The 72089-nt window shown below is 35.9% G+C and overlaps 2 protein-coding genes across 2 annotated transcripts; one reads left to right on the top strand and one right to left on the bottom strand.

Annotated features, from left to right (window-relative positions):
- Positions 1-21566: 21566 nt before the first annotated feature.
- Positions 21567-24003, bottom strand: LOC114394763 (proteasome subunit beta type-1). Its single transcript, XM_028356434.1, has 7 exons — positions 23794-24003; positions 23585-23692; positions 23313-23394; positions 22350-22479; positions 22132-22274; positions 21955-22041; positions 21567-21879 (listed from the first exon to the last, which is right to left on the bottom strand). Exons 1-7 carry the CDS (start codon positions 23838-23840, stop codon positions 21805-21807), a joined length of 672 nt encoding a protein of 223 aa, XP_028212235.1. The 5' UTR covers positions 23841-24003; the 3' UTR covers positions 21567-21804.
- A 15255-nt stretch (positions 24004-39258) lies between these two features.
- LOC114397079 lies at positions 39259-40806 on the top strand. The gene is made up of 3 exons (XM_028359203.1): positions 39259-40090; positions 40175-40257; positions 40495-40806. The coding sequence occupies exons 1-3, from the start codon at positions 39259-39261 to the stop codon at positions 40804-40806; spliced, it is 1227 nt and encodes a 408-aa protein (XP_028215004.1).
- Positions 40807-72089: the final 31283 nt, after the last annotated feature.

The raw sequence follows: 72089 nt of genomic DNA, 5'->3' as shown, positions 1-72089 counted from the left end.
TTCGACCAATCGTTTATGTCGTAAACTCTTTTCATCAATGTAAAATAAGTTTTAACCGGTCATTAACACTGCTAGTTATCTTTAAAAAAGGATTGAAGATTAATGAGCCAAAAACCAAATAAAACCAACTCATAAACTTCTTCATTTCATAAAAAAAAATCAAGAGATCGTTCAAAGGTCCAACGCCATAACGATTCTCGCCTTTCAAACTTGAGAATATCGTTTCAAGGTCTAACGCCTAAATGAATCTTTCTCCTCTTTTCAAAAATCAAGAGATCGTTCAAAGGTCCAACGCCTTAATGATTCTCTCTCTTCAAAAATCAAAAGATCGTTTCGAGGTCTAACACCTTAAATGACTTTTGCTCGGTCAAAATCAATCTTTCAAAAAAGATAAAAATAACTTAACCAACGTTCAGTTCTCAAAGAACTACGTAGGTCTGATTTCCTCATCGCAATTGAGGAATATGTAGGAGCGAGGGAAACACCCTTGTCGACCACAAAAAAGTAAAAAACATACAAGGGAAAATACATAATTTTGAAGTCATGATTTGCACACTCGATTAGAGGTTGTCGTCCCTTGCGTCGGATGCGCGGGGTGCTAATACCTTTCCCGTGCATAAACAACTCCTGAACCCTCATTTTCAAAATACACACACCATCATCTTTTGGTTTTTTCTAACGTTTTCCTCAAATAAACGTTGGTGATGATTCCACGCATTTTCCTTCGATGGAAGATGCACCCTTGGTCCATACGAGAGACCTTTTCGCGCCCTCCGTCGGAGGGAAGGTTGCGACAATTGGTGACTCTACTGGGGATTGTTAGAGAGTTAGGCCATTCAGTCAGTGTGCAATGCTTCTATCATGAATTCTTCTTTATTTGTGTTCCCTTTTCTCTTTTATCTTTTATGTTGTCCATATTTGTACATAACATTTGCTATGTTGTTGTGTTTGGTGTATGTTTATCTATCGATTACATTCATAGTTAGAAATACTTTTTCTACACATACATGACACCTACACCTCGCACACACATTGAGATGTTAGGCCCTATTCTCGAGTCTATGTGAGCCATGAGGAGTGGAGGTCGATATGTGGTCATGCTGAGTCTCCGACTCGCTTGATGACAGTGAAGCCTCATCTAGAGTTTTCTTCTTTTAGTGATGCATTGTAACTGATAGTCCCTACTGCCACAATGTATTATCTAAGAGGATGATATCTCTAGAAGCCGGTACAATGCATTAACTAAGAGGATGATATCTCTAGAAGTCGGCAAGGTTACTTGAAACCACCCCTTGGAGTTGTCACTAGAAAGGGACTTTTGGATCTTTTCCATTAGATTCCCGAATTATGGGGCATATAGCAAACTTACTCTGGCATATTCCTTGATTGCATCATGCATCTCTTCATGGCATCGCAATGGACATATCATTCCCGCATTTTTCGTTTATCATATTCTTGCATTGCATTTGCATAAATCACTGCATTACCATACTTCTGCATTTAGCATGCTCTTTTGTTCTGGCAACTGCATACATTATATTTTCATCGTTTGCATGTCATGTTCACTCATGCATGACCCTTGCATCTTCCTCTACAAAAAAATAAGAAGGGGGAAAACAAAACAAAAAAATAATAAAAGCAAAAAAAAGGTGAACATAAAAGGTCACACCACATTCTTAGTTACATGTGTTGGGTACCATGATAATGGCTATAAACCAACCATGTTGGGATTATACACCCATTTCTCTAAAAAAATAATTGAAAATCATGTGAATGTGGTACCTAATGCATGGTTAACTAGGAAAATGATGTTTCTTTGGGCATCTCAATCTCATAATTACATTTGCCATGCATATCATGAGCATACCCGAGTCATTCATCTCTATGATAGGTTGCTGAAGTATTGCCAATCAAAATTTCTTTTCCTCGGATTATGGGGTTGAACCAAGCACATGCTTTTAAGGAAAGGTCCATCAAGTCAAGGTCTAGTATGGAAGTAACCAACTTACAAAATTGGGGCAAAAAATGGATCGAGTTACATTGTTTCTTTGTCTACTGCCAACACATAAATTGTGCCATTTTATAAAAAATTGAGGACTGTTGATGTCCATGTGTTACTTCCAGTTTCACTTTGACTCTGACAAGATGTAATAAACAATGTTGTCTGAATTGATTCAACCCCATATCCTGTGTAAATTTTGCAATACTTCAGCAACGCATTATTCGCATGCCTCCATGCTTTTCATTGGTTGCATTGCTCATTGCATTATTTCCTTGAAATCAGAACTGTAATCATTGTTATCAAAAGGAAAGAACACACTTTATAGCGCCCTTACCGAACGCATGCTAGAGCTAGAGTAATGAGTGAAGAAGGTGAGTTGCAAGAGCAGATAAAGGCCGACATAAAGGCCCTGAAAGAGAAAATGGCCACAATGATGGAGGCCATGATGAGCATGAAAAAGTTAATGGAAGTCAATGCGGCTGCAGTTGCTGCTACCAGCGCTATTGCTGAGGTGAACCCGACTCCCTCATCTGACCTTAACCAAATAAATCGTCCAATCTCGGATATGGTAGGGCAGGGAGGCAAAGAATTGGGAAGTACAAGCGGCCCTCATTTTGTGCAAGTTCAAAACAAGCATGTCTTCCCGCCATATGGCTTGCCTCCCAATTATACACCACCCAATGTGGCGCACACTCCTAATGAGAATGACACTAACTCCACTCCCATACTCATTGAGATCCAACAACCTCAATCTGATCATGCACCTATCCCTCAACCCATGGGGGAACATAAGAAATACCCCACCATAATCTAGCAAACTTCGAGCTTTTCCTTGAATATGCCACTGAAGGGAAAGCAGTTGGTGGTGTACCCCTGCCAAACACTTTGGATGGCCCTCAGTTTCGCCCACAACCACAACCCTTGCATTTTGCGGTAGGGAGAGTACCACCTGCTATGGCAAAAAAGGGAAAGTTGGATCAGATAGAGCAAAGGCTAAGGGCCATTGAAGGAGGCAGAGATTATGCCTTTGCTAACATGGAGGATTTGTGCCTAGTACTCTATGTGGTCGTTCCTCCAAAGTTCAAGGTACCAAACTTCGATAAATACAAGGGGACAACTTGCCCCAAGAATCACCTAAAGGTGTACTGCAGGAAAATGGGAGCATATGCGAAAGATGAAAAATTATTGATGCATTTCTTCCAAGAAAGTCTTACTGGGGCAGCCGTCACCTGGTACACTAATCTGGAACCTTCCTGAGTCCATTCTTGGAAGGACCTAATGGTTGTCTTTGTTATGCAGTATTAGTACAATTCTGATATGGCTCCGGATAGGATGCAACTATAGAACATGTGCAAAAAGGAGCACGAATCCTTCAAGGAATACGCCCAAAGGTGGAGGGATCTGGCAGCTCAAGTAACGCCCCCAAAGATAGAGAAAGAGATGATCACAATGATAATAGACACGTTACCAGTGTTCTACTATGAGAAAATGGTGGGTTACACACCTTCAAGCTTTGCCGATTTGGTTTTCGCTGGCAAAAGGATCAAAGTGGGTCTGAAAAGAGGAAAATTTGATCATCCTGCCTTGATGAATGAGAAAATTGGGGCAAATGGAGAGGATGAGAAGGAGGAAGGAACCTATGTTGTGACTGTCATTCCTACATGGCCAAATTTCCCACCAGCTCCACAATATCAATACTCAACCAATATCAGCCCTTCTCATTACCCACCATCCAATCAACTACAAAGGCCACCCCTAAATCAGCAACAAGGCTCGCCTACCGCACATCCAATACCAAACACCACCCTTAACACAAACCAAGACACCAACCAGGGAGGAGGTTTTCCAGTGAAAAAGCCCGTAGAATTCACCCCAATTCTAGTGTCCTATGCTAACTTGCTCCCATATCTACTCGATAATTCAATGGTAGCCATAACCCCAGCCAAGGTTCTTCAACCTCCATTTTCCAATGATATGACTCTAACACAACATGTGCTTACCACGGAGGAGTTACGGGGCATTCCATTGAGCATTGTAAGACCCTGAAGCATAAGGTGCAAGGTCTAATTGATGTGGGCTGGTTGAAATTTGAGGAGAATCACTTGTGAATTCTGACATTGACAAGCGACACCATATATGGGGCAATTTGAAGGTTGTTGTTAGATGTCTCTAAGGACTCATTAGGATTTTCAAGTTTATGCCATTATTGTAAACCACAGTTACAATGCTAATAATATGGATAAATTTGGCATCCTTGTCTCTCATCCTCTCATAATCTTTGCTTATTTGACTTCCACTAGAATGTGAATGTAAGTTGTTGGCTTGTTTGCTCAAGTGACCTGCGCTCCTGAGTTTTGACTTCCAAGTCTGTTCAATCAGAAGTCACTCGTTCTGCACATTTGGTGATGGTGCTGTAAAATGACGAGTAAAGTTCAAAACAATATGTTAAAAAAAAAGAAACAAAAAAAATATATTTGATTGACTGTGTTTCAAATAAAAAGTACATACATTCATGCAACCTCAATTTATCATTCTTAAAAGTTGTCTTTTTGAGAGAAAAGTGAGTTATTAAGTATAGGAGTCATTTGACTTAATCTATCAATTGAAAAATCCTACGAATGTTTCTTGTCCTTGAAAAAATCATTTTGGAGAATCTGCATAGTTTCTTGCTTTGTTCCTCACTATAAGGTCATGACAAAGGCAACAATAGAAACCTCAGAGTCCTACACTGGGGCAATGAGAGGCACTGTGCATGAGCCTCAAGCAAACCTAGGGGCAGATCAAAATTTCTTACCTGATAGGTTGAAAACCCAAAAGGGTGGCCTAAGCAATAATTAGGGTTCACAAAAAATAAAAATAAAGAGAATAATAAAAAGAAACAAAAAAAATCACGGGCGTGTTGTTAAGGTTTTGTCCCAAAATCCAAACTATAAAAGGATCTATGTCAAGATTTGAAATGACACATGGCCATGTTTTGACATCCCAAACACTAATCCCTTGCTACCCCCTTCGAGCCAAAGCATATTTGTTTTCTAAAAACAAACAAAAAAACAGCAAAAGCGAAATAGAAACCCCAAGTAAAAACCACCGCTAAACCAGCGAGAAGAGCAATGCAAACTACACATGCATGAAGTTGGGCAACAACGAAAAAAGAAAATAAATCCGCCAAAGGCGAGTGATACCAAAAAAAAAGAAGACAAAAAAGAGAGACAAAAGATCTCCAAATTGTACAAGACAGACATAAAAGTGCAATGAAAGATTAATGTACAAGACAAAAGGAGTAGAGCCCAACTCAAAAGTTGAAATGAACAAAAGGTGCAAACAAGACACTCTTAAGGTTCTTACTTAATATAACCCCAAAACACTCTTTGAGCCTGTCTAATCCTTTCTTTCATAACCCTCTTACCCCAGACCAAGTTACAAGCCCAATAAAGCCCATGTAGATCAAAGAATGACTAATTTGCTTTTAAGTTAGGATTCTAGAATGAAACCCGCACACGCTTGTGATTGTTAAAAAATATATATATAAGAACCCCCCCCCCCCTCTTTGAGGTTTGCACTTGCATATTTGAGAAGAAATCTCATTCAACTAGGAGCTTATAGAAAATGCCCGAAGCCAATAGTGATAGTAGGTTACATCTGATGTTAGTCGCTCATGTCAACTCCTTAGGATTCCTTTCGAATCCAAGGGCATCCTTCACTGTATAAATTCTTTCAAGATTAGCCCATGCCATCAAGTTTCAGTGGGATCAATAGACCCTTGGCATCACTCTATGGCCTTGAATCAAGAAAGTTTCACTTGGTCATATACCAAAGTGTAAGAACCCATTGCCATCCTTCAATGGTGCATGCGATTGGTCCCAAGGCCTTATATTTCTCTTGCTATGTAGAATAAATGTCAAATGGCTCCATTGCCGTCACTTCAAAATTGTCAAGTGACTAAATCAAATAGAACATACACTCTGCGGGAGTCCACGAAGAGATTTGCAAAAAATAGGATGAGGTTGCATGAGTTATCACATCTTTAAAAAAAACAGGAACAATCAATCTATGTTTTCCACAAGAAGAAAAGATAATTAAATCAAAATCAAAATCACAAAAATAGGAAAAAATATCAAGAACATTGTACAATTTTCCATTACATTGCATTGTTGCATATGAAGCCTGCATTTACTACATTTCGAGACAAAGTTTGCATGCATCTACATCCCCAAAAATCATGTTTATATTAAGTGCATAGGTTTCCTAAATATAATGTTCAAACTTTTGAGTTTGGGATAAGAGGCCCTCTCAAAGAGTCAATCTCTTGCTTTTCATAAGATTGAGCCCTTTGGTACTAGTACCTTTTGGCTCACCTTTAGAGGACTCAAAGTCCTCGCCTTTAGAGGGATCAAAGTCCTCGCCTTTAGAGGACTCAAAGTCCTCGCCTCGCCTTTAGAGGGCTCAAAGTCCTCACCTTCATAGGACTCAAAGTCCTCGCCTTAGAGAACTCAAAGTCCTCACCTTCAGAGGACTCAAAGTCCTCGCCTCGCCTTCAAAGGGCTCAAAGTCCTCTCCTTTAGAGGGCTCAAAGTCATCGCCTTCAGAGGGCTCAAAGTCCTCGCCTTAGAGGACTCAAAGTCCTCGCCTTTAGGGGGCTCAAAGTCCTCGCCTTCAAAGAACTCAAAGTCCTCGCCTTCATAGGACTCAAAGTCCTTACCTTGAGAGGACTCAAATTCCTCGCCTTCAGAGGACTCAAATTCCTCGCTTTCATAGGACTCAAAGTCCTCTGTCATTTATGCTTAATCGAGACTATTAAAGTCTCATTTGCCTTCCAAAGACAATCAAGTCTGATGGCATGCGGAGACCATCATGGTCATCTGCTTTCATTGTTTTTGAGACTATTACAGTCTCCTTTGCCATCCAGAGAAAATCAAGTCTGATGGCATGCAGAGACCATTATGGTCATCCGCACCCTTTGCTATCCAGAGACAAGCGATTCTGATAGCACGTGGAGAAAAATTATGGTCATCTGCCACCCTTGCCAACCAGAGACAATCGAGTCCATTGGCATGCAAAGACAAATTATGGTCATCTGCTTCTTTTCAAAGAGCTCAGTATCCTTCGATCAAGACCATTGAAGTCTCCCATGTCAACCAGAGACAAGCGAGCCTGTTGGCATACGAAGACCATCATGGTCATTTGCTTTTATTGTTTTCAAGACTATTGTAGTCTCCCTTTATCATCCAAAGACAATCGAGTTTGATGGCATGAGAAGATCATCATGGTCATCCATTTTCATTGCTTTCAAGACTATTGTAGTCTCTGTCGCTATCTAGAGACAATCAAGTATGATAGCATACGGAGACCACAATGTCCTCATCTGCATTTCAAAGATGACAATGTCTTCAGTCATTGCATGCCTTCAAAAGGTGACAATGTCCTCATCTGCATTTCAAAGATGACAATGTCTTCAGTCATTGCATGCCTTCAAAAGGCAACAATGTCCTCATCTACATTTTGAAGACGACAATGTCTTCAGTCATTGCATGCCTTCAAAAAGTGACAATGTCTTCACTCATTGCATGCCTTCAGAAGGCGACAATGTCCTCATCAACATTTTGAAGATGACAATGTCTTCAGTCATTGCATGCCTTCAAAAGGTGAAAATGACCTTCATTTACATTTCGAAGACGACAATGTCTTTAGTCATTGCATGCCTTCAAAAGGCGATAATGTCCTCATCTGCATTTCGAAGATGACAATGTCTTTAGTCATTATATGCCTTGAAAAGGCGACAATGTCTTCATCTATATTTCAAAGACGACAATGTCTTCAGTCATTGCATGTCTTCAAAAGGCGACAATGTCCTCATCTACATTTCAAAGACGACAATGTCTTTACCTCAAAAACTTCAATATCTTTTCTCCCTGTGCTTCATAGGACTCGACGTCCTCTGTTTCTATGCTTTTAAAAAAAAGAAGAAAATAAAAAATATATATATAGAAAATAGAAATGAAAAAAATAATAACAAAAATAATAAAACGAGAAAAAGGAGGAACTTGAATGTCTTCATGCTTTCGTGGATTTTACTGCTTGGACTTCCGCTAGTGGTCGGTCGGGTGGAAAGTTAGCTTGAATGAAATTAGTATCTTATCTTTTCTTCTTTTTTTTCTCCAATAAAAGATAAGTAAAGAAGAGAAATTGTCATACCCTAATTTCGTTCGGGGACAATTGTTTGTCGACATACGGATTTTTGTCGGTCACGTTGAGCTGCTTAAAACCAATTGTTGCACGATCTGTAAGATTTCACAACATTTCGGAAGGAAATGAGCAAAAAACTCAAAATGGGGTGAAAAGATCAATTTAGGGGGTGTTCTTTAGCTCTAGGCCCATCAGGTTACTTCTGGAGTAAGTCACCAGCTCGCCTAGGCGAGCTGGGCGGCAACCTCCTCCCCTATTTTGGCTATAAAAGGGCATGGGAGGCTGAAAGGAAGGGTTCAGCACCCTTGTCAAGCATATTTCGCTTAAAATTAGTGAAAAGAAGGAGAAAGAAGAAGAAAATCAAGGTCGAGGTGCTTCCGTAACATTTCTGTGACCAATTCCGTGAACGTTCTTCGCCGTTCTTTGTCCATTCTTCGTCGTTCGTCAATCTTCAATTGGTTAGTTTTTTGATTTCGAAGATTGGAATTCATTTTATGGACCCTTAGGGGTCCATTCTTGCTTTGCATGTTTTCATCTTCATCTCATCTACTTTCGGTATTCTTTTTCTTCGTTTTAAGTGACTTTTGACTGATCGTTCATACCGTAATCTCGCTTAATCACCATTTAAATAAAATTTAACCGATCGTTTATGTTGTAATCTCACTTAATCACCATTTAAATGAATTTCAATCGATCGTTTGTGTTGTAATCTCACTTAATCATCGTTTAAATAAGTTTTGACTCATCGTGTATGTCGTAAACTCTTTTCATCAATGTAAAATAAGTTTTAACCGGTCATTAACACTGCAAGTTATCTTTAAAAGAGGATTGAAGATTAATGAGCCAAAAACCAAATAAAACCAACTCATAAACTTCTTCATTTCATAAAAAAAATCAAGAGATCGTTCAAAGGTCCAACACCTTAACGATTCTCGCCTTTCAAACTTGAGAAGATAGTTTCAAGGTCCAACGCCTAAACGACTCTTTCTCCTCTTTTCAAAAATCAAGAGATCGTTCAAAGGTCCAACGCCTTAATGATTCTCTCTTCAAAAATCAAAAGATCATTTCAAGGTCCAACGCCTTAAACGACTTTTGCTCGATCAAAATCAATCTTTCAAAAAAGATAAAAACAACTTAACCAATGTTCAGTTTTCAAAGAACTACGTAGGTTTGATTTTTTCATCGCAAGGAGTGAGGGAAACACCCTTGTCGACGACAAAAAAGTAAAAACATAAAAAAACATAAAAGGGAAAATACATAATTTTGAAGTCATGATTTGCACACTCGATTAGATGCTGTCGTCCCTTGTGACGGACGCGTAGGGTGCTAATAACTTCCCCGTGCGTAAACAACTCCCGAATCCTCATTTTCAAAATACGCAGACCATCATCTTTTGTTTTTTTTCTAACATTTTCCTCAAATAAACGTTGGTGGCAACTCCACGCGTTTTCATTCGATGGAAGACGCACCCTTGGCCCATACGAGAGGCCTTTTCATGCCACCCGTCGAAGGGCAGGTTGCGACAAGTATATACCAGACATAGAAGATTTTTGAAACATTTTCACTCGTATCGGCGATTGAAAAAAGCTTTTAATGGAAGTCAGGAGAATGAAAGTCTGCCGCAACCATTAGCTGCAAATGAAGTGTATGATTGGGTAAAGGACATCACAATTATATTGGGGAAGACCCAAAAGAAGACATCATCTCCAACAAACATGTGGAAAAAAAAAGGTCAATATTCTTTGATCTTCTGTACTGGTCTGATCTACATGTGCATCACTGTTTAGACGTTATGCATGTGGAGAAAAATGTCTGTGATAGGTCAATTGGTACCCTTCTTAACATTAAAGGCAAGACAAAGGATGGTTTGAAATGTCGTCAAGACTTGGTTGACATGGGAATATGACAGCAGTTGCATCTGATATCACAAGGTCGGCGAAAATATCTGTGCCCCCAACATGCCACACAATGTCAACAGTAGAGAAGAGAAGTTTTTGTAAATGTCTACGAAATGTAAAAGTTCCACAAGGATACTCTTCAAATATCAAGAGCCTTATAGCCCTCAATGATCTGAAGTTGGTTGGCTTGAAGTCTCATGATTGTCATGTCTTAATGCAACAACTATTGCCTGTTGCGATTCGCGGGATCTTGCCTGATAAAGTTAGGGTTGCCATAACCCATTTGTGCTTTTTTTCAATGCCATCTATAGCAAAGTCATTGACCCTCAACAATAGGATGATTTGGAGAATGAGGCTGCCATTGTCCTTTGTCAATTGGAGATGTATTTTCCTCCATCGTTTTTTGACATCATGATTCACCTAATTGTTCATCTTGTGAGGGAAATTTGGTTGTGTGGTCTGGTTTTTTGTGGCGGATGTATCCAGTTTAGCGGTACATGAAGGTGTTGAAGGGTTATACCAAAAATCAATACCGACTAGAAGCTTCCATTGTTGAAAGGTATGTTGTTGAAGAAGCTATTGAGTTTTGTTCGTAGTACATAGAAACAGTTCAAGCTTTCGGGGTACTCGAAACTCGTCATGACTGGACACGAGGAGGTAAAGGGACACGAGGATACAATGTTGTAACCATGACTCAACAAGATGTCTCACAAGCGCATTTGTATATCTTGAATAACACACAGGAAGTCATTCCCTACATATGAACTCACAAAGAATTTCTGACATCTATTCACCCAAAAATGAACATGATGAAATTGTTGTAAGAGCATAATAGAACTTTCATAAACTGGTTTAAAGAAACAATCATCAGTGATGACAATTCTTCCAAAACATTAAGATTGTTGGCTATTGGTCCAAATCTAAATGTCCCCACTTGGAAGGGGTATGATATAAACAATTATTCTTTCTACATAAAGTCACAAGATGATAAAAGTAGTGTGCAGAATAGTGGGGTCATTGTTGAGGCTGATTCTGAACACTTTTCTAGTGCATCAAATAACAACCCAATTCAAGCCTCAATGCCTTACTTTGGAGTCATTGAAGAAATCTGGGAGCTTGATTATAATCAATTTAGAGTGCCAGTATTTAAATTTCAATGGGTTAATGGAAATACTAGTGTTCATAGAGATCAAATGGGATTTACTTTAGTAGACCTTAATAAGGTTTACTACAAAGAGGAACCTTTCATTATGGCAGAACAAGCTAGGCAGGTGTTTTACATCCAAGATCTGTGTGATTCTAGATTATTAGTGGTCCTACAAGGAAGACCAATTGGTATTACGGAAGAAAATGATCATGCAACACTTGACATTTGTGAGACTCCTCCTTTTTCCACAAAAATGCCTTCCATATGTGAACAACCCAAGGTGGATGACGTATATGCGATTCGTAATGATCATGATGAAGGTTTATGGGAGAACATTCATGCTTAGTTGCTTTGTATCAATGCAATGTTTACAATATTATGTTATTTGTTCTTAATTTAAATGTAACATGCATATTTAATTTTTGTTACATAGATGATATTCTTATATCCCATAACATTAATCAATTTTTTTCATTTGCACAGGGTCATGGGAACACCGCCAAGGTTCCCTCCGCAACGGAGGCTACACCTAAGAAGACAAGATAATCCACACGTCTTAGAAGGTTGACTTTGAGAATGTTAGATCAGCCTAGACCAACGGTTACTGTCGATCCTGCAATTGGAAAAGGATTCGGTCTAGAAAAACAAAAGTTCCACCGCTATTTATGCGTCATAGCTCGAGAAAAGCTCTCGATTGTACATAGCAATTGGAAAGATGTGTCGAAAAATCTTAAGAACCTAGTATGGGATGACATTTTGGTAAGTCAAGTTAACAGTTCCATGTATTTTTTTTTTAATTGAAGCTATTTTAAAATGTTTACATCCACTAAATTTGACATGATGAATATTTTATGTAGTCTAAATTTGATATGCCAAAAGCCTCAAAGGCCAAGAAGAAGGTGATGTCCACGGTGGCCACTAGATGGAGGCAATTTTAGTCTTCACAAACCACTAAATTTGTCTATGCTGACACTGAAGGTTGATAGAAACAAGATCCTTCTGTAAAATATGGTATGGATCAAGAAACTTGGGATGCATTTGCTGCAAGTCGCAAGACCTCTACATGGGAGGTTAGATGTTTCTTATGTTTAATTTAAATTAGCTATAGAAATATAGCATTTTGTTTCAAATAATTACATGGAAATACTATATGGCGTATCACAGGAAATCAGAAAAAAGGCACAGCAAATTCAAAAATACAATGACTGCCCCCACGTACTGTCCATGGGGGTCATGTTTTGCTTGAGAAAAAAGTAATAGAGGAGAAAAGAAAGAAAAGACAAGAGGAAGCAATGTTCACTAAGAATACACCATTTCTTGAGGACCCTCCATCTCCCATTGAAAGACATGTGAAGTGGAAAATGGCTTGGACAAAACGATATGGGCAGTAATGCAATCCTTCCTAGGAAGGGACCAGTTACCAAAGCCATGAGCAAGAGGCTCCAAGAGGATTGGGCTAGAGCTGTTGAAGAAGGCTCAAGGGTTCTCATGAACCTCAGGGTAGATTTTTGAGCCCATAGGCCAAGGTTGGGTCCACTTATCTTTGTACATATTAGATTAGGATTTCATTACTTTTTTGTCTTTGTATTTAGGGCTCCATAATGTAGGTAGGGTACCCTAGAAATATACGGTTTTTTAGCCCTTGTATTTTAGGGCCCCTAGACTAGTTTTTGTATTAGGGGTAGTTTTGTAATTTCACATGCACTAAGTGAATATTTGATGTGTGTGTTGGAAAATAAATTTAATTGAATTGGTAGAAGCCCAATCCAATTAAATTTTAGAGGGGGAGGTGAGCATTTGCTTACTACATCCTATTGCCACATCATATAGTCACACTTTATGCATGTCCTTCATGCTTTACATGCCTCATGATACCTAAGCACACTTAGTGGAGAATCTTGGAATTGATCTTGGATTAGTGGGTTGAACCATAACTAAAATTCACTAATCATAATTAGTGAAATTTTGGCTCCAAAATTTAGCTCCACAAATTCAATTTCAAATTCAAGTGAAATTTGAATTGAAATTCAAATTTCCCTCCAATTTTGTGTGACACTTAGGCTATAAATAGAGGTCATGTGTGTGCATTTTTTCAACTTTGATCATTTGAGAATTAAACTTCAAATTTCAGACTTCTTTAGAGGCACTAAATTTCGTGTTCTTCTCTTCCTCTCCCTTCATTCATCTTCTTCTACCTTCAAGTTCTTATCCATGGTTTCCTATGGTGGTGAGCTTCTTCTAGACGCATCTTCTACTTGAAGTGGCATCTCCATTCATCTTTCTCCTTCTCCATTCTGCTGCAATCAGACCTCAAGAAGCAAAGGAATCCATTGATGAAGAAGATCCAAGGCCTACAAGCTCCACATAGAGCTACATCAGGCAGATGACATTTGAGGCGGCACAAGAAATATCTGATAAAATTGTGAGTTCATGGTTAACATACAATTTGAATGTAATTTTCATTAGAAGAGTAGATGACACAGGGTAGTTTTGTTCCCCATGGTTGGGACGACATACTCAATACTGCCATTGGGCGACTGGAGCATCCAGGTCGTGTTCATGTAGTGGGATCTGGTATGACGATCACTCAATATTATGGCAGGGCATCACGTGGCTCCAGTAGTTCCTCTGCATCAATAACCCAACAACAGTTGGCTGACATAATTAGAAACCTCAAGGAATAAGTAAGGAATGAGATTGAAGAAGAAAACAAGCGTAGTTTGGAGAAATTGAAGCAGGAGTTGAAGGGTGCCATAAAAATTGAGTTTTCCCAAATGGGATTGCAGTACTCATCCCTTATTGAGGTAGATTTACATGCATTAGGTGCACGTGTTAACACCAAAGGGAGCAATGATGAGACTATTGTGAACCCATCAGGCGAGGAACATGATGGTTGTGTAACACTGACTATGGGGTTATATGTCCAACAGGAAAATTGTACTATGTTGGTGGCCTTGGGGAAAATATATGAGCAGGGGTCTTGCATTCATAACATGGCTTATGCAGATGATGTGGTGAGGGTCAATGTTGAAAATTATTTTGATGGTGACGCCCAGGTCCCGTTCCCGACATAAGAGATACAGTATGTCAGGAAGACCCTTCACTCTTGACACAGCATAACTATCACGTTTGACATAAATGACTATAGTACTTAACACCACTGACTATCACTCTTGACACAGCCAAATACTATACTTGACATCATTGATAATCAAACTGGACACAACTGACTGTCACACTCGACACATAACAGGGCCAACAATGCCACCAAGTCACCCAGGTATCGGTGGTCTTACACAACCATATGAATGACAGTTGGGAGTGATCACCACATACAGGTACAACGCATATTGATCCCCAAGCTCCCAACTCCAAAAAAAGTATAGTCTCATAGCCCATCAGGAGTAGCAAAGCAAGGCTTATGAGTTCCCAACACCATATGAGTACACCAAATGCCCAGTATTCACCACTCACTAATTCCCCCAGGTTCTTCGAACCTCTCCACCCACTATACCCAAGTGTACCCTGTAAATCATCCATTGCTCAACATAATCCTCACCCATATCTCATTATCTCATAGATGGACCATAATCATATACCTCACCATCTCATAAATGAAATCTAACCATAGCCACACCATCTCATAGATGAAACCTAATAATAAAACATGTCATCTCACAGATGGGATATAACTAACAATTACTTACTCTTCCTTCAATCTACTTGAATCTTTTCGTCGCATTGCATGCGTAGCCCTCATTCTGCATACATCACACAAAACAAACATTCATACACACACAAAAAGATAAGAGACTCAAGCCTATGTACTACTCTTAGGGAACCATTATAGGCCCCTCAAGTGATAGAAATCACTTTTCAAACAAATCTACCCAAAATCTAGTAGCATAATGACTATATTTACAACATCCCAAAATTTATAACAAGCAATTTGTCAAGGGTCAGACACCCTCAGACTTGGACCGAAGCGCGTACAGGTGAATATCAATATATTGCAGAAATATAAATCACACGCCATAGGTACAAGTGTCAGAGTTCACAGTTTCTCGGTTTTATGCATTCATAAACAATAATAAAATTTCATTGTTCATTCATATCTTAGCAGTCACACTAGCAAGCAATATATTCACTTAAAGCATAACAATAGTCATCAAACATGCATACAATCAATGTCAGCGTTGAACATGACATTCACCTTATATCTCAACAATCACATTAAAGGTATCCATAACATTTTGAGGCATAACAGTAACCATAAGAGAACAATTACAATTAATTTCAACATTGAACATATAATCCACAAACATTAGATACAACATCAAATTAAAAATTAAAGAATTAATACAAGTTGCTCCTCATGGGTTTAGTATCAAGCTGTTGCACTGTTTCACAAAGTTTCACTCTTAAACATGTCTTCAAACTTCTAAGTGTTTCGGAAACCGATTTTTCAAAAAATTTAAATGCTACCATATATTTTGACACCTAACAAAATCATTTTTGAAGTCAAATATTTAAGAAAAATAGTCCATACAACCATAACCACCATTTTAATTTCGTAACAGATTTAATCCTAAAATATATCCTTAAACTAGTTTTGTTCATAACTTTTGCTAGAAAACTCTGATTTAGGTGAAATATAAGGCTAAATCTAAGTTTTGACGCCCAAAGAACTCATTTTTAACCTTAAAACTTCAAGAAAAATAACATTTCACATAGTTCCAGCCAAGGTAGTAGCTACTAAATTTTGAACATTAACACAGCATGCAATGAAGTCTAGCTTCTAAAGATAACAACATCAAGGTTCAAGAAGTGGAAAGACCCCCCCCCCCCCTTACCTTAATGGAGCTTGCACAAAAATGCTCATATGAACCAAGAACTCAGATTGAATGTTCCCAAGCTTCAAAGGATGAAAAAAGAAATTTGGAACCGAGAATGAGAGTTTTGCACGAAAATGGTGAAGGAAACAAGAAGAGAAAGAAGATTAAGAGCATTTTACGAAAGCTTTGAGGGAAGAAGCCTCAAGAACACTTGTATGAATCTTGGAAGAAGAAGAAAAAGAAAATGCATTCCTCTCACTCCCTTGAAGAACTCGTGCACAACTATGGAGAATGAAGGTTCAAAGTTTGATTTTTTTGGAGAAGTAAGGAAATAAGGCTTGGTCCAAATGAAACTTGGTTAGGCTTAAGGTTTATAAGATCAAATTGAAAACATGAATGATCATTTGATAGCCATGGTGGACATGCCAAATGCTGTCATATATGAGTATTTTGCCTTTTGAATTGTTAACCATAAATGGCTAAAGTAGACTTAAGCAACAATGGTAAAAAATTTTTTTGCTAAAACTGGTAAATCTTATCCTAATCTTCTAGATTAGTGTGCAAACCTCCCTTGGGATATGTGTACTTAGAGTGAACCTTCCATAGAGTCCACTCACGCAGAGATAAATTACATTGTGACTCAATGCACAGTGCAATTCTTGCACAAATGAAAATTTAGCTCAAACAATTTCTATTTCTTTGCCATGCTTTACTAAACCAATCACACACACACACACGCACGCACACACACATATACACACACACATAGCACGAAAATTCTACGATTAAAAACATATAAATATTTAAATTAAATTCATACATGCACATGTGACACAACATACAGTTTTCTTTGTCAGTCTGGATTGTAATTTTTCAGGGTGTTACAATTCTAATTTATTTTAATTATTCTACACCATATGATTAGACACTTTAATCCATCACCAACTAATTTCTTCTTTCAAGCTTCTAATTTCTATTTCTAGACCAAAATCCAATTATTTACATCTAGACCATTAATGAGTTGACCATTATTTGACCAAAGAATTTTCTTTGACCTATCCTTATTTTTTCTTTGACCAACGTTTATTCGAGAAAAACATTAGAAAAACCAAAAGAGGTCTGTGAATTTTGAAAAGAAGGGTTTAGGATTTATTTACGCATAGGGAAGATATCTGCACCCCACGTGTCTGTCACAAGAGACGACAACCTTTGATCGAGTGTGTAAAAACATGACTTCAATATTATTTATTTTCCCTTTTTATATATATTTTTTATTTTTCTAGGGTCGGCAAGGGTGTTGCCCTTGCTCCTACGTATCCTCAGGTGTGATGAGGAATTCAGACCTACGTAGTTCTTTAAGTCTAAATGTTTATTTGTTAAATTGATTTTATGTTTTTGAAAGATTTATTTTAATTGTGAACAAAGAGTCGTCTAAGGCGTTGGACCTTGAAACGATGTTCTAAATTTTGAAAAGCGGAGAAAATTGTTAAGGCGTTGGACCTTGAAACGATTTCAAGTGATATTTGATAAAAAGAAGAAGTTATGAGTTGGTTTTATCTTGGTTTTGTTTATTAACTTTCAATCTCTTTTAAAGACAATTTTACAACACTAGTGATCGGTTAAGATTGAACTTTACAAAGAAAAACGAGATTGTCGATGATAGATGGAGAAGATGGATGTGCACATAATAACAAAGGGGGACCCCTAAAGGTACATAGATCACATTCAATTCTCAAAAATAAAACTAATCGATGGTCGCATGAAGAACACAGAACAAGAAAACGACGTAGGGAATGATCGCAGTCGCGATTCGATAGCGCATCGGCTTCGTTTCCTCTTCTTTCTTCTTCTTCTATCTTAGTTCTCTCAATTCCCTCCACTTCTTAACCTTGGAACCCTTTAAAACACCCCTAGGATGCCTATTTATAGGCAAAAGGCCACCTTGGGGCAGTTGTAGCTCGCCGCAGGCGATCTGAAACTTAAGCCTAAGGCAGTGAGCTCGCCCAGGCGAGCTAGTCCCTTAGCCTTGAAGTTATTTGGTGGCCCAGATGAGCCACATGCTAGCCTGGGCGAGCTGGGGCCTAGTAAAAACAAGGAAAAGACCTGTTTTCCCTCCTTTCTTGGTATCTTTTGTCTTCCTAATCGAAACATCAAATGGTTCCTTGCTTTGCATTGTAACTGGCATTCAACACCGTAAGTCGACTAGCAAGGATCAAAAGATCAACGAATGATAGTCCCCAAATGAAATTAGGGTATGACAATTGTCTATCTTTACTTATCTTTTATTGGAAATAAAAGGGAAGAAAAGATAAGGACACTAGTTTCGTTCAAGCGACCTTGCGATCTAAAACGGACGCCAGAGAAAATGAAAGAAATTAAACAGAAAAAGCAAAAGGACATTGAAGTCTTATAACAACAAATAGAGGACCTTGAAGTCTTTAAAAAACGTAAAAAGGGGAGGACATTGAAGTCCTATAGAGCATAAGAGCAGAAGCCATTTGATGTTTTTTTTTGAAAGCGTAGAAACAGAGGATGTTGAGTTTTAAGAAGCACAAAGACAAGGACATTGAGTCCTATGAACGATAAAGACAAGGACATTGAGTCCTATTGAGTCTTATGAAAGACAGAAGACATTGAAGTCTTATAAAGTATAAAAGACAGAAGACATTAAAGTTTTTGAAATGTAAATGACTGAAGACATTGAAGTCTTTGAAATGTAAATGACTAAAGACATTGTAGTCTTTGAAATGTAAATGACAGAGGACATTGTAGTCTTTGAAATGTAAATGATAGAGGACTTTGAGTCCTATGAAATCATAAAGACAGAGGACTTTGAGTCCTATGAAAGAAAAAGGCGAGGACTTTGAGTCCTATGAAAGATAAAGGCGGGGACTTTGAGTCCCATGAAATCATAAAGCAAAGGATGTTGAGTCCTATGAAACAAGCCAATAAGTACTAGTACCAAAGGACTCAACCTTATGAGAAAGCAAGAGGTTGACTCTTTGAGAGGGCCTTTCATCCTAAACTCAAAAGATAGAACATTAGATTTGGGGAAATTGGTATATAAAGAGAAATCTATGCACTTATAGCCTAATATAAACATGATTTTTGGGATGCAGATGCATGCAACCTTCATCTTGAAATGCAGTAAATGTAGGCTTTGTATCTAGTAATGCAAAAGGTTTTGAATCATGAAAATTGTGTAATGCTAATCACATTCTTTCCTATTTTTGTGATTTTGATTTTGATTAGATTTTTTTTTACTTTTTTTTGTTTTTCTGTAGAAAACGCAAATTGACTGTCTCTTTCTAAAATACGTGATAACTCATGAGACCTCATCCTATATTTTTGCAAATCTATTCGGGGACTCCCTCAAAGTGTATGTTTTGTTTGATTTAGTCACTTGACAATTTTGGAGTGACGACAATGGAGCCATTTGACATTTAATCAATCAACTGAAATATTGATCCTAGGATTTTCCACTGTCCTTTCATTTAAAACTTGGACGATTTTGCATAGCAAGAACATATAAGGCTTTGGTACCGATCGCATGCACCATGGAAGGATGGCAATGGATGGTTACACTTTGGTGTATGACCAAGTGAAACTTTCCTGATTTAAGATTATAGAGTGATGCCAAGGGTCTGTCGATCCCACTGAAACTTGATGACATGGGTTGATCCTAAAAGAATTTATATAGCAAAGGTCACCATTGGATTCAAAAGGAATCCTAAGGAGTCTGCTTGAGCAACTAACATCAGATGTACCTATTATCACAATTGTCTTTGGGCATTTTCCACGAGCTCCTGGTCGAATAAGTTTTCTTCTCAAATGTGCAAGTGCGAAACCTCGAGGATTCGTTTGTTGAACGACTAACATCAGATGTACCCTATTTAGTGTTGTAAAAAATGTTCAACTTAGTCCCTTATGTTTTTAAAGATAATCAAAATAATCCTTCTAAAACAATGATTTTTTATTTTTATTTTAGGACACGATTTTAAATCATTTCTTTACTATTTTGAGATATAAAAATTTTCATTAAATTTTCTTATATGAAAATTATGAAATTTAATTAATGTTCGAACAAAAAAGAATCATTAATATAGTAAAAATTGTATGAAAACAAATTTGATATTAGATTTTTAGAAGAAAAAAATTTGTTTGCTTGTTGAATTCACCTTTCACACAATTTTTATCATCTTGTTTATAATATTTTTTTTGTTCAAACATTCGTTAGATTCTATATTTTTAATTTACAAGAATTTAATAGAACAAATATTACATTTTAAATTAGTAAAAAATAATTCAAAATCATTCCCATAATAAAAAATAATTAGTTTTAAAAAGATAATTTTGATTCGCTTTAAAAACTTAAAAAATTAAATTAAACTTTTTAAAAGATAAAGACACCAAATTGATTATAATTGAAAAAGGTTACAAGTATATAATCAGCCTAAAGAAATTCTTGGTCCCTTTTCCTTCATGTCAATTTATATGATTCACTAAATATGAGTCTCAATGAATTACTTTTATTCTAAATTAGTCACTTATTTTAACTTCAACTTAAGGTAAATTTAATTAACTGTACTCTGATCAGAAATAAATTGACATAATTTTTAAATAGGTAGAGATAAAGATTATTTTTCTGTGGTACAATAAAGAGAGTATTTACTCCAGAAGAGAGTTTGACTGTTGGAGAAGGGAGGATGAGCATCTGAAGGCACAATATGATGAATGAACTTTAGAAGGATAATTTTTAAATAGGCAGGGATAAAGATTAGTTTTCTGCCGTACAGTAAAGAGAGTTTTCAGTTCTTTATCTTGGTTGCTAACAGTCACTGCGACAGGAGTTGAAGAGAGGATGGGCATCTGAAGACACGATATGATGAATGAACTCAAGCAGCTATTACTGCATATACTCATTAACCTTTTTCCTTTTGTACAAGATACACATCTCAGAACATCATTGAAAGGAAACTTATAAAAATCATTCAGAACAATACTTCAAACTCTTGGGGAAGGAATCAAACGAATATGTTGCCCCATATCTTCTTTAAGTTATTTGATTCGTCCACATATTTTTACTACTTCGCTTAGTTCAATCTACATTGAATTACCCTTGTTTCAAAAATCTTTATTTATGTTGTTTCAAATGCATTTTTACTTTGATATTCAGAAATTGTTCAACCTCATTGATCCTCACAAGAAAATTCATCCACCAGCAACAAATGCATTCTTACTTTGATATTCAGAAATTGTTCAACCTCATTGATCCTCACAAGAAAATTCCTCCACCAGCAACAAATGCAAAGCTAGCCACCTCGAGGACAATGATTATCGTTGAATTTAGTGGCATATAGCTTATTTTGAGAAAATATTTGGTGGATTTTGGGTGAATGAGATTGAAGTTGAGTTTTAATTGAAATTTCAGTCAAACAAATGCAAGCAGATTTAGCATCTTGAACAAACGACAAAGCAATCAAACATGGTAGAACGGGATAGAAAATGCACACTAACGCTATAAATAGACTCGGACAAAAATCCAATGCAAATTTAAGTGAAAGCACAGTCTAGTTATAATGTGAGCAGACTAGTACTTGTTCAAAGCAATTTCACTGGAAACGCTATTTTTAATTTCACCTCATGTGAAAAACCCACTATGTCATTTAAAATTCTAGAAGCATTTCAAACATTCTCAATCCAAGTCTGGTATCTCCAACAGTAAATTTCTGTAAAGCATTAATCTTTCCTTAGGTCCATGTATTCACGACGAATACCACTGGCATTTAGGACGACGATTTCAACCTTATCTCCCTGTAAAAGCATCCACAGTAAGTTACAAGTTCATCCTACAGTCAATTGGTAATTATGTATTTAGCACAAACTTACAGTGTATATATCTCTCTCAGTTGCAGATGCAAAAACAGTTTTGACCAGATCAACTGCTTCTGCTTCAGACAATGGAGTAACAGCATCCTGAAAGAAATCATAATTTTAATGTAGGTGTCAGTCAATAAACTTGAAGAATCAAATATTTCAAGCAAAACACCCATTTCAGAACCTCACCTGCGCAGGTAACAGGAGTGGGCTAGGAGACTTCAGCTGGTTATCAAGAAATGGCATAATAAGTGTGGATCCAGAACCCTGAGAGCTATATCCAACCCTCTCATAGGAACCAACAGCATCATATGTGAAGACACATCCCTTTCCTATTCATGGTTGAAGTAGCAATTAGCAAATACAAATGAGGCATGAAAAAGCATACAAAGCTAAAAGTAGCACACCTTCATTGTCAAGGCCACCCAAAACATTGAAAGCATAATAAGGAAAGAAGCGTTTGTAATAAAGAGTGTTTGAGAGCAACTGAGCCATCGCAGGGCAGCTCATTTGTTTGTTGTGTTGATGCTGATAAATCTGCATTTAGAGTCAAAAGATGATGTCATGCCAGTTCCACCAAAGGCTTCCACTTTGTCATGGTAAACTTAAAACAAGGGAGAAACTGAAGGTATGTTACAATTTAAGAGTCTAATACAGCAGTTTCCCAGTTTTACAATATAAAAGGGTAGCCCAGAGCTCGAGACTCCCGCCTAGTGGGGTCTGGAGAGGTCGGAATATAAATGAAAAATGTAAAGGTAGAAAACTTAAAGGCAAAGTCAAGACCCATTCTTTATGGTACATATCAATATTTACCCCTTAATGTTGTTACTACTTGGCAGAAAACCATAATTTACCCCTTAAGGTAGAAATAACCACATTTTTTGCAAAATACTGCCTAAAAAGCCAGTAATGGATGATTATTTCTTCGAAATGAGTTAAACCAAGAATCATAAAATCAATCCAGCACGTCATTGAAAACATCAACATATACATTCAACACCTTATTTATGAAAATATTGATTAAATATTATAGATATTTCTGTTTGTTTGGCCAGATAACATCTCAGACCCAAGTTAGATTAGTATTTGCCCTAGAAGTTTACTCTAGGTTTATAGTTCCATAATTCCACATCAGTTATTATAACCACAGGAAGGTTGAAAACAAATTAGATTGGACCCAAACCCAATCAAAGTTCTATGTCCATCTTAAGCACAACAAAAACATCCAATATCAACATAGATAAACTTACAGTTCCACACAGAAAAAATAGTACCAACCAAGACATTAAACATAGAATATAGTTTGTAACATGCTAAGCAACCCCAAAAGAATTCACAATCACTACTGCTGTTTCAAGTTTTTGACTCACCAAATGCCTAGCAGACAAAACCTTCTGCAAAGCTTTGACATCAGCTTGAAAACCAGAAGAAGCCATAACACACTTCTCCGCCCTGTCAGGCCAAACAATAAATAATCCTAAGTTTACATCCTTGAACAACACAAACCAAACAAACAGCGTCCCTTTGTGCAATTTGTGCAATGCTTCGATCATGTAAATCAAATCAACGGCTCCCAATTCCTCAAATTCGAAAAAATTGAAAATTTAGGGCGAGAATCAATAATTTTAGGGGAAAAACATACAGTTGGGAGATTTTGGAGTAATCGCGAGTGAGGATATTGTAACCGGTGGACATCCTCGTATCCGCGGCGATGACGCAGTAATCTGCTCCAGCAATTGCAACACATGATCTACAAAAAATGAAGGGAAAAAAAACAAATAAATTAATGAAAAATTGAAAAATACTCTTTTAGAGAGAGGGGGGCGGGGGGGGGGGGGGGGGTAAACTTACCCTCCGTTGTTATCGTATGGAGACCAATTAGCTTGTTGCTTAGTCATGGTGAATAAATGCGAGTGAGTGAGGAACAGAGAGAAGAGAACGGAGAAGAAAATGAGCTAGGGCGTGAAAAAAGAGCAAGGTTTTATTTATGTTTCGTTCGGCTTCGTCTCTCTCTCTGGTCTTGTTAACTCTACACACACTTCAGATCTGTCTGTCTTCACCAACACGAAATAGTTTTATCTTTTAATTTGTAAAATGCACAGCATAAATATTTATTTTATTTAATCAACTTTTATAAGTAGATAAATTATTTTATAATTAAAATTTGTAATGAATAAATATTTTTAATATGTAAATTATATTTTAAAATTATGATCAATAATTTATATTATAATAATATAAAATTATTTGTAAGTTTAAATCTTAAATTTAACATAAAAATAAAAAATTAAAAATGTTGTTAAAAAATTTACTATTGAATCCTAAAAAACAAAACAGTCTTACTATTGAAGGAAAATTCTTAAATGTTTTTATTTAAAAATAACCTCTTTAAAACATTCTTATTTAAAATACTTATCTTAATTTTTACAAAGAGAATTTTATTCAAAATATATTAAGAATGGTAAAACTCGAAATAAATTATTTTAAGAATTTAAGTGAAAGTAGAATTTTAATTAAAATAATAATGAAATATTTAAAACCACTAATTGAGAGGATGAAGAAAACAATCATATCCTCTAAATTGTGTATTTTAATTTATAATATAAGAATGAAGTTTTACTCTATTATCTAATAGTGTGTGAATTTGTTGTGGTAAACTTACTTATGAAGAGGTCCTATTAAGGTGGTTTCTCATTTTTAGTTTTAAATTTTTAAAAATTAAAATCAGTTTTAGTTTTGAGTTTTGATTTATTTTGTGTTTAATTTCTAAAAAGATATTACAAATTAAAGATAAATAAAATAAATCAATCGTTTTATTTTATATGACAGTGATAGAAGTAGTGAAATAGGAGTGACGGTAGTGATAATGATGACGATAGTAATAATTTTGGTGATAGTGATAATAATAATAATAGTGAAATAATGAAAGTAATAATAATAATGGTGGTAATAATAATAAAATGATGATGGTTGTGTTTTAAAACTGAGATGGACACCTTGTGGAAGGTTGTGCCTCCTGGTTTGAGCTTGCAATTGGATGCAGATGCTAGGGGTGTTGGTTTTGTTTGGTTTCTATTTTGTTTTTAAATCTTTCCTCATACAAGTAGAGACTTATTTGATATTTTAATAATTTATTTAATATTTCCCTAATTGTAGGGGTTAATGTTTTTATCACAGGTCTTAAACATAAATATCACACAAAATTTGAATTATAAATCTTAATTTTTTTAATATCCAATATATATATTAATATATGTTAATCGAATACCTATCTACCTATACTTATATTTATATAGATATATGTAAATAAATATAGATATTTATTAAGTAAATTATATTGAGTCACAATATATGTGAGGCAAGCTAAACTAAAAGACTATTTTTTAGAAAATTTATCAAAGATGACCTTTTATGAATTCACCAATATAAGCCGTAACTATTTTTTGATATATATTTTTTACATTTGATTTCAGTTGATTATTCGTATAACTTTCATATTTTTAGATTTTTGATTTTGTAGCAACGAAAATGATTTTAAATATATTTGTATTTTAAGTGAATATACTTATATATACTACATTTAAATAGATTTATGCATAACATAATTTTAGCTTACGAGAAAAATTTGTTTGTTTCATGTTTTCATATTTTTTTTCTTTTATAAATAAATTAATTTATGGATAAGATAATTTTTCTTTATAAGAAAAATTTATTTTATTTTATTTATCCACAAGTGTTTATAGAAAACTTATCAATAGAAAGAAACAAAAGAAACTGGGACCTGGTGGGAAAGATTTACACAATCATCTAGTAATTCTCCACATATTGTGATCCTAACATAAAAGTAAAAGCAAATTTATAATAAGCGAACTTTCAAAAGGAACATGGTGTCTCCCAGGCCATTGTTCTATCTTTTAAAAAAAATACTTGGGTGAAACAACACCATTAAAACTTCCCTCCAAGATCACCTAAATGTAAAACTGCATACCTTTTGAAATAGGATGGAAATTGAAAAGATATAAAGAAATAACAATCAGGAGTCTCATTTGTTCTAGATTTTACCAACTATGACAACAAAAACTTTCAACATTTCAAGATGAAAACTATATATTATAGATCTTGCTAAACATTAGTACTTGATAAAAGTAAGACAAGGCCATCTTCAAAGAATTGAGTAAAATTGTCCATATGCAAGAACTTTAATATTCTAAACAAATTTTCTAGGACATAATAATTCATTATTTCCCATTTCAGCCAAAAGGGGATTTCCAATCCCAAGGCCTCAACCCTCCAACATAGATGCTAAATTGAAACAATTATCTATAATGTGATTATAGATATTGTATTCTAAATTGAAACAATTATTTATAATATGATCATAGATATTGTGTTGCTAAATTGAAACAACTATCTATAATACGATTAATCTCATTTGTAGAGAAAAGGATTGGTTATTGATAAACCACTAAGTATACAGGCATTTTGCTTCCAAGCTAACTGATATAGCTAAACCCGTATTGAGACTTTGAATGAAGGACTAATTATTTGAATCTCTTATGAAATATGTTTAGCGATTCTACTATCCTAGCCCTCAGTAAAATACACATAAGCAACTAATTTAAAGGATTAAATATCCATCAATTTAGTCCCAATGTTAATATATTTAAGTAGCGCGCGTCAGGAATTAATTTAATTTTTCAATATCGGAAGATTATTTAATATGAGTTTTAATATTTAAGGAATTACTTATGTAATTTATTTACTTTAGAGAATACTTAGGAAATAGAGTAATAAAGAGGGATGGAAATTTGTCATTTGGCTTCCATATTATGTACAAAGCTACATTATCAGTCATAATAGACATCTCGAATTAGTTGCTGAAAGAAAATGCATCTGGTAAAGATTTTTTTTACATGTTTATACCTTTTAATTTTTTACAAAAGTATCCCAAATACGGGAGCAAGTGTATATTCCAGGAATGGGATTCGAATTCACACCTAATTTTTTAAAGGTCTTTTTGCACCTCCCTTGGAAATTCGGTACCGCTAAAATTGATTTTTGAACGAGTTTTCTTAATTTTTTTTTTCGTTTATCAATTCTTTCTTTGTATATTTTGTTTAAATTTTTTAATGATACAAATAAAATAAGAATAATTAGTAATATATTTAAATATTATATTTTAATAATATAAATAATTATTATAATTGTTAAATATTAACATATAATGTAACTAATTGGAAGAATAATTTTTATAATTATTAATATTTTTTAAAAATTAGTTTATCATAACAACCAAATAATATTATGGGAATGAAACATTATTTGAACCAAAATACCTTATACATAAATTCATATAGGTGTCAAAAGTTGCCCTCATGGAATGAAATTTTAAAGTAAAAGTGGTTTTTTTTTTTTTGTTTTTGGGTAATTTTTATATGTGCTTTTAGGCTGATTGAAGTTTTGAAAATTGTATTATCAACTTCAAAGACATAAAAACTATGAGAATGAAATATTATTTGAACCAAAATGTCTTGTACACATAATCATATAAGTGCCAAAAGTTGCCCTTATTGAATGAAATTTGAAGAAAAAGTGGTTTTTTTCTCGTTTTTGGGCACTTTTTATGTCTTTTTAGGCCAATTGGAGTCCTAAAAGTTGTATTATTGACTTCATCAACATCAAAACTATGGAAATGAAGTATTATGTGAACCAAAATACTTGATACACATAACCGTATAAAAGTTGTCCTCATGGAATGAAATTTGGAAGTTAAGTTGATTTTTTTTTCTTGTTTTTTAGCACTTTTTAATAAGTTTTTAGGCCGATTGAAGTCCTAAAAGTTGTATTATCTGCTCTATCGACATGAAAACTATGAGAATGAAACATTATTTGAACCAAAATACTCGATACATATAACCATATAGGTGGCAAAGTTGCACTTATGGGATGAAATTTTTAAGTAAAAGATTTTTTTTCTTCTAGAAATGATTCAAATAGGTGTTGTGAAATTTTGATAATAAATTTTTAATGACGACAAATTAACATATCAACATAAGTAAATCACATAAACACAAAATACTAACAATAATTCTCAATACACTACTTGCTAAAAACAAAAGCAAAATACATAATCAATCACCAAAGTGCGATCTAGTGCTACAAAAGTCTAGGCTTCCTCATATGACACAGATTTTGGCAGGGTAGTTGTTGTTGTCAACTGTCAACAACTTCATCATGTGGTTGATTGAAATTTTGAATGATATTTAAATTAAACGATGATGGAGTAAAACTCACAGGATCCTCATTCAATGAAAAACTATCACCTTCGTTATGCAGATACAATGTTGCATATATGCAACAACTGACTTTGGTGTTCCTAGATTTGAACCAAACAAAGTATTGTAGAATTTTGTCAGTGTGGATGCAACGATTGTGGATCACTTTCAATGCCTGTATATGGTGGTTGTTCGGACGGAGACAATACAAATGGTTGACGAGGTGGCTCCATGTCATAATTGGGCATGGTGTCTGGAATAGATGTACTTTGTTGTGGAGGTGCATTGCGTGTTCATGCACGCTGTTGTTGATGATGATGTGCTTCAAGGTTTTTGTTAGACTATTGTCAAGCGTACCAATGTTGTCGTAGGTTACAAATTTATAAAAAGAGATTGTCTCCACAGGGACTTGGGTTACTCAATTCCTCTGGATAAAAGTAAACAGTTTAATAGTTATGTACAAATTCAATTGAAATATCTTGGGTTTGTCTAACTAACGAAAGATAACTAAAGCAACGGAATAACAAAAATAACAGAATTTATTGAATCGAAAATAAGCAAACTTATAGAAACAATAACAATGAATTTAATTAATTCAAGAAAAACGTAGGATTGGATTTCATCGTTACCCTTAGTATCCTAATAAGATTAACATATATGAATCATTTTCTAACATTATTGATGCATACATTAAATTACCCTGAATTGATCCCTCGCACTCGATAATCCTAAGAATATTTACTAAATATCTATCCCTCGTATATGAAATAAATATCCCAACATTACAATCATAATCTCGTGCTATTTACAATCAAAATGTTATGCTCTACAGTCAAAACTCTACAGCGCCCGGGCTCCACTTTCTCACTCCTTCTTCCTTACTACGAGCTTCCTCTATTTCTGCTTCTGGTTCTATACCTCCTTGCCTTCCTTTGCATGACCTTTTTTTAGAAAAAGAGAAGAAGCTGCTAGACCAACTCGTCCAGACGAGCTACACTCGCCTAGGCGAGTTGGTTGCTTCATGCTAAAGGTAATCACTTGCCCAAATGAGTTGTAGTTAGCCTAGGCGAGTTGGTTGCTTAGGCCTGAAGAAACTTGATTAACCCAGGCAAGATAGTTGCTAGCCTGGGTGAACGGTTGTCTAAAATATTAGAAAATGACCATTTTGTCCTTTCTTTTGACTTTGTTTCTGGATCCAACAAACAACTATCAAAACCTATAGAATCATGGATGAATCTTCCATATTTAAACAAAAACATTAGTAAATGTACAATATATATAAAACAACTAGATTTAAATGAAGTTTATAAGAAAACTATTACAATAAAAAAATAAGTGCTAACATTTTAATCCCAAAAATACCTGAAATATGGCACTTATCAGTCTTCTTTCAACATGTTGTTTGGACCATTGTTGTTAGATTGTGGAATTATTTTCCTTGGTTGTACCAAATTAATATGGTACCATTGAAGGTATTCAAGGGTGTGATGTAGAAGTCTCTTCATAGGTTGCCCTACCAAGACTCTTTTATCTTTCATTCTAAAGCTTTATCCATTTAGCATGTTTTTCTTCCCAGTTCTTGTTAGTATGTCCCTGCATGTCCACTTTGTGTAATTTAATTAATTTTTTTGGTTGTTTCAATAGATCTTGGCGTAAATCAAATTGGAGCTTTACCCTGTTTGTCTGTTGTCAAGCAACCACTGCATGATGAACCAATGCATTGCATGTAATCCATATGTGTGAATCATTGAATGCTTGTGGTGGCATTCTTTTGACACAAAGAAGATACAACATCCAAAGAAAATGTAATATTAAATAATATTATTACAATGTATGAAACTTCATTAAGTTGTGTAATATTAATTTATAGCTAATTCACATAAATTATACATGATCATGCCTCATGTTATCAATTCTTGTTCTAAAACCAATAACATCAGCATGAGGAGTTCTAGAAAAATGTAACCCATCCCTGTTCCACCTAAGTACTAGTGGATACATTGGTTGTCTGTTGCATCGTGGTGCAATGAATGGAATACAATACCATCCCTAGGATTGTAACAATGATGTATACTCACCTATGCATTCAGTATCCACTTTTGTTGCCTGACACATTTCTCTATAGAGTGTAGCTAAACAAGTGGAGCCTGAACTATAGATTAGTGGCAAAGGTACCATACTGTATGCTTTGCATTGAACTTCTAATTGTTGTTATGTTGGTTGTAGTGGCAAAGGTAGCATATTGTCATGCAACCATTTTAGTTTGATTATCAACCCTACTATTGCATCACATCTTGGTGGAACAACACCTAGATAAGTATGATACATGTCTTTCCAATCACAATAAGTTGGTCTAGTCAGTGGTTTTCCATCCACATGCAGCCCTAGTTGAAGTACTACGTCTTCTAACGTTATTGTACATTCTCCTACTAGAAGATGGAAAATATGTGTTTAGTTCTTCATCTTTCAACGAGCCCAATTACAAAATGGTGATCAATCTTGAAGTGTCTGAGCTTTGCTACTTGAGCAAAGCCAACTTCCTCTAGTGGTGGTTGTATTAGGGGATTCAGTGTAGGCATTGAATGACAATATAAAACAATGACATTTTATGCATTATCCTATTGATGAAAGCAATAAACCATAATTGTTAGCAACAATATTATGTTTTGAAATTATATAAATATACATAATGAAAAAAAAACATTTTTTAACATATCATGTTATGTATATGCACAAATCTATGTTTATGTTATTTCTATAACAACGTTGAAGACTCCATTTTTTTTGTAACACAACAAACACAAATCAATTGAAAAGGATAATTGTTTTAGTCGATGAAGAAATTGTATGTGTATGTTGTTGCCTCTTAGTATGCATATTTATACTTGTGCTGCAACCAACGCTATGTCAATGTTGACCATTAAAAAATGAAAAGTGAAAACTATATTTGAATGTGATCTTAATCACGTGTTAATAGTTCTCTGCATGAAGATAAATGTGATCCAACCTGTCTAATATGTTGGTGCAATTCAAGCCATTGAAACAAAGAAGAAAACATATATCAAAATAACTGACCTCCCTAGTATTATCAATAGAGTGCAATCTCAGTGGAAAATTAGCAAATGTTTTTAAATTTAGCTTTAGCAAATCATTAACTTTCACATAACCACCACTACACATATTCAAATTCAATTCAGATGCCACATGTCATAAAATTTGTGTCTTGCAAATATTAAACAAAGATAAAATGAGTGAATTTGCTTCATACAAGAATCAAGAACAAAACAACTTAATCAAGACATATCTCAAAGTTCATTCATTTTTTGTTGTTCAAATATGAAGGCAAACAATATTTCATACAATGCAAGATTTGCTTTGCCAAACTTCTTTCCACACATAATAACAATACCCATTGTGTTAAAAAAAAACCAGCCAAATGAAACCTACATTAAGCTATGAAAAAAGAAAGTAAAAGAGGAAATGTATATGAAAAATAAAAGTTAGGCTTAAATACATTTTTAGTCCTTGCATCTTAAACGCTTTTTTGCTTTTTGTTCTTGCAAAATTATTTTTTTGGTTTTTAGTTCATATCAATTATGTTTGTTTTGTTTTTCATCTTTACAACATTTTAGATAACATTTTTCACTATTCAAAGCGTTAGTTAAAGTACTTTAAGAATTAAAAAAATAAACATAATTTGTAAGGACTAAAAACAAAAAAAATTTTACAAGGATGAAAGAGAAACAAGCACTAAATTTTAAGGACTAAAAAGATATTTAAACCTAAAAGTTATTAGAGGGTGAAGCAATGCTTACAATGTGAATGTATATCATGCAAGTTTTGATGATATGCCAAAAGTTTACTTGATGAGCACGAATTGAATCAAGTCAAAGAACAAGATCAAGAAAATCTAAGATAAGGACTTAGTAAATTTGTTAAAAGAATCTCAATTTGATTGCTATAGTTTGGCCTCAAAATCTTTACTGTCAAAATTCTTTTATTAAAGTTAAATCAGTTCAGCAATCTCTTTTTGAACTGGTAATCGATTACCAGGTGTCGCAACCTACCTCACGACGAGACGACAAAAGAAAATAAAAGAGGCATCTTCTAAAAAAGAAAACGAGTGGGAGTTTCCGCCAATGTTTATTTAAGGAAAACGCTAGAAAAAGCAAAAAGAGGTATGCAAATCTTGAAAATAAGGGTTAGGGAGTTGTTTTGACACAGGGAAGGTATTAGCACCCCACGCACCTGTCACAAGGGACGACAACCTTTAATCAAGTGTGCACAATGTGACTTCAAAATTATTTATTTTCCTAAGAGCGGTGATTTTCTTTTATTACATTATTTTATTATTTTTTATTTTTTTTCGAGTCGACAAGGGTGTTGCCCTTGCTTCTACGTATCCCCAAGTGCGATGAGGAAATCAGACCTACGTAGTTCTTTAAGTCTGAATGTTTGTGTATTCAATTGATTTTATGTTTTTTGAAAGATTTATTTTAATTGCGAACAAAGAGTCATTAAGGAGTTGGACCTTGAAATGACGTTTTAAATTTTGAAAAGCAGAGAGAATTGTTAAGACATTGGACCTTGAAATGATCTCAAGTGATATTTGATAAAAAGAAGTTTGGGTTTGTGAATTGATTTCCCTTTCATTTATTAGTATTCATTAATTTCTAGTCTCACAAAAGAAAAGAAAACGATTGCACGACAGTGGTGATCAGCTAGAGTTAAGCCTTACAAATAAAAATGAAATTACCAACAAAGAAGGGGAGGAGATGAATACATACATAATGTCAGAGAGGACCCATAAGGGTACATGGATTATAATCAACTCTTAAGAAAAGAAAAGAAGAAAAACTAATCGATTGTTGCACAAGGTACAAGGCTAGCAAGAGAAACAGTGTAGAGAATGATCCATGATTGTGATTCAGTAGTGCCTCGACTTCACTTTTTTCCTTTTTTTTCTTCTTCCTTTGTTTTTTCTTCCTCCACCAATTTTATGAACCCCTAAACCCCTCCCCAAGCATGGCTATTTATAGGAAAAGGCCATTTGGGGCAGGGGAAGCTCGCCTAGGCAAGTTGGAGCTCACCCAGGCGAGCCAGTTACTTATGGCTGAAGGAATTAGCTCACCAGGCGAGTTGGTTGCTTAGGTTTGAAGGCATTTCATGGCTCAGGCGAGCCAGATGCTAGCCTGGGCGAGCTTGGGTCCAGAAAAATCCACAAAATGACCCTTTTGCCCCCTTTTCCTTGTATCCTTTTGTTTTCTTGATCAAAATCCGGAGTGATCCCAGGCTTCGCACTGTGACCGGTGCCAAACACCATAATTTGACTGACAATGATTAAAACCTCACAGGTGAATGATAAAAAATCATACCCGGATGAAATTAGGGTCTGAAAGTTGCCCCTTTTTACTTATCTTTTATTAAAAATATAAAGATAAGCAAAGATAATGACACTAATTTCATTCAAGCGACCCGACTATTTAACCAGATGCCAGAGGAATCACAGAAAAGAATCCGAAAAGGCAAAAAAACGTTGTGGTACTGTAACATCAAATAGAGGACCTTGAAGCCCTACAAAACATAAAACGGAGGACATGAGAGTCATATAGCATAAGAGCAGAAGGCATTTGAAGTTTTTGAAAGCCTAGAAACAAAGGACGTCGAGTCCTATGAAAGCGAAAAAATGTTGAAGTCTTTGAAAAAAACGTAAGACAAAAGACATTGAAGTCTTTGAAAGTGTAAAAGAGAAGACATTTAAGTCTTGGAAAGCGTATAAGAGAAGATATTGAAGTCTTGTAAATGTAAAAGACAGAAGACCTTGAAGTCTTTGAAAATGTAAAAGACTAAAGACATCAAAGTCTTTGAAAATGTAAAAGAGAAGACATTGAAGTCTTGGAAAGCGTAAAAGATAGAAAACGTTGAAGTCCTGCAAATGTAAAAGATAGAAGACCTTGAAGTCTTAGAAAATGTAAAAGACTGAAGACATTGAAGTCTTTTAAAATGTAAATGACTGAAGACCTTGAAGTCTTTGAAAATGTAAAAGACTGAAGACCTTGAAGTCTTGTAAATGTAAAAGACAGAAGACCTTGAAGTCTTTGAAAAATATAAAAGGCAGAAGACATTGAAGTCTTCAAAATGTAAAAGAATGAAGACATTGAAGTCTTTGAAAATGTAAAAGACTGAAGACGTTGAAGTCTTTGAAAATGTAAGAGACGAAAGATCTTGAAGTCTTCAAAAATGTAAAAGACATAAGACATTGACGTCTTTGAAAATGTAAAAGATTGAAGACATTGAAGTCTTTGAAAATGTAAAAGACTGAAGACCTTGAAGTTTTTAAAAATGTAAAAGACAGAAGACATTGAAGTCTTGTAAATGTAAAAGACTGAAGACATTGAAGTCTTTGAAAATGTAAAAGACTGAAAACATTGAAGTCTTTAAAAATGTAAAAGACTGAAGACATTGAAGTCTTGTAAAATGTAAAAGACAGAAGACCTTGAAGTCTTCGAAAATGTAAAAGACAGAAGACATTGAAGTATTTGAAAATGTAAACAACTGAAGACATTGAAGTCCTTGAAAATTTTGACAAAATACAAACATGCTTGGTTAAGAAATCAAACCCCCAAACCAATTAGAAAAATACACTTTTTTAAAAAAAAAGCAACAATGAGAAATGAAAACATAAAGATAGAATTTCTCATAACCAAGAATGAGATTAAGACATTTTGCATTTTTTTCTAAAGAACATAAGAACAAACACTGGATTCAAACAAATAGAGGAAAACCACTCACAGGTGTATAAAATTTCACATAGGCAAGTCTTTCATCTCAATTCCAAATCATATAGATATGTCATAAATTGATTTTTCAAGTCATATCCCATCAAATCAAGGATAATGCACATAATCATCATGGATCAATAGGTCTTTTTGAGGTTGGACCTGTTGGAAATTTTGGCTTTGGTTGCTTTGGTTTTTTTTTTTTGGTGTGTGAATAGGAGAGCAGACATAAAGATTTGGCTAGTAACTTAAATGAGCGATCACTTCATATCCTTTCATGTCTTGACCAAGTTATCATTATTTTTCTTCCTTTTCACTTTTTACAACAACTCTGTACATGGTTCAAATGTTTGTTTATTCCAAAGAACTTGCTTTTCCTTTCTCTTTCCTTTCTTCTTTTCACTCTTTTCCATTTTTGATTTTGATTTTGATTTTTTTATTTGATTTGATTTTTGAAAAATACCTAACTTCCTTCAAAACCCACAACTAGCCACAAAAATGATAGAAATCTCCCCTAAAAACACTCTCGCTCTCCTATCCTAAGGTAAGGTTGGAAACTTTCATCCTAGGTTTAGTATTCCGATAAAAATCAAGTGTCTGGCTCAAAGGGCTTACAAATGGCAAAAATAATGTACATTGGGACAACTGTTTGGCCAATGGCTTAAAATGTAAAGAAAGAAAGAATGCCCAGATCACTTCCATGAATCATATGTTATGACGATTAGAAATTCATGCAAAACCAATCGTAGAACATATCCATGCAGAAACTCAATATAAAATTTGTGGTCACACACAGTCACTAAAGCTTATGGTATGTTTCCATATTCAGATCAAATCAGTGTTCAACAATTGTTCTTTTATCAAGTCCATGCAAAAACATCTGAGTCCATTGGGTATTCGAGAAAGTCCTTCATTGTTTTCATCCTTAAGATACACATTTTTTTAAAACCCTTTTTCTTTTGTTGCGTTTTGATCTACAAAATTTTTCAAAGAGTATTGGTGGTTGTTTCTTTCAAAAGCACTTTAGTTTAAGAAAAAGGTTTGAATCTCGGACAAAGTTATACTCCAAGACTACACCATCAAACATTAAAGCGCGTGCGTAAATAAATAAAAAATAAACCATGCGTAATTTTTTTTTCAAAAAAAAACAATCATCACAACAAATAACATAACTAAGTACTAAAAGCAATAAACAAAATAAAGACAAGTTCATAAATTTAGAAGATCATGGTCGGGGAGCTCAGCCTCCTCCAATGAAGAAATCAAGCAAATCTGCCGTGTCTCCATCATCCTCAGCTCCACCTGGGTCCCCTTAGGTAGCTCCTTGAGCATCTGTAGGACCTGCCTCCTCCTGAAAATTAGGCCTGTCCTCAGGCATGCGATAGTGGCTCTAAACTGCTTAGGAGTAGGCCACGGGTAAGGGTTAGGGTCCTGGCAATGCTGGTGCAGTGTATACTAATAGAAGCTGTCATTCAACTGCATCTGGACCCTATGGTTTGCTGCCTGTTGATTAGCCAAATGCTGCATATGTGTATTCATTTGGAGCTCCATCCTCTGCATGTGAGATGAGATGGACTCTAAGGATGGTGGCTGATGTGGAGGCGATGGTGGTGCATCTGCGATCGGTTGCTGCTGTTAGTCTTGCTCTGGTTGCTATACCTGCCTTGGCATGCAATATTTCTCAATGGATGACCTGTTAATGGGAGGATGGATAAGCTTTGTCAGTGCACTGGTACTCCGTAGAATTGGTAGAGACTTGTAATCAATGTCGGAAATCCCAGTGCCTTGTTGGACTTCTGTGGGTCCACTAGGTGTCTTGGATGTGCAATACCTACAAACTAGTGGATGGCATCTGAGATAAGCTGAGCCACATAAACATTGATCTGGGTCATGATGCTGTAGACCAGCTGACATTTGGGTAGCATGAGATCAGAGTTGTGGTCACTTGGAAGGATGTTGCTAAGTAGAAAAGTGTGTGCGATATATATATATATATATATATATATATATATATATATATATATATATATATATATATATATATATACACACACACACATATATGTGTGTGTGTGTGCGAAATGTGATTTGTTGTTGATGTCGTTATTAAGGATTTTAATTGATATGTGATGATAATGATAATTATGATGATATTGATTTGAGATGACGTTGTTAATAAAGACCATGTCAACATGAATTGTTATTATTAATGAATATGTGAATATCAAAATGAGGTTGTTGTTGTTGTTGATAACGTCATTGAGATGAGATGATATTTATGTTGTAAATGACATGGAAATGGAATGTTGATTGATGTTGGAAATGCATTGGCATGTGCATGTTGTGTATGTTCGTGGGGGGCACTGTGCACTGACCTTCCAGGGTCTTTGGCACTACCTTTTGGCCACGTTCATACGTTGGATGTTGTGTATGATCGTGGGGGGCACTGTGCACTGACCTTCCAGGGTCTTTGGCACTAGCTTTTGGCCATGATCATACGTCGTACGAAGTGTATGTCATGGGGGGTAGAGTGCATTGACCTTGTCGGATGGCCCAGACGTGGGTAACTAGCGTAGTTAGAGAATCTAAGCATTTCTGAGGGGATGCTTAGGCGCTTTAATTAGTCCATGGTCTTTGTCACTTACTTTTGGCCATGATCATAGCTCATACGACACAGGAAATAGAGTAACTGTGGGCAAGTGTACCTTGTACTAGGGGGCTTGTCACTTGGTAGGGAACACCTTTGGGCTCCCAGGCTGACCACCTATGGGAGGGGGGCTGTTACGTGCACAACCGGGTGGTCTCGACAAACTCAGCACAGTTCCCTAAGTGAGAGTGTCGTGTGGACACGCTTAGGCTATTTCCTGAGATTTGGTTGTTGTTGATATGTACCACATTGCATCTGAGTGTTGAGTCAGGTGCATGCATCATTATGTGCCGTCTTGATTGGGTCCATGGATGGATGATGAGTAATTGTTGGATGTGGATGATGAATATTTGTTCGATATGAGTGTTGAATAATGATTGTTGTGTATGCTCATCATGTTTGCCTATGTTCCTTGCTAATTGTGGTTATTTGGAATTGGTATTGGTTCTTTTTATAATAAACTCACCCTTGCAATTTTGTATCGTGTGGTTGATACCTGTGATGATCATGAACCTTGTTCGTGGGAGCAGAATGACAGTGGCAGGGTGCAGGGAGTAAGATTATGGTGAGGAGCCGCCGAGCCGACGTGATGACGTTGGCGTTATTTTGGGAGAGAGTTGTGTTTTGTAATCAACTCCTCCGTAGTTGGTTTTTAAGTTTTATTTTGTTGAGTTAAAGATGTAAAACTGAGATTTTAATTATATCTATGAATAGATTTAATTTTCGTTATGTGTATGATGTGTACCGAATTATTGTTTATATGTAATTATGGATATTCACTTTAGTAATGGCGTGTTGTTGGATGAATTTATGTTGTGACAAAATCACTTCTATTTTCATAATAAAAAATTAAGGAAGTTCTTTTTATAAAAAAAATAAATTGAAATCATCGAATATTAGAGTATGGATACCGTAGCGACGAGGCGGGTCGTTACATTTAGTGGTATCAGAGCAGGTCGAACCTTTCGGCTAGTGAGTTGTGAGTCTGCTCTGTTTTTCTGTGCATTCTCTGGTTGTTTTGTTGAATGCTTGGTGTTGGTTGTTTGCTGATGTTTGATGTTCGTTGTTTGCTATTATCACTTACTCACTAGTTGTGTTTTAATGAGTTATAGAGATTTGATTGTTGTAGTCATATTGAATTTGTTTTTCTGATGTATGCTATACCATGAATTTCAATGTCTGGTCACGGATTATCAGACTGGCCACCTGTATAATTTATGAAGGGCAATGGAATGATATGGCAAGCAATTAGAAAACTCAAATGATGGAAAATGGGTTTTAATGTCTTGAGTCATCAACTCTCAAGAGTAACTGAGTAGGAATTTGTGATGGTTGTGATTGTTCTGTGGTTCTTTGTTTGTGTGTATTGCTTCCACGTCTAACTCCCTGGTGTGTATAGGGAGTGATGGCTGGACGGAATGATCGTGCGATAGCGGATGCCCTTCAAGCCTTAGCTCAGGCTATAGGGAATCCGAATAGAGGAGAAGCTGGTGGAGTTGTTGAGTACCAGGGGTTGGATCGCTTCCAACGAAACAACCCTCCTTCTTTTAAATGAGGATACAACCCTGATGGTTCTCAAAACTGGATAAGGGAAATTGAGAAAATTTTCCGAGTTATGGCATGTTCGGAGAGGCAAAAGGTTGCTTTTGGTACATATACTCTAGTGGAAGAGGCTGAGTATTGGTGGGAGAATACTTGCCAATGCCTAGAGGCTGAAGGTCAAGATGTGACCTGGGATGTCTTCAAGAGAGTGTTTTTGGAGAAATACTTTCCCGAGGATGTTAGGAACAAGAAGAAGATGGAGTTCTTGGAGCTTAAGCAAGGAAGTATGACTGTGGTTGAATATGTAGCCAAGTTTGAGGAGCTGGTGAGATACTTTCTCCATTATCAAGGGAGAGATGGTGAAAGTTCCAAGTGTGTAAAGTTTCTGAATGGCTTACGACCTAAAGTGAAGCAAGCTGTGAATTACCAAGGTGTTCGTCAGTTCCCACTTTTGGTTAATATGTGTCGGATTTGGGATGAAGACTCCCGAGACATGGCGGCCTATTATAGGAGTACAGGTCCAATGAGGAACAAAAAGAATGGGTCTCAACATCGAGGAAAACCATATTCGACTCCTCCTAAGCAATATGGTAACCGCCATGACAATCAGAGGATTGTTGCTAGGGGATTTGCAGGAGGTAGTGGTAGTAAAGCCAATACTTTCTCCATTCATATCATTTGTTACAGATGTGGTAAGCCAGGGCACATCTCCTCAAATTGTCCTGATATAGGCATAACATGTTTTAATTGTGGACAAAAGGGACACACTCAAAGAGATTGTTCACAACTCAAGCAAGAGCAAAATGGTGGAGGCCCGAATGGTCAAAATGGACATCCAAAGGCCACAGGAAGAGTATTTACCCTTAATGGTGTTGAAGCTTCAAAATCCAAAGATCTAATCCAAGGTAGATGTTTCATAAATGGGATTCCGTTGCTTGTGTTGTTTGATTCTGGTGCCGCCCATTCCTTTATATCCTGTTTGTGTGTAGGAAAACTTAAGCTTTATGTGTCTTCTTTAAATAAGGATCTAGTGGTAAAGACCTCTACTAGTGGTTCTGTGTTAACTTCTGATGTGTGTTTGAATTGTCCTGTGGAGATTTCTGGTAGAACATTCTTGATTGATTTGATTTGTTTGCCTTTGAGTCAGATTGATGTTATTCTTGGTATGGACTGGTTATCTTCCTACCATGTCTTGTTGAACTGTTTTGATAAAAGTGTGGTGTTTGATGATTCTGGAGTGAGTAAGGATATGATGTTTATCTCTGCCAACCAAGTTGTGACATCTTTAAAGGAAGATGCTCAAGTGTAGATGATCTTGTCTAGCCTAGAAATAGAGACAAAGGTCTCTATGTGTGACCTCCTTGTTGTCAGAGAGTTTCCTGAGGATATATCCGGTCTGCCACCTGAGAGAGAGATAGAGTTTTCCATAGACTTAGTACCTGGTGCTGGACCCATATCCATAGCTCCTTATATGATGTCTCCTATAGAGTTAACTGAGCTTAAGAAACAGTTAGAGGAGTTGTTGGATAAGCAGTTTATTAGGCCTAGTGTATCTCCGTGGGGAGCCCCAGTGTTGTTAGTGAAGAAGAAAGATGGAACCATGAGGTTGTGTGTGGATTAACGCCAGTTGAATAAGGTAACGATTAATAATAAGTACCCTTTGCCTAGAATAGATGACCTTATGGACCAGCTGGTAGGAGCTTGTGTGTTTAGTAAGATAGACCTTAGGTCGGGTTATCATCAGATTCGAGTGAAGTTTGAGGATATACCAAAGACTGCTTTTAGGACCCGTTATGGTCACTATGAGTATCTGGTCATGCCCTTTGGTGTGACTAATGCTCCAGGAGTATTTATGGACTAAATGAATAGAGTTTTTCACCCTTACCTTAATAGTTTTGTGGTAGTATTTATAGATGATATTCTGGTATACTCCCAGACTAGAGAGGAGCATGAAGAACATTTGAGGATTGAGTTGCATACCCTTAAGGACCGACAACTCTATGCTAAGTTGTCCAAGTGTGAGTTCTGGTTAGAGAAAGTTAGTTTCCTAGGGCATGTGATATCTCAAGGGGGTATAGCTGTGGATCCCTCTAAGATAGAAGTTGTTCTTAAGTGGGAGAGTCCTAAGTCTGTTTTTGAGATTATGAGTTTTCTGGGTTTAGCAGGATATTACCGGAGATTCATAGAAGGTTTTTCCAAGTTGGCTCTACCTTTAACTAAACTGACTCGTAAGGGTCAAGCTTTTGTGTGGGATACCCAATGTGAGCATAGTTTCCAAACCCTTAAGGAAAAATTGACGACTGCTCCAGTGCTAGTTTTGCCTAACCCAAGAGAACCATTTGAGGTGTATTGTGATGAATTAAAGATGGGTTTAGGCGGAGTGTTGATGCAGAATGGCCAAGTGGTGACCTATGCTTCTAGACAGCTTAAGACTCATGAGAGGAATTATCCCACCCATGATCTAGAGTTGGCTGTTGTAGTTTTTGCCCTTAAGATTTTGAGGCATTATCTATTTGGCTCTAAGTTCGAGGTGTTTAGAGATCATAAGAGCCTTAAGTACTTGTTTAGTCAGAAGGAGCTGAACATGAGACAAAGGAGATGGTTAGAGTTTCTTAAGGATTATGATTTTGAGCTTAGCTACCATCCCGGTAAAGCCAATGTAGTGGCTGATTCCTTGAGTAGGAAATCTCTACATATGTCTTCCTTGATGGTTAGAGAGATGGATCTCCGGGAACAGTTTAGAGACCTTAGTCTTGCATGTGAGGTTACTCCTAATAGTGTAAGATTAGGAACTTTGAGGGTCACTAGTGAGTTACTAGGTGATACCAGGAAGGTCAGAAGATTGAGCCTTTTCTAAGGACTCAGTTAGAGGCTATAGAGTCAAGAAGGGATAGTAGTTTCAATGTTGGATCAGATGGAGTTTTGAGACTTCAAGATAGGATTTGTGTTCCCAATGTGCCTAAACTTAGGAAGATGATCTTAGAGAAAGGACATAGGAGTAATTTGAGCATCCATCCTGGTGCTACCAAGATGTATCAGGATTTAAGGATGATGTTTTGGTGGCCCAACATGAAGAGAGAGGTTAGTGAGTTTGTGTATGCATGCCTAGTCTGTCAGAAGGCTAAGATAGAACATCAGAGACCTTAAGGGAAGTTACAACCCTTAGAGATACCCCAGTGGAAGTGGGACAATATTTCCATGGATTTTGTGGTAGGACTACCTAGAAACCCTAGAGATTTAGATTCTATCTGGGTTATTGTTGACAGATTGACTAAGTCTGCTCACTTCATTCCCATTAATATCAAATTTTCCTTGGAGAAGTTGACCACCTTGTATATAAGTGAGGTTGTCAGGTTACATGATGTGCCATCTAGCATAGTATCTTATAGAGATCCTAGATTTATCTCTAGGTTTTAGGAGAGCTTGAACAGAGCGTTGGGAACCAAGCTTAGACTGAGTTCAGCCTACCATCCTCAGACTGATGGCCAAACTGAACGGACCATTCAGTCGTTGGAGGACCTTTTAAGAGCATGTGTCTTAGAGCAGAAGGGAAGCTGGGAGAGTTTTCTTCCATTGATAGAGTTCACTTATAATAACAGTTTTCACTCTACCATTAGCATGGCTCCCTATGAAGCTTTGTATGATAGATGATGTAGGACACCCCTATGTTGGTTAGAGCCCGGAGAAGGCCTCACCTTAGGACCAGAAGTGGTACAACAAACCACTGAGAAAGTTAAGTTAATTCAGGAAAGGATGAGAACTGCTCAGAGTAGGTAGAAAAGTTATCATGATAAGAGGAGGAAAGATTTGGAATTCGAGCTTAGTGATCATGTATTCTTGAGAGTCACTCCGTGGACTGGGGTTGGTCGAGCATTGAAATCCCGAAAACTCACACCTTGCTTTATTGGTCCTTTCCAAATTCTTAAGAAAGTTGGCCCTGTGGCATACTAAATTGCACTACCCCTGTCTCTTTCTAATCTTCACAATGTCTTTCATGTGTCTCAACTCCGTAAGTATATTCGTGATCCATCCCATGTGATTGAATTGGATGATGTACAAGTGAAGGAGAATTTGACATATGAAACATTGCCTTTGAGGATCGAGGATAGGCGAACAAAACACCTAAGAGGGAAAAAGATTCCGTTGGTCAAGGTGATCTGGGGAGGTGCAACAGGAGAAGATGCCACATGGGAATTAGAAAGTCAAATGCGAGAAGCTCACCCATCCATGTTTGAGTAAGGTAAATTTTGGGGACGAAATTTCTAAAAGGGTGGGAGAGTTGTAACACCCTGATATATATATCTATATATTAATAATTATGTTTGATGCTTGACTGTATTTGTTGTGTTATTTTATCCGTAATTATTTTTAAGGAGGTTAATTTAGTAAATAGAGGGATGTGGGTAGATAAGGATCTAGCTTCTCAAAGAAGCCTCTTGAGAAAGCTTCACAAAGAAGCCACGGGGAAGCTTCTTGAAGAAGCCTCTTAATGAAGCTTCTTGAGGAAGCTACATGAAGCTGCCTCGGTAAAAATGTTTCCCATCCTTCTTTAACCGTTGGATCTTCTCGAAATTTGGGATGCAGCTTCACAAGACAATTTTCCACTATCTGACCGTTGCGATCTTTGAGAACATGTCTGGAGTGTGCTAGAAGCTTCCATTCCCGAGAGCATTTCTTATTTAAGCATTTCAGCCTTTGCTTTAGTGTAGCTTAGAAAAAACACCATTTCTTCTTCTTTCTTTCTTCCAAAGCCATTTCTAAGGTCCCAAGCACTTTCTCCATCACCCACAGCCACCATTAGCCACCACAAACCATCGTTGTTCTCCATTGAAACCCCACACCGAGAGGAACCCTTCAACCGAAGCGGAATCTTCCAACTTGGCTTGCGGTTTCATTAGAGAACGAAACCCTAATCCGACCTTTCATTTTCTTTTGAGGCAACCATGGTTCTACGCTTGTTTATTGTTAGTTTCATTTTGTCTTTGCATCTTTTCTGACTTTGGAACTGCCATTGCATGTCTTATGCTTCCTTTGAAAAACCTTAGAGAAAGAGACTTTGTAAACGTTATCCTTTCATGAAATGCATGTTATTTTCGTAACCGACACTAAATCCCGGTCACATTGGCGTGGTCGGAATTTCCAAATGATGTTCCTTTGTAAAAACCCGAAATGCTCTCAACTCTACATGTAGTGATGTGGGTGTTTGACCCAGAGCACTGTTACTAGCTTTGTTTTCTGAAATCCATACTAAGTCTCCTTCGTTTTGGCATGGTAGAGGCTTGCGTGGAATCGACGAGCAAGGACAAAAAGGAATCTTCAAGTGACGCGACGAGGAATCTGCGAGGTAGCTCACGATAGGTAAGGGGAGTTTATTATAAAATTTACCGTTTTAACACCATAGTTAGGGTCAGGGAACCTAGCTGTGAGGATATTTGCCTGTCCTGTTGCATGTTGATTTTTCTTCAAAGAAAATTACGTTTTAACTAATGGGATGCGATATATATATGTGTGTGTGTGTGTGTGTGTGTGTGTGTGTGTGTGTGTGTGTGTGTGTGTGTGTGTGTGTGTGTGTGTGTGTGTCTTAAGGATTGATATTTGATGATAATGATAATTATGATGATGTAGATTTGAGATGACGTTGTTAATAAAGACCTTGTCAACATGAATTGTTATTATTGATGAATATGTGAATATGAAATGAGGTTGTTGTTGATAACGTCATTGAGATGAGATGATATTTATGTTGTGAATGACATGGAAATGGAATGTTGATTGATGTTGGAAATGCATTGGCATGTGCATGTTGTGTATGTTCGTGGAGGGCACTGTGCACTGACCTTCTAGGGTCTTTGGCACTAGCTTTTGGCCACGTTCATACGTTGGATGTTGTGTATGATCGTGGGGGGCACTGTGCACTGACCTTCCAGGGTCTTTGGCACTAGCTTTTGGCCACGATCATACGTCGTACGGAGTGTATATCATAGGGGTAGAGTACACTAACCTTGTCGGATGGCCCAGACGTGGGTAACTAGCGTGGTTAGAGAATCTAAGCATTTCTGAGGGGATGCTTAGGCGCTTTAATTGGTCCATGGTCTGTGGCACTTACTTTTGGCCATGATCATAGCTCATTCGACACAGGAAATAAAGTAACTGTGGCCAAGTGTACTTTGTACTAGGGGGCTTGTCACCTGGTAGGGAACACCTTTGGGCTCCCAGGCTGATCACCTATGGGAGGGGGGCTGTTACGTGCCTAACCGGGTGGTCTCGACAAACTCAGCTCAGTTCCCTAAGTGAGAGTGTCGTGTGGACACGGTTAGGCTATTTCTTGAGATTTGGTTGTTGTTGATACGTACCACATTGCATCTGAGTGTTGAGTCAGGTGCATGCATCATTCTGTGTAGTCTGGATTGGGTCCATGGATGGATGATGAGTAATTGTTGGATGTGGATAATGAATATTTGTTGGATATGAGTGTTGAATAATGATTGTTGTGGATGCTTATCATGTTTGCCTATGTTCCTTGCTAATTGTGGTTATTTGGAATTGGTATTGGTTCTTTTTATAATAAACTCACCCTTGCAATTTTGTATCGTGTGGTTGATACCTGTGATGATCACGAACCTTGTTCGTGGGAGCAGAATGACAGTGGCAGGGTGCAGGAAGTAAGATTCTGGTGAGGAGCCACCGAGCCGACGTGATGATGTTGACATTATTTTGGGAGAGAGTTGTGTTTTGTAATCAACTCCTCCGTAGTTGGTTTTTAAGTTTTATTTTGTTGAGTTAAAGATGTAAAACTGGGATTTTAATTATATCTATGAATAGATTTAATTTTCGTTATGTGTATGACGTGTACCGAATTATTGTTTCTATGTAATTATGCATATTCTCTTAAGTAATGGTGTGTTGTTGGATGAATTTATGTTGTGACAAAATCACTTCTATTTTCATAATAAAAAATTACGGAAGTTCTTTTTATAAAACAAAATTGAAATCATCAAATATTAGAGTGTGGATACCGTAGCGACGAGGCGGGTCGTTACAGGGCCATCAACAACATCACTGTAAAGTATAGGAACCCCATTCCTAGACTTAATTATTTGCTTGATGAGTTGCATGGTGCCAATATCTTTTCAAAAATTGATCTTAAAAGTGGCTATCACCAAATTAGGATGAAAAAGGGTGATGAGTGGAAAACCGCTTTCAAGACCAAGTTTGGTTTGTATGAATGGCTAGTGATGCCTTTTGGGCTCACTAATGCACCAAGCACCTTAATGAGGCTTATGCATCATGTCTTAAGGGATTTCATAGGTAGATTTGTAGTTTTTTATTTTGATGATATTTTAGTGTACAGTCCTAGATGATCACTTAGGACATCTCAGGCAAGTTCTTTCAGTCCTTAGGAAAAACACCCTCTATGCTAATATAGAGAAGTGTACCTTTTGTGTAGATAATATAGTTTTCTTAGGTTTTGTAGTTGGTAGAAATGGGGTCCAAGTGGACCCTGAGAAAATCAAGGCCATCCAAGAATGGCCCACCCCAAAAAGTGTGGGAGATATTAGGAGCTTCCATGGGTTAGCAAGCTTTTATAGAAGGTTCGTTCCTAATTTCTCAACAATTGCATCACCTCTCAATGAGCCGGTGAAGAAGAATGTGGCATTTATTTGGGGTGAAAAACAAGAGCAAGCCTTTGCTTTGCTCAAAGAAAAGCTTACTAAGGCACCTGTTCTAGCTCTTCCTAATTTTTCTAAAACTTTTGAGCTAGAATGTGATGCCTCTGGAGTGGGAGTTGGAGCTGTATTGTTACAAGGTGGGCACCTTATTGCTTATTTTAGTGAAAAACTTCATAGCGCCACCCTCAATCACTTAAGTACATTTGAGGGCAAAGCAAGTTTAACAAGAGGCATGCAAAATGGGTAGAGTACCTAGAGCAATTTCCATAGGTTATCAAATACAAAAAGGGAACAACAAATGTGGTAGCTGATGCCCTCTCTAGGAGACACACATTATTTTGCTCCCTAGGAGCCAAATTTTAGGATTTGATAATATTAGGGACTTGTATGCTTTAGATGAATATTTCTCTCCCATTTACGAGAGTTGTAGCAAAAAGGCCCAAGATGGATTCTATTAGGGACTTGTAGGGAAAGAAGTAGTCTCCTCTTAACTACTATAAATGTCTTGACCCCTCATAATCATGGTTTTCTTTGTGGGGCATTGAGAGGCAATGTGACCTCTCCCAAGACATTTGAAGCATTTAATGTTGCTAGTCCTTTCTTGGGAACTAGTCTTAGGGGTGGATTTCTCTATGGTCTTACCCTTATCTTCCTTGGGTTTTGAAGGTGCAGCCCCCAAAATTGCTTGGGCTTGGTCCTTCCTTGGATAAGAGTGAAAGCCATAAGATTTTTAAGAAGACTTTCTTTTAAGTTGTTGCTCCACTGTTATACAAAGTTGGACTAGCTCATCTAGGTCCTTATATGGAAGGAGTTAAACCTTATCCCTCACTTCCATATTAAGCCCACTAAGGAACCTAGCTATGCTTGTTCTTTCCTCCTCCCTAAGTCCAGCTCTTAAAAGGAGTAGTTCCATTTATTATCTATATTCTTCAACACTCATACTCCCTTTTCTAAGCCTTTGGAGCTTGTCCATATGCTCCCTTTCATTGTAGGAGGGAATGTGCCTCTTTCTAAGGGCACTCTTAAGATCATTCCAATACTCTACTGGAGGATCCCCATGAATCCTTTGTTCCCTAACAAGGGAAGTCCACCAATAGAGGGCATACCCTTGAAAGCTACAGGTAGCCAATGGAAAATTTCTCTCTTTGCTAATATGATGGCAAGCAAAGAGTTGTTCAACCTTCATTTCCCAATCTAAGTAGGCCTCAACATTATCTTTTCCATGGAAATATGGGAGGCTAATGTTAACCTTTTGAGGCCTTCCATCCTTTTCTTTTCTTTGGGAGTAATGTTTAGTATGTGAACTATGGCGCCCTCTATAATAGTCACTAAGTTCTTCACTTAAACTCTTGCAAGAGTCATGACTACTATAGGAGACATGTTTTTCTCTTTTCATTTCTTTCATTATTTTTCTTCCTCTCTTATTTTCTCTCTTTCATCTTGACTTATTTCTTCCACTCTTTTTTTACCTTTTTCTTTTCTCTCTTGTTTTTCTTTCCATAACTTAAGGGATCTCAACTCAACTAATATCTTATACAAGGGGTCCTTAGGAGTAGAACCCTCACCATTAACACTAGATGAAGAATGAAGACTCATGTTGGTTCCTAAGTTATGGTTCTTTCTTTGTGGGGGTATGAAAACAAAAGGTAAAAGAAACTATGGTTGAAACTAGCCAAAATAAACACTAAAAGAGGTGTGAAAGATAAGGTAAAAACTAATTGGTAAAAGGCAAACTATCTAGGTGGTTTGACAATGGAGGGTAAAGAAAATAAGCTATGAAAGTAAGCAAGAAATTAAAGTGCAAGAAATGCAAACTAGGTGGATCCTAAGAGTGTTTGGATGACCTCATTTAAGGTTCCCAACAAAACACTCACTATCCTAAGGGAAAATTGCCTAAAACTATTACACACAAATGGAAGTAGGGTGACCTATTGGAGGCTCCCAACTTACTTCCAATGAAAGGCCTTTTTGTTACAAAATTTGAAAGCAAAGCAAATTGCCAATTACAAATTACAAAAAAAAAAAACAAAATCCTCAATTTTGGTGGCTATTCTCTCTTTTGTGTTTCACTCAATTTGGAGTGTTTCTTATTCCAATAGCTCTTAATGTGGTTGGCCCCTTGCTTCTTGACTCAAATTCTTCAAGGGATGACACCAATCCTCCTTTCCAATTCCCTATATGGCAACTCACAAACAAGGAAACAAAGAGACAAGCAATAACCAAAGACCAAAAAATGAGATGAAAGCTAAACCAATGGATTTTTAACAAGAAAAATTTTCAAGGATGATTCAACAATTAAAGCAATGAAAAACACGTAAAAGCAAGCTAGGACTCAGAGAAACTTAGAATGGTTCTAGAGTAGAGTAAAAAAACAAAAAAAAAGACTCAAGAAACCTATACTTTTGGCACTTGTTTTCACAATAATTTTCAATTGAAATTTCAGAACTAGGATTGATATAAAATAGGCATCAATTATAGAACAAATTTTGAGCCAAAACAACAAGCACACTTCCCTTTCACTTTTTTTTTTCTGGACACTGATTTTTCTGCCAACTTGTGTGATTTTTATTATTTTTTACTTTAATCCAAATCGCTTGGTTATCTTTTTATTATTTTTTTCCAGATGTCTAGAAAATTCAGTAAAAATTTCAGCTCAAAAAACGTAGTGACCAATTCCCAGTAATTTATACAAGTTCGTATGTTCAAGTTGCCAGCACCAGCGATTTCAACCTAGAAATCAAGAGTAGTGTTTATGTTGCTTAAGGCTTGGATAGTTATAATTTGTGTTTGCTTATGCTCAGTTATCTTGAATAACACAATTCAAGAGAGATTAAGACTTATTTGATTCACAAATCCAGCCAAACCTCAGCACCACAACTTAACTTCATCATAGGCATCATGTAGGAAACTTAGAAAACAAAAAAAAGAGTTCAACAACAAGACTACTTCTAGGAATTGATTTAGAACATGTTATGAACTAAATAACATGCATGAATTAGACTCAAAATTCAAAAGATAGGCTAAGAATGACAAGAATACATGAACAAATGTATCTAGAATTCAATAAACAAAATAAAAATTCAACACAAACTTAGAACATAATGTGACAATTACTATGACTAAACATGACTCTAAGACAACATGGATTAAGTGATTTACACTTAGATTTTTGTGTTTTTTTTTTCTAATCAATATTTTGGAAGAAAATTTAGATCTAAAGGTTCAGCACAAGAATATTATGAATGAAAATTGATAGAACTTAAAATCAACACAAAAACAAGATTCAAGAGTAGATATACAAAATTTGAACCATAGAAATGTAAGAACAAATGCAGATCTAAGATTTAATCGGTTTTTTTTTTAATCTACTCTAAACAGAACCAAACCACAAGACAATGGAGGATATACATGGAGAATAAGATGAAGAACAAGGAATTAAAGAGAATTCACCGAACAAAAAGATAGAGGAAGCAAAAGAACATCACCTAGATGAAGATGCTCTTGATACCACATGATGTAAGCTCCATTGGAGCTCGAAGGCCAATGATCTTCTTCATCAATGAATTCCTTTGCTTCTTGGAAGATGAATGGTAGTGGAATGGAGAAGGAAGAGAGAGAGGAGACGCCACATCAAGGAGAAGATGAGTCTAGAAGAAGCTCACCATCATAGGAGGCCATGGATAAGAGCTTGGAGGAAGAAGGAGATGAATGAAGGGAGAGGAAGAGAAGAGCATGAAAGTTTGTGCTCTAAAAGAGCTCTGAAATCTGAAGTTTAATTTTCAAATGATCAAAGTTCAAAAAATGCACACACATGACCTCTATTTATAGCCTAAGTGTCACACAAAATTGGAGGGAAATTTGAATTTCAATTCAAATTTCACTTGAATTTGAAATTGAATTTGTGGAGCCAAACTTTGGAGCCAAAATTTCACTAATTATGATTAGTGAATTTTAGTTATGGTTCAGCCCACTAATCCAAGATCAATTCCAAGATTCTCCACTAAGTGTGCTTAGGTGTCATGAGGCATGAAAAGCATGAAGGATATGCACAAAGTGTGACTATATGATGTGGCAATGGGGTGTAGTAAGCAAATGCTCACATCCCCCTCTAAAAATTTAATTGGATTGGGCTTCTACCAATTCAATTAAATCTATTTCCAACCACGCACATCAAATATTCACTTAGTGCATGCGAAATTACAAAACTACCCCTAATACAAAAACTAGTCTAGGTGCCCTAAAATACAAGGGCTGAAAAATCTTTCTAGGGTACCCTACCTACATTATGGAGCCCTAAATACAAGGACCAAATATAATGACATCCTAGTCTAATATGTACAAAGATAATTGGACCCAACCTTGGCCCATGGGCTCAGAAATCTACCTTGAGGTTCATGAGAACCCTAGAGCCTTCTTCAACAGCTCTAGCCCAATCCTCTTGGAGCCTCTTGCTCATGACTCTAGTGACTGGTCCCTTCCTAGGGAGGATTGCATCACCAACCATACATAAAGAGCAGGCGTACAACAAATAATTTTCGCACTGCTTTTCTCGCATCTTAAGTCGAATGTATCATATGCATCTGCTAAAGTTGCAATGACCGGGCTTTCCTTGCTGTGGTGATAAGCAAGAAAAGCATCGATCGCTCCTAGATCCACAAGCTCGTCTATATTCAAAAATAGTACTTGTTGGATTTCCCCTGCAATTACTTTTTGGTCCAATTTTTTTCTTTATACAAATATGTTCAAAGGAAATCTGATTTGCCAGAAAGCGCACCGGGTCGTCAAGTATTTAAAATTAAAACGGATGAATCCGAGTATCGAACTCAGGGAACTAGTATTAGACAGGGTTAAATTCAGAAATAAGGCATTGTTAAAAGAAATATTGATAATTGATGATTTAGAATAGAATTAAACTAATTCTAGGCTAAAAACAGTAAAAATGCAAGTAAGTAAGATTGACAATAGTAGGTAAGGGTGTTGAGTTTTTCTAACAAACCAGCTGATATATATATAGATGTTTCTCTAATCAATCATGCTTTTGTGTATTATGTTGTTGCCTAAATTACTAAACCTCGATCCCTAGTTAGACTGAATCAATCTAAGCTTCATCCTCAGATCCCTCTTGTTGGACTAGGCATAATTTAGACAGCCCTCCTAGGTTCAGACTAACTTAAACTAAGTTTTGTCCTCAGATCCCTCTTGTTGGACTAGACTCAGCTTAAATAACTTACGAAAGTTTAGACTAATTTAGCCTAAGCTTTGTCCTCAGATCCCTCTTGTTGGACTAGACTTAGACCAAACAGCATTATTGTAACAACATATTTAGAACCAAAGCTTAATCCGCAGATCCCTCATTTAAGACTAAGTTTCAATCCTTCTTCATTCAAGTTCTAAGGCAATAGTACATTTCCCAATGCTAAAGTCACCTAACCATGCACACAAATGGTTGATCAGACCAAGATCATACAGAATTTAAGCACTGAAAGAAGCATTGAACACAAGAAACACAATCAATTAGATATTAAAGTAATTACATCAACTGTTCTTTAGAAATGCCCAACAAGGGTGTTTTGCCAGCCATTACAGAAAACCCTAACAATAATGAGATTAAGAGTAGAGAATAACTGCTCCTTACACAAGAAGGGCGATCCCTCCTCCTCTTCTCAGCATTTCACAATCACTCTACAACTCACTAATCTCTCTCTAATTACAAAACTTAGGTATCTCTACAAAAGTTGCTCTTCTTGTTGCCTCCAGAGCTCTTTTCCCAAAATAGGCACTGTGGTGTGCTCTAACTTCTATGTGTGATGGTGATTCTCTGGATTGTTACCCTAATTCTGCACAAAATAGCTTTAAATAGGCTCTGAACCCACGACGTTGCACTTAGCGCCACCCTCGCGCTTAGCGCGAGTAAGTGAATTTGAGCTTAGAGCCAGTTGTGCGCTGAGCCTGGTTGAAGACAACTGTTGTGCTTAGCGCACTGATCTCAGGCTTAGCGAGTGACCTTGATATTGATGCTCTGCTAGATTCTTCTGTCACGCTATGAAGCTGCGCTTAACGGTGGATGCGTGCATAGCCCAACTGATGAGCTAAGCTCAACTGTCACTTTTAGCACTTCATGAATTAGCCAATTTTTTCACCTGAAATTGCACAGATTTCATCATTATATCCAATGGAAATATTCTAGAGACAAATTTAGCAATAAAACAAGATTTATTTACAAACTACTATGCAATAACCATAAATTGGGGGAACTATACAACTTTTGGAAAATGTTTTCTATACAAAAGTTAGTCATATAAGACGACTAACAAACTCCCCCAAATTTATAGTTTTGCTTGTCCTCAAGCAAAGAAAGAACAGTTCAACTGTCCTCAAGTGACAAACTACAGTGATTACTCAAAATGGTGTTTGCTTCACAGAGAAATTCAACCATATGAACTGAATATCATGGACTGCTTCAATCAATTGCTTTTCACAAACATACAGCTTTTCAAAGATAGGAACATACACATTTGAGCCACAACTGAAATAAGCTAGTAAGGATGGAAGAAATCAAGGAAGGATCATCAACCAAAACCTCACAGTCATTGTTTCACTCAAGCTCAAGTGTTTAGGCTCATTCCATCATAAACAACTAACACAAGTCTCAACCTTTGCATTTCATCTCATATCATACAGCAATGAACACACAAAATGAATCCAAAGGACTTTAGGAGAGCATTCATCCGTAGATAAACCTTCACTTTTTCATTCATTCCCACCCCAATACTTGCCTTTTATTTAGGCACTCAACTTCATTTCATTACTTTGCAACATACACACTTATTAATTTCATTTGTACTTACAGTTTTTTTTAACACAATATATACAGAGACATTATGTGTATATACAAAAATAGTGTGTGTATGCTATTTACTTTGACCATTTCAATTCTTACCCAGTGCCTCCCCCAAATTTGGAACAGATTTACCTTGATAATTACTCCCCCAGATTTGGGACAAATTTGCTTTGAACCACGCTTCTTGTGGATGATGTTCTCCTACAACCTAAGTCAAGGTAGCTGGAGATAACACTGTATAGGCTCAGGGTTCAATCAATCAATAATTCATTCAGCTCAAACTAGGTGCAAAGGATAAATCATTCAAGCACGTGGTCAGCTTTTTTGGCTAAGTGGTTATCACAATCAAACATGGCCTTCATCATCCTCAATTTCATGCATTCAGTCCATACTTCAAAGATTCATGCAAAAATCAATACTAAATGATAGTCGTTTCTCTCAAAATTTAAGGATCACACTCTCATCGGGATACAGTCAATGCATTCCTTCACAATCAATCTGACAAACTAACTAACATTTTCAGTCATAATTCCATTCGCATGCTCATTCTCTTCTAAAGGTTACAAGATTGATCAAAACAATTATCTAATCATTCCAATCCACTCAAATCATACAGTTGCTCATTCAAATCATTCGCAGACACTCATTTCATACAAAACAATCCACTACATATCAAATTCAACCAGTTCACTGTTCAAACAAGCTTTTTGTACAAGCAATCAACTCAAAGTACTGAAATTTAAATGACTGAACATAAATCATAAAATGACTGAAATAAAATAAATTTTTCAAAATGCACAAATTTAAATGTCCTACTCCTGTGGTTTCTCCTGTGCATGCTCATTGAGATCTAACACCTGAGCGGCTGGTGAATCCTGAGGGATAGGCTGCTTTAACTCAGATGCTGGTGCAGATGGCATGGAATCATTAGGTATGGATACTAGGGATGGCTCTGGGATCTGGTCTGTGGAAGTCTCCTCCTCTTGTGCCATGTGTACACCTGCATCAAAATAGAAGGGCTCAGGAGGAGTGAGCTCATCCTCCCCCTCTGCTGCTGCTGCTGGCTCCTCTGGTTCAGGCTCCTGGGTTGCGGAGGCCCCACCCCCTCTAGAAGGAGAAGGCTGGGCTCCTGGCCAGGCCACCTGAGCATCAAACTCATCCATGCTCATGATGGATGGCAGGCCCAAGCCCTGAAGGCTCTGCATGATAATGGCCTGCCCCCTGCATAAGCTCTGGAGCATGGAATGAAGCATTTGTGGTGTAAATACAAAGTCTGATGGTCCTACAGATAAAAGAGCTGGAAGTTGGAATGGAGATGGAGCAGGAAGTGGTATCTAAGTAGATGGAACAGGAATGACTGGGGTTTGTGATGGAGTCGAAATAGGAGGTGCTGGAGCTGTGGAAGAAGAAGGAGCTACTGTCTCTAGTGGTGTTGAAGTAGTGGGGACCTCTGATCTCTTACCCCTGGCCTTCCTTGGCCCTCTAAATGTCACTGTTGGATCATCAAGATTCCAACAGTTCTTCTTAAAATATACCAAGTTAATGGCAGGGCTCAGGCTCTCTAGGGATCTAGAATCTGATTGGACTCCTCTGGCCTTGCATAAAGTTGTGATCAAGGCAGGGAATCCAAGTCTGGATGTATCATGCTGTGCAGTAAGAGAGATCTAGTGGGAGATGAGGTACCCCACATTCATATCCATCTTCATAATGATGCCATAAATTAACTTGGCTATGTCCAATGTGACATCAGATGTGTGGGAGGTAGGAATCAGGTTAGAGAAGGAAAAAACACTCCATGTCTGAGCTAAAGTGGTCATGTTATTCCTTAGTATCTTCAACGGCTGACCATCAACATTTAGCTCAAATCCCCTCCCAGGGATACAGAGCTTAGCCGCCGACTCCTGAGGATTAGGCCTCAGGAGTGCAAACCTGAAATAAGCGCACAAATTTTCCCCCTCTTCCACAATCACTGGGGTCTTCAGAAAGGTATTCAGAGTATCTTCATCAAATTTCACCAAATGACCTCTCACCCTCACCTCTTAGGTGATTTATCCTCGGGGTCATAGAGGTTCGCGTAAAATTCCTTCACAATGGCGACATCTATGTTGCTGTCAGTAAAATCAGTCAACTCCCCATCCCAGTGTCTTCTCTTGAGTTCCTCCTTGAACTCATTGAACTCAGTGTAATAAACTACCACATTCCTCTCTGGTAGTAGTTTCCTAGGCACCACAATATCAGTATACCTCTCCCAAGCTTCTTGAGATGTGAACCTAGACCGAACAAATCTAACTTGGGAAGGTTAGAAGGAGCCTTCCTTTTCTTAGATGCCATCTGCAAAATATAAGACAAAACACAAGAGATTAGCACAGGTTATTTTCAACAAAAACATAAAAATAAAACTGAAATTTTGACTGGGCGCTTAGCGCAGCAGGCTGAGCTTAGCGCGCCTTATAAAATTTTACTCAAGGGCTAAGCACAGTAGACTCGCACTTAGCCTGAAGACATAGAAAATATTTTTTTGCAGATTAAGCTTAGCGTAATGAGCTAAGCTTAGCCTAGGTCTATAATTTTCAAAACAGAAGAGAGTCTGAGCTTAGTGCAGCATGGTGCGCTTAGCTTAGCCTCATCAAAATGACACTTAGGCTTAGCGCACAAGGCGCGCTTAGCCTAACTACAAAAACTTAAGGGACAGTGAAAGAGTTGAGCTTAGCGTAGAATGGAGCTTAGCTCAACCTCCTCAACACATAACAAGGGCTTAGTGCAACAACTGCGCTTAGCCTTATTCAAAGGAAAACTATAGAAGCATACTGACGCTTAGCTTGACATGCCAGGCTTAGCGCTGAACAAAAATTCTCAAAATCTTAATGTCTGAACACTAGTCCCGCTTAGTGCACAGATGCGCTTAGCGGGCTCATCACTTTCATTCATCAGTAGGGATGAACGCGCTTAGCGCGACATGGTCCGCTTAGCGCGTTCATCTGGAAATCCAAAATTTTAGCAGTTACGATGAACAGGCTAAGTGCAACAGGCGTGCTTAGCGCCTTCATCGCGATTTCCAAACAGAACCACAGGGGTCTTCACCCCTTTCTGCCACATTGCCCTTAAAGGGCTTCTAAGTTACCTAAAATCCTAAAATGACTAACCCTAAAGCTAGTAGCCTTAACCTAACAACATTACTAACTAAGAAAGCAAGAAATAATCTATCCTATGATTTGAAGCACAAAAAATAATGGAAATGGAAAAGTAATCACTTACTTGGATTGTGGTTGGAATGCAGAATGAAGCAAGGAAATGAGGCAAGTTAGAATAAGCACGCAAAAGGGAAGCACACTATCTCAGAGTTAGGAAGGTGCAGAGGCTTGGGTGTAAAGGTAGCACCTAAAGTGCCTATGTCTTTGATTTTTAAAAACTGAAATTCGTATGGCGCGCTTAGAGCACAACAGCGCTTAGCGTGTGATGTGCCATTATTTTCTCCTATTTCTTAACCCTTTTTGCACCATTTTAATTACTGATTAGTCTTAATTGTCAAATTAATTAGGCAGTTTTATTATTTGGGCCTATTGGACTAATTTGATGTTTTTAATCTAATTTCATGAATTAATGAAGCATTGGGCTTGAATCCAGAATTGGGCTTAGACTTGAAGAGGGCAGACTATTTTATTCAACAAAATTTTATCTTATCTAGACTTTATCTTATCTAGATATTATTTAGATTTGATCTCATCTAGATATTATTTCATCTAGATCTTATCTTATCTAGATTTGATTTTATTTTATTTATGGGCTTGGATTTAAAATAGATTTGTAAGCTTTGGGGCTTGAAAACTATATAACAGCACCAAGGTTCTAGTTTAGGCCTTCTCTCTCTCTTCGCTCTCTCTTCTCTCTCTCTTGTTTTCGATTTTAGTTTTAGGCTTTTCTTAGACACTTTTTCATTTTGCAATTCCAGTTTTGACTTTTCGTTTTTGCAATAAAATTCCGTTCTTCAATCTATAATTTCGTTCTCTATTGATTAATGGAAGGCTAAGTCTCCAACGTTGCTTTCTCTTGAGGATCAAGCACAGTTCTCTTTGAGGTTCTATTATTACTGTTAAATTCTGTTCAGTTTTTCCTCTTCACTAATTACTCTGAATTTGTTGCTATTAATTCATGCATGCTTAGTGCTTGATTAATTGTCTCTGCACTTAGTTATGTTCATGCTTAATGATCGTTTATGATTAATTGGTGTATGTGTTGCTTAATCACATAATGAATGCCTTATGTTAAATTTCACTTAGAAATTTAATTTAGGGTTGGATTAAGTGGTTGAAATGATAAAGGATAAACACTTGTAACCTAGGATAAGAGACTTGCTTGTGAATCAAGGGGAAGCAACGTGTTTTAATTCTGATATTTTATAATTCACATCTATTCGTTGTTTAATTTACAAAAGCAAACAACCCCCCCCCCCAATTCGTTACTATTTTCCTACTATTTGTTATCAACATTTGGTTTATCATTGCTCGTTGGGAAACGACCTAGGATCACTTCCTAGTTACTGCATTTTAATGTTTATTTGATTCGGGTACGGCCTCGATCAAATTTGGCGCCGTTGCCGGGGAGCAGTGTCCAAAGGTTCATAATAGCTAGTGATTCATGTTTTATGTTTAGTTGTTTTATGCTTTCGTGTTGTGTTAGTGTCCAAAGGTTCATAATAGCTAATGAAGATCTCACTAACAAAGTATTGAGATGTTTAAGCTGGCAATGACAACCAAAAGTAACTGCAATTGTGGAATCAAAAGATCTCACCAACATGTCTCTAGCCACTCCCTTTGGGAAACTTCAAGAATATGAAATGGAACTTATTAGACTCAACCAACATGAAGAGAATGACCAAAAAAAAGAAAGGAATTGCACTCAAAGACTCATCTTTTGTTCATGAAGAAAGTAACAAAGAAGAAATGAATGAACAAAATAATTTAGAAGAAGAAGATGATTTCAGTCTCTTTGTAAAAAGATTCAATAAATTTATGAGGAACAAAGGAAATCGAAGGAGATTAAACTTCAATCCAAAGAAAAAGGAGAAGATTCCTCCTCAGTTCCAAAATGCAATGAATGCGATCAACCTTGGCACCTGAGATTTGATTGTCCTATCTCTAAAAGAATAATGGAAAAATCTGACAAGTAAACTCTCAAAGATAAGAAAGGAAAGAAAACATATATCACTTGGGAAGATAATGACATGGATTCATCAAGTGATTCGGAAAACGAAATTGTAAATCTAAGCCTCATGGCCAAAGACTTTGAAAGCGAAGAAGAGGACTCCTTGAAGCAAAGTTGGTACATTGATAGTGGTTGCTCCAAACACATGATGGGAGATGCATCAAAGTTTACTCATATTTCTCCCAAGAATAGTGGACATGTGACCTATGGAGACAACAACAAAGGTAAAATTCTTGGAGTTGGAAAAATAGGTATGAATCTCTCTACCTCCATAGAAAATGTTTTACTTGTTGATGGTCTTAAGCATAGTTTATTAAGTGTTAGTCAACTATGTGATAAAGGCTTTTGGGTGTTATTTGATCTTCATAACTGCTTTATTGAAAGTATACATGACAAAAAAATAAAATATGTAGGACATAGGACTAATAATGTGTACATGATAAATATAGAGAAAACCTCAAATCATGCTCAATGCTTTCTAAAGTAAAGAGGATGAATCATGGTTGTGGCATAGGAGAATTGCTCATATAAATATGGAACACTTAAATAAATTAATTTCAAAAGATTTAGTAATTGGCTAGTCAAAACTCAAATTTGAAAATGATAGATTGTGTGATGCATGTCAAAAGGGAAAAGAAGTAAGGGTTTCTTTCAAATTAAAGAATATTGTTTCAACCACTCGACCCTTATAGCTTTTGCACATGGATCTCTTTGGTCCATCTAGAACCATGAGCTTTGGTGGAAATTATTATGCTCTTGTCATAGTAAATGATTATTCTAGATTTACATGGACTCTATTTCTTGCTCACAAAAGAGATGCATTTCATGCTTTTAAGAAACTTGCCAAAATCGTTCAAAATAAGAAAAATCTCAACATTGCATCCATTAGACGTGATCATGGAGGGGAATTTTAGAATAAAGACTTTGAATTATTTTGTGATGAAAATGGGATAGGACATAATTTTTCTGCACCTAGAACCCCTCAACAAAATGGAGTAGTTGAATGGAAAATAGATCATTAGAAGAATTAGCAAGAACCATGATTAATGATACAAATCTTCCTAAATACTTTTAGGCCAAGGTTGGTAATATTGCATGTTATATAATGAATAGAGCATTAATTAAACCTATTTTAAAGAAAACACCATATGGACTATATAAGGGGAGAAAACCAAATATTTCCTATCTTCATATTTTTGGATGTAAATGCTTTGTGTTAAATAATGGAAAAGACAACTTGGGCAAGTTTGATGCAAAGTCGGATGAAGGTATATTTCTTGATTATTCTTTGAATAGTAAAACTTTCAGAATATATAATAAAAGAGCTATGACTATTGAAAAATCAATTCATGTTGCTTTTGATGAGACTAACTCTATTAGGCCAAGAAAGGACATACTTGATTATATTACAAATACTTTAGAAGATACGCATACTCATGAAGAAGTCCACAAAGACAAAGAAGATGGAAATAATAGAGATTCTCAATCCAAAGAAAATCAAATAAACGTGGATCTTCCAAGGGAGTGGAGAACTTCAAGGTATCACCCTCATGATAATATCATAGGTGACATCTCAAAAGGGGTAACAATCCTACACTCTCTTAAAGATGCATGCAATAACATGGCTTTTGTCTCTTCAATTGAACCTAAAAAAGCCATAATCGATGAAAATTGGATTATTTCTATGCAAGAAGAATTAAATCAATTTGAAAGAAATCAAGTATGGAAATTAGTTGATAGACCTAATGGTCATCCAATTATTGGAACTAAATGGGTATTTAGAAATAAATTGGATGAACATGGAATAGTCATGAGAAATAAGGCTAGATTAGTGGCTAAAGGATATAACCAAGAGGAAGGAATAAATTATGAAGAAACTTATGCTCCTGTAGCTAGACTATAAGCTATTAGAATGTTACTTGCCTTTGCATCAATAATGGATTTCAAACTTTATCAAATGGACGTTAAAAGTGCATTTTTAAATGGATTTATTCAAGAAGAACTGTATGTTGATCAACCTCCTAGATTTGAAAATTCAGATTTGCCCAAACATGTTTTTAAATTGAAGAAGACTCTATATGGTTTAAAATAAGCCCTTAGGGCTTGGCAAGAACGATTGAGCAAATTTCTTTTAGAAAAGGGCTTTACAAGAAGAAAGGTTGATACCACACTTTTCATTAAAAGAAAAATGCATGATATTCTCCTAGTTCAAATATATGTAGATGATATAATCTTTGGAGCTACTAATGATTCCTTGTGCAAAGAATTCTCTAATGATATGCAAAGTGAATTTGAAATGTCCATGATAGGTGAGTTAAATTCCTTTCTTGGACTACAAATAAAACAAACCAAAAATGGAATCTTTATTAGTCAAGCAAAATATTGCAAATAATTGCTTAAGAGGTTTGGAATAGAAAATGGTAAACAAATAGCCACCCCTATGAGCACTACTTGCTACTTGGATAAAGATGAAGCTAGTCAATCAGTAGATATAACGAAATATAGAGGTATAATTGGATCTCTTCTTTATTTATCAGTAAGTAGACCGGATGTTATGTTTACTATTTGCATGTTGTTAGATCAAGTGGCCTCGGAATAATTAAGAAGGGGGGTTGAATTAATTATTAACGAACCTTTACTAATAAAAATCTATCCTTCTTAATATTACCAAAAGTAAAAACAATAATTAAAGTGCACAGCGGAAATTAAAAGAGTAGGGAAGAAGAAGACAAACACAGGAGATTTATACTGGTTTGGCAACAACCTGTGCCTACATCCAGTCCCCAAACGACTTGCGGTCCTTGAGATATCTTTTCAACCTTGTAAAAATCCTTTTACAAGCAAAGATCCACAAGGGATGTACCCTCCCTTGTTCTCTTTGAACAACCTAGTGGATGTACCCTCCACTAGAACTGATCCACAAGAGATGTACCCTCTCTTGTTCTCAGTCACAACAACCTAAGTAGATGTACCCTTTACTTGTACCACAAAGGATGTACCCTCCAATGTGTTAAGACAAAGTTCTCAGGCGGTTAGTCCTTTGAAACTTTGTGAATGAGGAAACAAAAGAAATCTTAGGCGGTTAGTCCTTTGAAATCTTTTGTTTATGGGAAAGGGAAGAATCAAAAGAATTCTCAGACTGTGTTGTTTTGAATTCTTTGACAAGGGAGAAGGGAGACACAAAAGAATTCAGGCGGTTAGTCCTTCGTTCTTTTGGAAAAGGGATAAGAGAGACACAAAAAGAATTTAGGCGGTTAGCCCTTGGCGAATTCTTTTTGGCAAAGGGAGAAGGGAATGAAAAAGATGAATAGCACAATTTTTGTTTTCAAGGTTTGGAAAACCAAAAAACTTAAGAAAGCTTTTGCAAAGGAAGAAGAAGAAGAAGAAGAAGATGTTCAAAGAGATTTAAAGGTTGAAAAAGAATATGTGGAAAAGTTGTTTGTAAAGGTTGTTGAAATGCAAATCAAGGTCTTGCTTTTATAGACTCTTCATGTCTGGTCAAGAAAACCATTAGAAGAGTTATAACCTTTAGAAAAGCTTGAAAACCATTGGAAGAGTTACATCTTTTGATTTCTATTCAAAACTTATCACTGGTAATCGATTACCAAATAATTGTAATCGATTACACAAAGCATTTTTGTGAAAGAATGTGACTTTTCACATTTGAATTTGAATTTCAACGTTCAAACACACTGGTAATCGATTACCAATATATTGTAATCGATTATACCATTTTGAAATTGATTGGAACGTTGTAAATTCAGTTGAAAGCTTTTTGAAATCAAAACTTGCCACTGGTAATCGATTACAGGAAACTGGTAATCGATTACCAGAGAGTAAAAACTCTTTGGTAAAAGCTTTTGTGAAAACTTCATGTGCTACTCAATGTTTTGAAAAACTTTTTAGTACTTATCTTGATTGATTCTTTTCTTGATTCTTGAATCTTGAGTCTTGAATCTTGATCTTGATTATTCTTGATTCTTGAAAAACTTGAAACTTGAAACTTCTCTTGAATCTTTCTCTTGATTCTTGAATTGTTCTTGACTCAATCTTGAAATCATTCTCTTAGGCTTTTTGTCATCATATTTGTTATCATCAAAACACCTTGAATCAATCTTGATTCTTCATCATGAATCAATCTTGATTCATCATCACGAAGAAATGAAATTTGCTTCTACAATCTCCCCCTTTTTGATGATGACAACTCTGAAATCAAGAAACACATACACACTTTTTCCTAGTCGATCACTCACTTAAATTTTCCATTCTCCCCCTTTGTTTTTGAGTTTATGCTTTACTTGAAATTAAGTTGATTACTTATGTGAGTTCTTGATTTAATTCCTATTTCTCTCCAAAGTGCGTAACAAGTAAAAAACAATCATATACTATTAATCATTCACAAGACATACATTGAAGAATATAAACCCATCATGAAGCAAGAAACATGAATAGATCAAATATATAAAAACCACATAGTCATATAACATAATTCATAATTGTTCAATGAAACCATGCAAATAAAGAAATACTAAATTATCCAAATGTCATACTATAGCCAAATACACGGCTAGAAAACAAAGTACTAGTAATATTAAAAATAATAGAAAACTAAGATGATGGTGGCGGCGGTGGAGGTAGATCAAAGCTTGTACGAATATAAGAAACATCTTCTTCGACCTTGGTGATTCTTGACTCCATCTCATTGAAGCCCATGTCCACTTGTAACTCCAAAGTATCAAACCTTTCACCAACAAAGGTTTGAACACCATCAAACCTATCCAAAATCTTTTGAAGAAGAGAGGAATCTTCTCCACCATGTCCTTCTTCATCAATAGGTCGAGCACCCTTTTTCACCCAAGAGCCATCATGCTCTTTTTGATATCCAAAGGATGCAATGACAGTAGCGCCTATTAGAAAGGATCTCTTGATTGGAACATAAGGTTCAGAATCAAGAGGGATGTTAAAGTGTTGAAGGAAGAGGGTGACTAGGTGTGGATATGGCAATGGAGGATTTAATCGCAATGCCTTATGCATGCGATATCGGACTAAGTGTGCCCAATCAATTTGTCGGACTTTATGAAAAGCCCACATAACAATAAGATCTTCTTCCGAAACCTATGCAAGGTTTGAAGATCTTGGAAGCAAGATACGCACAATGAGATAATGAAGGATGCGACTCTCAAAAGCCAATGAACCGGCAAGAAGCCTTCCGGTTGTAGAAGCAAAGCTTCATGATGAATCAAGATTGATTCAAAGATGTTTTGATGATAACAAAGATGATGACAAAGGTGATGACAAAAAACTCAAAGGTCAATCAAAGAATGAGTTCAAGATAGAATCAAGAACACTTTAAGATTCAAGAGGAAAGTTGAAGAACACTTCAAGATTCAAGAGGAAAGTTGATTTCAAGAATCAAGAATCAAGATTCAAGGATTAAGCTTCCAAATGTGACAACCTTTCTGAACCTTGTGACATGCTCTCTTCTTGAAATAAGACAACCTTTCTTTTCCCTTTAAACTTGTCTATTGAAAAATAATTTATTATAGGATTAAAAGTAAATGCTTAAATTTTTAGTCTAAATTAGTTAATTTGGAATTTTTTTTTATTCATTGTTGGTTTAATTGATCATCTTAGTTCCTTAATTAGTTACATTCAGTTGATGGGTTCTCTTTATTATGTTTTTTTTATTGGATCAACATTCTCTCCGTTTAACTTAAAAGGATGGTATCCCGTTACTTATGTATCAGCAATTTTTTTATTAATAATTTTTTTTGCCTTTCAAAAATAACATATGTATCAACCATTCATTTACATCGAAGTTTATTTCTCCCTCTTATTAATTAATCAAAGCAATTTGCTATTTTGGCTTCATGAAGGATACAATATAAGCTCTGTTTTTTCTGCTAAAATCCTTCTCGCCTTTCACTTTGTTGGCTTGCAAATCAACCATAATACCACAACATCTCCCATGGCAATATTACAACAACTTGGCTTCCCTCACTTTGTCATTTGTCTTTCAATAGCTTTTCTTCTGAAAAATATTTTCTATTTCCATTTCTGATTTCTATTCTAAAAAATTTGTAGGAAAAAGTACTGAAATAAAAAACAATAAAAAGTCAATTTTACTGTTTTTTGTACAATTTTTTGAAAATAGAAAACAAAAATAAAAAATGTATCATTTTTTAAATAAAAATGAAAACCAAAAATAAAAATAAAAATATATTCTCAAAATAATTAACTAGGCCTTGAGATTTTTCTCAATTATTTGATTTTAGCTTTGTCACATTTATTGTTTTAGGAGGACTAATGCTCAAACAATAAAACCAACAACCGTTGATACAAATGGTAATGACTTGTGTTCCTTAACCAAACAATTAATTTAGGATTTGAATTTTAATTGATTATTGAGTATGAAATAAATCATATTGAAAGGAGAATACCTGTCTTGTGTGTGTTGACAGTTCCCGATAGAGATATGTTGCCACTTTTGACGAGAACAACTTTGTATCAATATCATCATTAGAAAAAAAATGCTAAAACAATATTAGATGAAAGTATAGATTCTTAAACTAAATGAAAACCTCAAATGCGAATGAAATTCAATAGCAACCCTTGAAATTTTTGTAGTGTCTGTTTACTAAAACTTGTTTCGATGTTTGAAAACAATGGCATATCAAATAGGAGTGTTTATGGGGATGAGTAACTTTTGAACTTAATTTCACTCAAATCAGCCTAATCACTTTTTTAATTGATGAAATTATATCAATTTATAAAATAAGTTTTAGAGCAGTCATCTATCTAAGCCCCGCGGAATTATCACACCATCAAGAAGGTACATGCCAGATGAAAGTGAACCCACCAACAAGATCACGATGAAGAACTCTCGAAGGGATCCTTCTACACTTAGAGATGTTAACCCATGAGCGAAGATATATCCTGATGGTCATAATCTAAACCTACAAATAATGATGTAAGCGGTGAGTACTCCATTCCTTTCGAAACCACAAACACAGACGTTAAGTCCCACACATGACATAACAACCACCACATGTGATTTACTTGAATACATCATTCACGACCTCATATTTTAGATTCTGCTCTCACACTGTTACTATCTTGGGCCCAACACAACCACTAAGCCCCCAAAGCCTTCATGGTCATAGGCAACATATGGATGATGATTGGGAGGACACGCTACATGCTGGTAAGAGCATGACGCTCTTACTAACCATGGATACAGCTCTGCTCATGTCAAGAATTCCAAGTGAGGCTCGCAAGTCCCCCAAGCTAACCAGAAAAATACCTTTAGTTAGGTTATCACCACTCCAGATTCCCCCAAGTTCCTTTGAAGTGTTCGGGCTGTCCCCCAGTGTGCCTACTGTGTGTCATCCACCCTCACTTAACGAATCCTCACTCATTCTTCTTGATGAGAAGCTTGAATGATGGTCACGTTGGTACTTGTGAATAGACATTAGAGAGTGTATTCTGACTAAGTATAGGGTCATGCCTCAACTCTTTACACAACAATCTCTCTAATTCTAACACAATCTCACTACCTCATTCATCCATTCCTTCCTCGTAATGTGTATTGATCCTCATGGAGTCCCCAACTACAAGCATCCACCATCATGCAGACACACAAGCATAACAAGAGAGGAGGGAAATTAATCCTCTTCCTTTTGTAGGGTCATCATCAATATGAACCTTTAAGTGGACAAGATCACTTTACAAAATCACATCACCACATATCCAATCAGTAGAATCATTGCAAGACATTCAAATTAAATTTTACCAAGGGTCGGACACCGTCAGACCCAATCCCAAAACGCAACAGATCATAATAAATCATATTCATAACATGTTTCATGCCTTGCCAAGTGGTCACACTCGGTCTTACAACATTCAACATATCAATTTTCCACAATTACACATAAATAAATCTCAATCAAGTAAACAATTCAGTCCATAATTCATCATTTATTCCATGAATTTCTACACATGTATGACACTTTCTCATTTGGAATTGCACATAATTACTCGCTTTTAAAATCAAGTTTCCCATTGATGTGGAAATCCAATTAGGATGAAACATATGTTTCTCAAGGTTTTTAAATGCAAGGAATTCAGTTTTAATCTCAAAATTTCCTAAATCCACTTTCATTTGGCCCTTACATGAAACTGCCCTGCACTTGTTCAATAAAATTCACAAAACTTGTTTCTAATTTCCAAGAATTGTAGAAATCCATGTCATGCAAATTTTATATCAAACCCTATGTTTTCAAATATGAGAAACTCATTTCCATGGTCAAAATCTACAAAAACCAAATCCATGTGTGCAATTCGTTCAAAACAGCACAATTTACTAAAAAAGTGCAAAACTTGACATTGCGATTCCAAGAGCTATACTCATTCAAATGTGGTGTATTTTATGTCTAACCCTAGGTTTTTGGACCTTGTGACTTCAATTTTGAGGTTCATAATAACAAGTTCTAGAATCAATTCCAAAAATTTCAAAAACAGAGCATTATACACATATATCTTTCCCTAACTTAAAAATTTAATTCCAAAGGCTATACAACTCCAAATGAGATATATCATTTATGATTTCCTATGTTTTTGGGGTCAAGGAACCTATTTTTGAACCCAGGATTCACAAATTCAACTAGCAGAGAACATAGTGTCAGGCACAGATTTTCGAGTTTCATGCAAACCACACCAAATCACAACATAAATGCAATATAGCTTCATAACATCAAGCATGAGTCCTAAGAGATTAAGTACTCCTCCCTTACCTCTTTTTTGACACAAGAAAGCAAAGAGATGAGTGTGGGTTGAAGGAGATCTTTGAGCCTCTCCTAGAACTAAACCCTTCAAGGACCTTGAGCACCTTAACAATGGAGAAAAAGAGAAGAAAAAAGAAATAGAGCTCCATTTTCTCTCTCTATAGCCGATGACCTCTTCACTAAGGGGGGGGGGGGTGAGTTGCTCTCTCTCTTTTATAAAGGGAGCCCTAGGTTAAGAGGGGGCCCCACATATGGGTCCCCTAGGTTTTTTCTTCTCCTTTTCCTTTTCAAACTAACTACACTTATGGACTTAAGCTCTTAATTATAGTCTCTAATTAATTCTCACTTCTAAATTGGTTCTAAAGTAATAGATTCATTTATTAATCTCTTTCATTAGTCTCAACTAAAAACAAATAAAGTGAATGAGAAATTTATTATCTTCTTTCTTAATTATTTAAACTAATAGTTTCTCACATCTAAACACAATAATGCTCTAAACTTTCATGAATTAGTCTAAATATCTCATATTAGCCTAAAAGTCTTTAATAACTAAACTGTCATTAATGAAGGATTCCCTTACTTTGACTTTCTAAATTGAAGTGGACTTTTATTGACTAATAGTTTCACCAAGGGTTTCTACATTTAAACCACTTATTTCTAGACTCAAAACTTAAATCTAGATCACTTAAGTGTCTAATGATGGTTTTTCTCTTATATGCATTCACTAAGAATAATGCTACCACACTAAGAATAATGCTACCACACTGCATATCAAACAAACACAAACTATTTTTACACAAAACTTCTCAATCTAAGAAAATTGGAATGCTACACCATATAGAAGAACAAGAGTACTAGACCAAACCATCAATTTTGTCGTTTACCCTATCTCTATCGATCATTGTCCAACAATCAACACTTCTTTTTAATGGAATGCCTTCTCTAAATTCATCTTCTCCACGTGGGAATAATAATGGATATTGTAAAGTCAGATACGATGGTGTTAAAATATATATCCGCTTCAATATTCCTGACTGAGTTTCTACTATAACATCTCTCTCAAGATGTTGCATCATAGTCTCCCACATTAAGTCCAACAACTTCTGATGTAGTTGGAATTAAGATTGTGAGTCTTGTTGTGTGGCCTCTTTTGCCATAAAGTTTTAATTTCACTGTATGCATAAGATTTTGAAGTACTTGTTCTCGGACCATTCTATACCTTTGGTCATATGGATTACATTGATCAAGTGCATGCTGGACATCATTGACAATTGACTCCCTCAACATTTAGTCATCTTTATCCATCTTATGCATAAAATTTATCTTAATGTAATATATAAAATGGTGTAATAATGAAAAAGAATATATCAATATATATAATATACAATAAAAATTTTAGTTATACAATTAAATTTTACCTGATAGAAAACATTATATTATCTACTTCACTCTCAGTGTCATATAAGTATAGTTGAGCAAACTTTGGTGTTGACCTAGGAAGTGGTAGTAAGCTCCCAAATTTGGTGTTGAGTTTTTTTATTAAATATTTTAAAATGACGAATAAAGTGAAGATATTTACCTGTTAATTGCGCAATAGTTTGGTTGATTCGAATTTAACTGATCAACACTCAAATTGACGTCATCGATTAAGCAATTTGTATTAGTTTGAGTAGGCAAAGTATTGACTACATTATAAAACATGGTAAAAGTTAAATAAGATATTTTTGTATAGAAAATTTTTATAAGTATTTTTTCAATCTTTAAACATACACAAATATCAATATGTTAAGATGTATCTTACCATTATGGATGTCAATTATTGTATCTTCTTTTCTTTTATTGTTAGATGTTGAACACTAAAGTGGAACATTTATATTCTTTTTGGCAATTATCTTCAATAAAATAATATAATTAAACAAAAAAAGTGTAAAAAGACATGAAAAACTAATGAGTAGCAATGCTTCTTACCTTAATTCAAAATAGAATTTGTATCACTCAAGACGAACTTGGCGAAGTAATTATATTCCCTTCCATGAGATTCAATACATGATATTTGTAGCATGGGACAAATCTTTAAATTTTGCCGCTCCAATCTGTCTTTGTTTAATATTACCTATAAATTTAATGTATATATGCAAACAAAATCTTGTATAGAAAAAATTTAACTTGACAATAATTTAAATTGCTGTCACATTTTATCATATTCCAGAAATATATTAACTAATATCTTACCATTGGTGATCTCATTTAGTGATATTCTTTTTCCGTTATTGTGAGTTGTTGTATTTTGGAGTACAACATTATTCTTCTTACATATCAAGTCCCTATTTTTCAACTAAAAATGAAGATACTTTAAATAATCAACATATCATGTATAAAATAAAACATGAAAAGACAAATGAATACAATTTGCATTACATCCTATTTAAAACATTCATTTAGTGTGTGTTACCTGACAATAATCCTATAGTTGCATCTGTGATAGAATATTATGATAACCAACTGAATCTTTTCGAGCTTGGAAATTAGTAGCCTTTTCTTCATTTAAAACAAACGTTGCAACCCCAATTTTTGTAGATCCTAGTTCAGTCATGGAGATGTCATGGATAAAAGGACACATGTTCTTGTTACTCTTTGGTAATAAACGTATAAGACCATCATTACTCAAAACAAATCGTCCAGCTCCAATCTTTTTTTTTTCCATATTACCTAAAATTTTAATATAAGTTATTATCCATTTAAAACGTAAGATAATATATATATTCTAATAAATTTAATTAATTAAAAAGGTATCATACTAAGGGTCTTTTATGGCCCTTTTTTTTAGCTTAATTTCTGTAAAAGTTGGACCAAACATATTTAGCGTAAAATAAGCTTTTAATTACAAACATTTTTTATAAATTTTGATAATGACAAACACATTTAGATTTATCTTAAACTAAGCTTTAAGTTAAAACTTAAAAAATAAAATAAAACAGGGCAAACAACTTTTACTTTTTAAAAAATTCTTAAATTTATTATATATCAAAAAGTAACTTACAAGTTATAAAAAGGCCAGTCCAAATGCACTCTAAATATATTAAATTTATCTCCAACTAAAAAGAGGCATTTAATTTGGATTATAAAAAAAGTCTACCAAGCTCAATTACCCAGAGCATACAAAATCTTCTTGCTGAAATTTCTTAAAGAGAAACCCATTCCTAATATTCAAGAGAGACATAATAACTACACTCAAAGTTTCTAGCTTAAAATTTTGATAATAAGTTGAAGTTAGTTGAGACCTATCTTATTAGTATAATCATTATCATTTACCTATTTCTTTTTAAGAAAAAATATTACAATTTTTTATTTCTTATAAGCAATTTTCACTAATCCGAAGATATGTAGCCCTATATAATCCCCACTCTTACAATTAAAACTTCTCCGGACCACAATAACAATAACCATACACTTTTACAAAACGTGAACTACCAATGACAATGACTATATAAACTTTTACAAAATACATTGATAGAAGAGCTAAAATACTATGCTGTTATTGTTGAACAAAATACTTTATGTCCCCAACATATATCTACTACACATCTCATAACCAACATAACATAGTCACTACTAAAATCATAGGTACAATCTCAAAATGACAAACAAAATAGCATCCAATGACATATGAGCCCTCTAGTGCAAAAAGACCTCACCAAAAGGAAATATAAGCCACTATTGTGGTTTAGCTAAGGTGTTCGGTTCTGCATGAGCCAAGGGATCTGAAATAGATTTCAGATAGACAATGTGAGTCATCACTCAGTGAGTAAATAACTAAGAACATAACAAGCGGGACATGACATGACAACATTGCATATAAGACAATTTTTAAGTGTAAAATCTCAATTGCACAACACAAGTTATATCAAATCGAAATATGGTGATTTGAAGGGGGTACTTGATGCAATCCTACTCCGCAAGGGCATTGGGTAGAAGACTCCAAGTAGATTGGGCTAGAGATCCAAGAGAAGGCCCTAGGGTTCTCATGAGCCTTAGAGTAGATTTCGAGCCCATGGGCTAAGTATGAGCCCGCTTATCTTTGTAAATATTAGAATATATTTTTTCTTCGTCTGGGCCTTGTATTTTGGCCATTCTAGTAGTATAGGGTTTTAGCCTTGTATTTCGGGGCATTTTGAGTAGTCTTTGTAGTAAGGACTTTTTTTTTTGTATTTTCATGTTTTTTGTCATGGGGGTGAGTTCAGCTATTATAGGGTGTGTATAGCTAAACTCTAGCTTCTCATCTCAAGGAGGTGAGCTTAGCTATTAGAGAGGTATGTGTAGCTAAGCTCTAGCTTCTTTAGGAATCTTCTTAAGGAAGTTTCTCAAGGAGGTGAGCTTAGTTATGAGACGGGTGTGTGTAGCTAAGCTC

The sequence above is a fragment of the Glycine soja genome, chromosome 18, assembly GCF_004193775.1.
Source record: "Glycine soja cultivar W05 chromosome 18, ASM419377v2, whole genome shotgun sequence".
Classification (NCBI taxonomy): Eukaryota; Viridiplantae; Streptophyta; class Magnoliopsida; order Fabales; family Fabaceae; genus Glycine; species Glycine soja.
Note: the sequence above shows the minus strand (reverse complement) of the source record. Positions and strands in the feature narration are given on the sequence as shown.

Excerpts from the sequence above, each read along its gene's own strand:
- LOC114394763 (XM_028356434.1), bottom strand. The coding sequence starts at position 23,840 with ATGACTAAGCAACAAGCTAATTGGTCTCCATACGATAACAACGGAGG. Across the intron at positions 23,693-23,793 it reads CCATACGATAACAACGGAGG|ATCATGTGTTGCAATTGCTG; the intron begins GTAAGTTTACCC and ends CATTTTTTGTAG. Across the intron at positions 23,395-23,584 it reads TACTCCAAAATCTCCCAACT|GGCGGAGAAGTGTGTTATGG; the intron begins GTATGTTTTTCC and ends TTGGCCTGACAG.
- LOC114397079 (XM_028359203.1), top strand. The coding sequence starts at position 39,259 with ATGGCATGTTCGGAGAGGCAAAAGGTTGCTTTTGGTACATATACTCTA. Across the intron at positions 40,091-40,174 it reads ATCCAAAGATCTAATCCAAG|GAAAACTTAAGCTTTATGTG; the intron begins GTAGATGTTTCA and ends GTTTGTGTGTAG. Across the intron at positions 40,258-40,494 it reads GTTCTGTGTTAACTTCTGAT|ATGATCTTGTCTAGCCTAGA; the intron begins GTGTGTTTGAAT and ends GCTCAAGTGTAG.